The sequence below is a fragment of the Saccostrea echinata genome, unplaced genomic scaffold (genome assembly GCF_033153115.1).
Source record: "Saccostrea echinata isolate AGI-Se365-2 ecotype Australia unplaced genomic scaffold, CSIRO_AGI_Sech_v1 ptg000030l, whole genome shotgun sequence".
Taxonomy (NCBI): domain Eukaryota; kingdom Metazoa; phylum Mollusca; class Bivalvia; order Ostreida; family Ostreidae; genus Saccostrea; species Saccostrea echinata.
This window is the reverse complement of record NW_026889779.1, coordinates 17,810,583-17,882,671: the sequence shown is the minus strand read 5'-3', so window position 1 is coordinate 17,882,671 and position 72,089 is coordinate 17,810,583. Positions and strand designations below refer to the sequence as shown.

General features: G+C 32.3%; 2 protein-coding genes across 2 annotated transcripts; both read left to right on the top strand.

Annotated features, from left to right (window-relative positions):
• Positions 1-21,971: 21,971 nt before the first annotated feature.
• Positions 21,972-69,635, top strand: LOC133196882 (scavenger receptor class F member 1-like). The gene is made up of 4 exons (XM_061332730.1): positions 21,972-22,085; positions 65,330-65,470; positions 69,151-69,291; positions 69,625-69,635. The coding sequence occupies exons 1-4, from the start codon at positions 22,064-22,066 to the stop codon at positions 69,633-69,635; spliced, it is 315 nt and encodes a 104-aa protein (XP_061188714.1). The 5' UTR covers positions 21,972-22,063.
• Positions 57,351-58,597, top strand: LOC133196475 (uncharacterized). The gene is made up of 3 exons (XM_061332363.1): positions 57,351-57,441; positions 57,728-58,066; positions 58,367-58,597. The coding sequence occupies exons 1-3, from the start codon at positions 57,369-57,371 to the stop codon at positions 58,582-58,584; spliced, it is 630 nt and encodes a 209-aa protein (XP_061188347.1). The 5' UTR covers positions 57,351-57,368; the 3' UTR covers positions 58,585-58,597.
• Positions 69,636-72,089: the final 2,454 nt, after the last annotated feature.

The window sequence follows — 72,089 nt, the reverse complement described above, 5'->3', positions numbered from 1 at the left end:
CTGTGACGAACGAAACGAATAGTACAGCAAAACAGTAAATACTTCCTTCTGATGTTAATAATAAAGAAGGTGAAGATAACAGTGATAGATCTTAAAAAAATCTACAAACAATTAGGGATGTCAACGAATATTCGAACATTCGAATATTCATTCGATGAGGTATATTCGAATATAAAGAAGAAGATACGGTTTTACCTTTATTGTGCCCTAAAAATTTGATGTTTTCAAAAAGTATTGAAACTGGCCTATATATTAGTTGAGTATATGACTGTGCTAAATCAGGAAAAAATATGGCATGAAAGAGTACCATTCTGGAAATATGACGTCATTAATTTGATGCATTTCTCTATTTTAAACAGAAAAAGCCTCAAAATGACCAATTTCAAGCGTAATTTTCCTTAAGAAAATAGTGTCCACAGCCGTCGCCCACTTTAATTTTTGGATATGTTGTGTAAAATTCTTTGAAAAATCACATATTTCAAAATCTTTGTGGGCGATGCCTGTGGACAATATTATCTGAAAGAAAATTCCATTGAAAATTGGTGTCTTCTGCAACTTTTTAAGAAAATACGGGAAAATGCACAAGTTTATGATGTCACAATTAGCATTTAAAAGGTCATGTGAGAATAATGATTTGAATGATCTTTCTGCATGGAATTTCAATGTTTCAGAAAGCATGTGTTTTGATTTTTTACATCACTTTCATTTTTAAGAAAAACACAGGGCAAGATTTGTATTGAAACTGTACCTTGTTCTTTAATATTCAAATACTCGGTGTTTTTCAGATTTCACAAAAATCTTTATTTGGAACAGTGCTGGAATTATTCCCGTTTTATTTACTAGCGATCCCATGATTTTTTCACTACTTTCTTTTCTTATATGTCTAAATTATTTCATTTTGAGTCAGGTGTAAAAGAAATAAACAAGAATTATTAATGTATAATGCGAAAAGTATTTACAATAGTTTAATGTGATTGGATCTAGAATCGAGGACAACGAAATGAAACCCTTCTTGAATGTCTAAGAGACGCGTGAAGAATGTACTAATGAAAATAAACTTTATTGATCATTGAACTACATCTTTAATAAAATCATCCTGTAATATTGTAAATGGCTCAATTTCAGAATACTGAATCAATTACTTGATTATCTCGGGTTGAATATATTCCTGAATTTAAAAATCATTATCAGGAAATTAATGACCTAGGAGAATTATCTATGGAAGTGTTTATTTATATTTTCAAAACGATTTTATTATATCTCTTATCAAGCAGATAATTGTAATTTATTACGTGTATATAAATCTGAAGGGTAAACGACAATCTTGCCCCTGGTTAGACGACTAGTTCGTCAGTTTGAGCTTGCATAGATATCATTTGCTAAAATTATATTTCGGTTGTATACACTTAAATGAAATATATGGAGATAACGAACAGTATTCAAGCTCAAAAGTCCATTATACAATACAAAATAGGAGCAGAGCAAACACGGACCTCCAAACATCAGAGGTAGGATCAGGTGCCATGGAGGAGTGAGCATCCCCTGCCGACCGGTCACATCCGCCGTGTGCTCCTTGTCATGATCGGGAAATAACGGAAAAATCCGTCGACAATTCAGTGTGTAAATAATGGCCTAACAATTAGTATGAAAAACGTCAGTCAGTATTTGACTCAATGATAAATTGTATTTGCTGACAAGGTCATTATATCGACCATAGAACTTACGAAATGATGACTTTAAACGAGACAGCTGATATTCTTGTTTCATCAACTTATTTGTCAATAATTTACCTCGTTTTAGAAATTGTACATACGTAGAGCATGCTCTTGCGTATCGAATCAACTGAGAGATATATACCCCGTATGCAGGTGATGAAGGTATATTGCTGCATAAGTAAGGGAAGTTGACGATTGAAAAGTTGAAGTCATCACGTTTATCATAAAGCTTTGTTGTTAATCAATTATTTATCTAAACATTGACAAATAACAAATGTAGAATTCCTCATTGTATTCCTACAAATTAAGGTTTACATCCAATTTTACTTCCAAATACCGACGCAAAAACCTGCCATGAGAGTATGATGATGTACATTTAAAATCAACTAGATTTTATTTATTTTATCGAATATTCGAAAATATTCGAATACTTTCATTGAATATTCGAATATGAATTATTGACAAAATTGACATCCCTACAAACAATGCAAATCTTTGCAAAGGGCATAAAACAAGGACTCCAGGAAAATCCAGAGGTGGGATCAGGTGCATAGGGGGAGTAAGAATAAGCAAAATATGAATATCATTAACAAGCAGATTACTAGTGCATGTAAAGTCATATACTAGTAATTTGTGTTGTTTTTGCGGTCCAAATGTCATTATCCTGTTGCTCAACACGTTGCAGCATCAATACTGCATGCGCATTTGGATGTGGGTATGTCAGTATGTGGGTTTTTGGAGTGTCTGTGTAGAATGTCTATGAATAACCCTGATTAGCAAAATATGTATATCCACCCACCTTCCTATCAAGCTACAACTCAGCCTACGAACCCACACTGATTTCTTGGAACCCATCCAATCTCCCAACCATGCCCCAGAAGTGTGTTTTTGGTTTATTCTTCGTATTTCCATTCCATACCTTAGGAATAATAGTAGTGACACTAAAGTGTCATATATCAATAAAATGTTAAAGTGCACACTATTACCAAAAATATTTTGGCAAATAAAATACCTGAAATGCTGTGCTTACTTTCTGTATATTTGTGTATATTTATTGCCGTGTTATTTAACATAAGCGTATATAAAACTTGAGACACAAATATGAAAGTATAGAAAGTTCCTGTTGTTAGGATGCTTTTAGTAATCAAAAAGTTAAGATTATATTTCCATCCTCGTTTTAATATTTTAGAAATTGCAGAAAAAAAATGCAAAATTCATACATATAATGAAGAAATATATGCTGATTAGTTGAAATGCTGTTTAATTATTTCTATATATTCTTATATGTTTTGTTACATAGGTTTTACAGAATTGCGAATGGAAGAAAGAGACAAAGTTAACGGACTTACAGCAGGATTGGTTATTTCCTTACTTTTGAATGTGGGATTCTGTTTAATACTACTTCATCTCATCAGGTATGTTTAACAAAGGAGACCAGAAGGCTACAAATTAATATAAATCATAGCATCTTTTGTCCATTGTCGAATACATTTTTGTTCAGGGTTGTATAACATTCTAAAAATTAGTATATAATAATTATCATTTTTGTTCATACATGTATCCTAGGAGGGAGATTTGAAAACACAGTATGGTTTGAAACTAATATTGAAGCATGTTTCACTTCAGAAAGAAGAGAATTGAAAAGAGAAATGGTCAGCCGTCATACGAGATCAGTGACAGAGAGGGTTTACAACAAAGATCTTTACCTGACGACCATGTTGAGAATCATGCATATGAGGAGCTGAATACCAGACAAGCCGTTCACATTTATGGAAATCTCTCTCTTAATAACAGCAGAACAAACGCTGCATAAATATGTCAGTCAATATTAGTATAATGTAACATAACATGCAAAAAAAAAAAAAATAAAAATATATATGAAGCAAGCTATCTCTTAACATTTAAAACAACTACCTACCAACGTTCATTTAACATCACTGAATTTTATACATTTCGTGTGATTGTCCAGTTCTGTCATAACACACTGAGACATATTGCATGCGAACGAAATTTTTCTTACTGCGAATCTAAAGTATTCCAACGTTTCGCCACTCTCTTGAAATCAATTAACAAGATGAAAGAACAAGCATTCTGAGAATATTGCATAAACAATACCCGTCCCCTACCGGCATGCATAGTGTTGCCTCTCATTAAAATTTATGCTCTAAGTCCAAAGACCGTAATACGTAGTTTTCTTGAAGCCTATAATTGAGTCGTAGTTTGACTGACGCGCTTCATACCTAGGCCATTGTTTTTATTTTTCGTGTACCTGATCAATACTAGGGATCACGGCGGTTGTGACTAAAACGAATTCTTTGTATTATACGATGCATTGCTCGGGAAATATGAGTAAAGTGGAAGTTATACGGCTTAAAGAGATAGATATAGTTCCAGAGGAGAAACTGTGGAGTTGGTAAGATTTACTTTTGTTGTATGACAGTGTTTGAGCTGAGATTTATCAAATATAAAAATCACCGATTGCGTGAACAAAGAGTGAGAAAATTGCGAAGTTAAGGTATATGGATTTATTTTTACCGAGAAACCAAGGACATCTGATTTAGTGATGTACAGTATAGACGTTACCATTGAAAAACCGATCCCACTGAAACCATAAAATAAACCTTACCTTAAAAATGTAGTGCACAGAGAAGTTAAAATTGGTTATGCCAATAATAATCAGCCAGTTTAATTTCAAGTTATGTTGTGTATTACTAGAAAAAGACGTTGATAGCAATCAAAGATCTAAAATTTACGATAACATGATGACCAGTTATCTATCGTCAACTTCCCTTGTTTATGTGGCGATACGTTTATCATGAAAAAAAGTGCTTAGATCTATCAGTCTAAATGTTTATTTGGTATTTTGCATTTTTTTTTATTTTATATGCACTGATGTTTTAGAGGCCCGTGTTTGCTCTGCTCCTATTTTGTATTGTTTAATGGACTTTTGAGCTCGATTACTATTCGTTATCTCCATATATTTCATGATGTATTTGGATGTAGTACTATATGCATTATACGATAAAACGAAACTTGACTTTGTAATGCTCCCATTTACACGACGTTGGTTAGGGATACAGCACAATGACTAAAGTATTTGCAATTTTTCAAAATGGCGGACGTACACAGTGATTCCCCTCGCGTGAACAAACATTTAATATCATATAAATTAATATCCAGTTACTTTGTCGACTACTGAATAATTTGAATATTATTTTCCTAATTGTAATCCTGAGTATATGGGCTCCATGTAGGGTGACATTCTCATCTTATCTCATCAACCGTACAATTTTTTGGCTAAACTGACCCGAAACGTCTAACTATACAAATTTTCCCCCTAAAATTCTAACATTTTTTTTGCATTTTTCAATCATTTAAAACATAAAAAAGCCCTATCTCCGTAATATTTAGCATATCCACATTCGATAATTGGTACCACTCTCTATAAACGATTTTTAATCCAAACTTTTTAAATTTCATCAGGAAAGATATCTGTCTGTCAATGATTATCAATGATATTTTTTGTTATTTTGAAGTTATCTGAAAATACGCCTTTTTATATGCGTCACTGCCAACGTTTTTTCCCCATTCGCTTCTTCACAGCTTTCCATATAAAAATATTTGCACTATCGATGTATCTTAATTGTTTAGGTCCATGTTTTTATCAAAATTATTCATTACTTCATTTAAAACACGTCCACTTTTGACTTTTATGTGGTGATCTAGTCCGTTTTGATTCCCCTTCGACATCTTGAATGGACGCCTTGCTTCTTTTCTCTTTTGAAGCTCACCTGAACTGAAAGCTCAAGTGAGATTTTCTGATCACATTTTGTCCGTCGTCCGTATGTCTGACCGTCTGTAAACTTTTTGCATATTCGACTTCTTCTCCAGAACCACTGGGTCAATTTCAACTGACTTGCCCCAAAGCATCCTTAGGTGAAGGGAATGCAAAATTGTTCATATGAAGGGCCACACCCTTTTTCAAGGGAATATAATTAAAAATAAGTGAAAATTTGGTATCTTTTGAAAATCGTCTTCTCTAGCACCACTGGACAAAAAGATTTGAAACTTACATGAAATCGTCTTTAAATAGAGTATATTCCAGTTAATTCAAATCATGACCCACCGGGGGTTGGGTGGGCTGCAATGGGGAATTAGTGTTTTACATAGGAGTTTGAGTTAAAAATCTTAAAAAATCTTGTCGAGAACAGCAAAGCCATTATTAGATATCATATTGATAGAAAACATTCTCATATAGTGTAGATTCAAGTTTGTTCAAATCATGACCCCAGGAGGTGGGTGGGGCCATAATGGGGGAAAAAGGTTTACATAGAAATATATAGGGAAAAGTCTTCAAAATTCTTCACAAGAAAAGCAAAGTCATGTTAAATCATATCGATATGGAAACATCCTCATGTAGTTTAAATTCAATTTGGTCAAATCATCCCCCCCCCCCCCCCCGTGGTAGGATGGGGCCAGAATGCACTATCAGAGTTTGACATATGGATATATAGGAAAAAATTCTCTAATATCTTTTTCTGAAGAACAGCAAAGCCATGTTTTGTCTCATTGGTATGGAATTATCTTGAGGTCGTGTAGATTCAAGTTTATTCAATTAAATCATGACCCTGAGTGATAAGGCGAGGCTACATGGTACATCTCGAAAAAAACATGACACTGGGGGGTAGGACTGAGTCAAAATAGGGATAAGAGTTTTACATAGGAATATATAATAAAAAATCTGCTGTTGAAGAACAGCAGGGCCATTCTGACTCAGGTGAGCGTTGTGGCCCGGGCCTCTTGTTAGTTTCTCCCGTAATAAAATATTTATTTCACAGTTATCTAATGATAGATTCTGATATTTCTAATAAATTTCAGACATTTTCTCACAATTTAACTACGGAATTTTCCGTCTACTTGATCAGTACATAGGGCTTCGGGTAGAAATGGTCAACAGGGGATACTTACTCCTCCTAGGCATCTGATCAAACCTCTGGAATTTCTGAAATTCGTGTTTTTATGCGCTGTTCACAGATTTGTAATTTTTTATTTGCTTTTCAAGATGAAAAGTTTTAATAGTTTACGAGTGGAAAGTTATTTTCCTTTTAACGAACTAGGCAGCTAGAGGAAAAGTCTCCATTGTATGAAAATTGCAAATATCTTTTCATAGTTTAGAGTTTATTATTTTTGTATATAAGAGACTTGCGCAAATGGCGCAAATAATTAAAAAGGATTAACATACGATATTTTGAGAAAATCATAAGAGGAGTATGTTTGCTAAATGAACTTTCTTAAGATTGAGTGTAATCTCTTTGCTTTGGTATGCATGAATAAAGATGAAGGGCAAAAAGTACCCTCAAATATGTAGGTAAATTAAAATTCTAATGAGGCATTTCCTACATTACTAATATCATAGCTTGTCCTAAGCTCTTTTCAGGTACAATAAGTTCATTTATGTAACAAATTTTAAATGATAATCAGGTGTATCACTTGCACCAAAGCAATTTATGTGCAACACTTGAAACAGGAATATCAACAGTTTCGTTTAGAATCATCATTTTGCAAGTTCTATGGTCGATACAATGACCTTGTCAGCAAATACAATCTATCAATGAGTCGAATGCTGACTAACGTTTTTCATTCTAACTGTTAGGACTTTATTTACGTATTGAATTGTCTTCGGATTTTTCCGTTTTCCAGGTCGTGACGGGGGCACACGGCGGGTGTGACCGGTCGGCGGGGATGCTTGCTCCTCCGTGGCACCTGATTCTTACTCTGATGTATTTGGAGGTCCGTGTTTCCTTTGCTTCTTGTCTGTATTTTTCTGGATGGACTTTGAGCTATATTACATATTTGAAAACAGTATAATTGACCGTCACGTGATCAACCAAGTCATGTGATATCGCAACAGATGCGTAAATATGTAGTTGAGGGAGTCTTTTGTGCAAATTATCTGTGCTTATGTCCATAACCTTTATATTAGAATAAAGCTGTGCACTAGATATAACGATATGTTCAGAATGGATTTAAGGCAGCCTTAACATTGCCGAACAAATCTTTTTGGCCGTAACATATTACTTTAAAAAATGACTTAATTTTACCTAGTATGATGGACAGAAAAGACAGGGCATATACAGTGTAGTTACAATATGCAATGTTAGATTATTGCACCCCAACCAATAAGACACCAAACGCAGGAGACCACAATATCTGAATTTGCTTGTTGTTATACACGTGTACTACATGCATGCGCATTGTTGCTCTCTTTTCTCGCCAATCTGATTTTGCCGATGTTTTACATTGTTTTTAATGATATGTGCAATCAAAACAAACAATTTCGTAGGTTGAGATACATTCATTTGATTAATGGGTACAATAATCATTTTCTACCAGGTTTTCTACAGGTTAGTAACGATTACAGAAAATGTAACAAGTGTAATTATAGTGTCTTGGGTTAGAGAAAGACAAGATATCTGAAAGAAATATAAGTGTGTCACAAATGATTAGAAGAAAAATAATTATGTACTTTACTTTATGTGCAAAATTAAATTAAAGTAAATAAATAAATTAAAAAAAAAAAAAAAAAAAAAAATCTTGATTTGTCGCTTCAAACCCTTATAAAATTAATCGGACTAGAATGATATTTTTTTTCTTATCTAATATTAAGATAATAATATAATGCATACTTAACTTAGATACTTAATCGAGATAAAATCACCAGTTATTATACAAATACTTTCTTCTTTGTTTTCAAACATTTTTTTATTGAGTTTAAAGGAAAAAAATCGTCCCAGCATGTTATCTTGGCAAACTGATCTAAAAATATAACGTTGTTGTCCTGGATTGTATGCACACTGTTATCAATATATAAACCTGAAAAACAATTTAAAAATATGCGTCTAATTTTCATGTGTTTACTTCTAAAGTTTTTCAGTGTGAACATTTCATCCGGCTACGGTTTGTATCAAATAATTCTTTACTACTTTTGTCATCTGCAATAGAATATGGCTAGTTTTGATCCTTTCGTTTCATTTGATAGTGTATACTAGAACGAGGAAGTAAGGCAGTTATTGGTAATTATCGAATTCGTATACCTAGGCATATTGTCAAAGTTCATTTCATTTATTCACTTTTAAAAGAATAATTGAGAAATCTTTGGGTAAAGGGGATTCAATTTTCTTCAAATGAAGGGTACATCGACATGTTTGTACCCCTCGATCGAGATTCTGTAGCCATTTTTGAGCTAAATTACATAAATGAGAGAGCACATCAAGGGAAATATAGAACGTCAAGTAGAGGGAAATCTAAGTCATGTTGGTGCTAATGTCTTGTATAGATATCGTTTTAGATATCTAAAAGAATGAATGACAATCTGTATAAATATACATGTAACAAACCTTCAGGTATATCATAGATTACATGCGCGCAATATATTGCTGTTCTTTTTTTTACTGTGAGGAGAGGAAAAGCAAAACAAAAACAAACAAACAAGCAAATATACACAATGAACCATTCTTTTTGTTAGGCTTCAGATTCATTACACAGTTTGTTCAACTATACGCTTAAAATTAATAAAACAGTGAATTTGTAGCTACTTATGGGTTTGATGAAGAAGTAAGATTATTTCATTAAATATTTGTTTGGGCAATAGATATTGAAAAACAACATACTGTTTGGAGTCATACTGTGAAACATGAATATTAGGCCTACTTCACATTTCATTCCTTCAGAGAAATAGAAAGGATTTCCCTGAAACTGTGTGCACAGTTGATATTTTTTCCCTTTCTTGTGGTATATATGACTCGAACGTATTTTTTTTTTACTTTTGAGAATGATTACTATTCGTTTTATTCACATTTATTTCATTCCTTCAGAGAAAAGGAACGGACTTTCTTGAAATTGTATGCACAGGTGCTCTTTTCCCCTCTTTCTGTATATGTGATTCCAATATATCTTTTAAAAGATAAGAGTAAAGTTCAATTTTATAGAGAAAAAAAAAAACTCAGGAGATTTTGAAATACATCGGACTAATTGTATTGATACTGGTACATGTGTACCTAAAGAAGGAATTATCACTGATCGTAAACTATGCAAATTCATTTTTAATATTTTACACAAATTTGAAATTAATGTATGGACTCTATAGCTGGTAATGAAACTTCATCTTGCTTTAAAGTTTTACAGAATAATTAAAAAATTACAGCTCTGAACCTCATCATCTACATTTACTTGTCAATTAAAATGGAACTGTCTTTTATTAGTATGTATTTTAACATCGTTTTGAAGCTGTGATGTTCCAGTATGACTCTTGTTTGACACAAAACTGCGTTTTAAATTAAGAAAAGACCCATTAGATATTCATAAAACATAAGTAAAGATTTATCCTTTAAGTATTTGAATTTACATTATACTTAGCAAAAGATCGAAAAACTGAGTACAGAAAAGGTATTTGTTTTTACATCCACGTAGTGTACACAGAACATACCATTTTATCAAAGATACTGTAAAAAGAATAGATTGTAATGGGGTGGGGGGTGGGGTTTAAAAGTTTTCTGTGGAGATTGTTTAGACTAGAAGGTCATTCTCTTTATAAAACTGTGCACGAACATAAAAAAACCTACATTGTATGTAGATAACAATACCAAATGACAACCCATACATTTCTACCGATAATTTATAATATAATGTGATTAACATATTATTGAACTCGAAAATTTAACTAAGGAAAGCTTTCTGTGCTTTGGTAAACAACATTAAAATCTCAACTTTTTAAAATAAGAAATTAAAGGATATGACAGTTTTAATGCGAATCTTGCAAAAATATTTCAATCATGACATAACTGAATTGTTTTGAAAATTTAGTTTTGTTTGTTTGTATATTGTTTAACCTCCCTCTCGAGAATTTTTCACTCATATGGAGACGCCACCACTTGCCGGTGAAGAGCTGCAAATTTTGTCCTATACTCGGCACTTACGGCCATTGAGCAGTGAGGGGTCTTTTTCGTGCCAGCACCTACTGCGACACTGGACCTCGGTTAATACGGTCTCATCCGAAGGACCGGTCTCCACGTCCCACAGTGGGATTCGAACCCGCGACGTAAGGATCAACTCCTTACGCCACGATTCTAGAGCGGACGCTCTAACCACTGCGCCACGCGGGCGACTGAAAACTTCAAAGAGTTTGCAAACGAATGTCATTTCGTATTCAACCATTAATTTAATTTTTTTTTTTTGCAGACGATATATCGGCACATAAACCGACAGAACAACAAGGTATTCAAATAACGGATGTACCTCAGAATGCCGTAGACAGATCTATATCAACGTGTTCTACTACTGATTTCTCAAATCCAGCATGGTGGTATGTGGATCTCGAAAAAGTCAAAAGTATTTATGACGTACAGATTTATTTCAGGCTTTATAGCAACAGTTATGGTAAGTAAAGTAATAAAGATAATTGCCAACAGGAAATGAAAAGAAAATATCTTTTATACATTGTCTATCTTTTCTTTCCGAAAAAATCAAAGGAACTAAATTTATTGGATTTCATCATTATATACTCAGCAACTAGTTCTGTTTTCTTATATTGAAGATCTCATTGTGTAGGGCAAACAGAAAAATGAGAAATACGAAATGAATAGGCGTTTTAAAACAAGTTTTCAGTTTTTGTATTTGATGTCAATTCACTTCAAGATCTAATTTACATTACGACTGAGGTATCATGCACCAGTTCTTTCCTCGTTTAAATGTAAAATTCAATCAATGCTTAAATGTAATTGATACACAAAATTGACTCAGCTTTAAACTTTATTGTTTGATTTACATGCATATACATTTTCAACAAGGAGATGAAAAGTCAGATGAGTGTTTCATATTCATGAAATTTCGTTTGGATAACACAGAGCCTAATTGCATGGAGATCACATTCAAAATGTGTGATACTAGAGCAAAATCTATGTACTATGACTGATTTATTAGTGTTCTATTTTTTTCCAGGCAATTCTGCTTTATCAAAAAAGTCCAGTTTGTAGAAAATTTGATTTTGAACATATTTTGATCTTCGGTTCCTGTATTTTTATAAATTGCTGCATTATTCTACATTTCTTCCCCATGGAAGGGGCGCAATCAGCTTTTAAGGTTCCTTGTTTTATGTTATATTTTGAAGCCCCTTTTGAACTCTAACGCCATTCCTTCATAAGTCAATAAATCAGTGTTGAAACACTTCCTTTAAGCTTGGCTTAAGAATTGTTTATTCAATCATCGTTAAACTACCTTCTATGTTTAAAAATGACCATGCAATGATAAGGATGAAAAAATATATGCTTGATATTTTATTATTTGAATTATCTTTTTAAACATATCCTAACCTCTTAATTTTTTTTTCAAATCCAATGATCAAAATAAATGTCATATTATATAGGCAATCATTACTTAAACTTTGCAAAATACTATTTTCACTTCTGTATAAATATTCATTTATCAAAGCTTGTCACTACTATGCTAAAATTTTTGGTTGATAGTTGACTAGAGTACATTGTCATGACAACTTTTGTCTTTTCTACTCGCTACTGCTTATATAGATGTTTTGGATATTTTACTAGAAAAAGATGTCAATGGTAATATAAAAACAAAGTTTTTTGATAAAAGTGATGACTTTAAATTTTAACTCGTCAACTTCCCTTACTTATGCAGCAATATACCCTCCTCACGTGCACCTGCATATGCGGTGTATATCTCTCAGTTGATTTGAAACGCAAGAGCATGATCTACGTATGAACGATTTCTAAGACGAGGTAAGTTACTGAAAAACAAATTGATGAAACAAGAATATCAACAGCCTCGTTTAAAGTCATGTCTATGGTCGATACAATGACCTTGTCAGCAAATACAATCTGTCGTTAAGTCAAATGCTGACTGACTTTTTTCATACTAATTCTTAGGTCATTATTCACACACTGAATTGTCGACAGATTTTTCCGTTATTTCCCGATCATGACAAGGAGCATACGGCGGGTGTGACCTGTCGGCAGGGGATGTTGATTTCACCATATTTCTTGGTTCTGTGGAGAGTCATGTCTTGAATTCTATTCAAATTTTTAAAAATACCTTTCCGGTAATATTTTAGAGAAATTAATCTGCTTCTGTATCACAATGTAGCTTTCTTTTTCTTTTTCTATAAAATTACTGTGTAAAATAATATATTAATAAACCACAAACGAAACGGATCACCATAATCCTTCCACGTGATTTTTTTTCCAGTTTCATTTAACCCTTTCTCTACCGGCGCATTTTGCGTGATTTTGAGGGATTTTTGACATAACAATATCAAATACCATTTTGTAGAGAATCTTTCAGAGATGATATTTCATGACCATTCAAGATACCCAACGACTGACCTTATTTGTAGAAATGGATGTCAAAGGTCAAATATTTTTTCGGATTTTTCCGATACTTTTAGTCTTCAAGCTAAAAAGTTACAATGATGGATGTTGAAATAGGAAATTTGGAATATACTCACAAAAGGGCATTATACTGAACTTAATTAATAACATAAACTTTTTTTTTTTCAATTTTACATATAATGACTTTAAAGGGGTTGCTTAGCAACGGAATTTTTCAATTTTCGGGCAGTTATTTTCATTTTTTGCTCATCCTAGACACATTTATGCATTCCAGCACATTTGAAAAATCAGATATGAGGTCATAACATTAGAAAGAATATACAGCAGATAAATTGTCTTAAAGTTTGACCTCATTAGAACTATTTTTAGGAAGTCAAAGGTCAAATAAGTGCAAAATTTCATCACCTTTTTCAACACTTTTCAATATTCTTGCTAAAATTTTGCACAATGGATGCTGACATAGAAAATTCTGAATATACTCTCAAGAAGGCGTTGTGCTGAGCTGCAATATCAATACACCATTTCAGTTCAAATAGTGTTTAATGACCTTTAAGTGGTTGCTAAGCAACAACAACATTTTCAATTTTTTGGCAGTATATATTTGCTATCGCTCTATCTAGACACTTTTTGTGCATTCCCTGATATTGTAAGATATGGGCCAAAATAATGTAAAAACATAATTGAATTAAGTATTGACCTTGAAACTTCTGTTCTTTTGGGGGGGGGGGGGTGGTTCAAGGTCATATCAGTATAGAATTCTCCATAACATTGCAAGATTATATCTATTTTGAAAAGCTGCAATTATAATGGATATATCATCTAACAGTTGGCATAAAAAAAATTGTGACTAACAAAATCCTGAGAGATTAATGAATTAATCTTTTTTTATTTTGCATATCTTGGGTGTCATTCCAAAAATACATCTAAAACGTGTAAACTGAAATAAAATTTGTTAGATGTGATTATATTTATTTCAACCTTAGTGACACATACTATTAAAATAATATGGTAAAAGAAGTAATGCAAGCAGTATAAAAATTTTCAAAAATTATAGTTAAGTACTTATTTCATCATTTTCAAAAAAGTTGCAATTTTCGTACAAGAATTATCTTACATTTTCTAATTTTTAACAGATGTCCTGTCTTTACTGAGTCACTTGTTAAAACATTTTTATCATTTGATATGACTTTTGCATTACAATCCTTTCATTCATTTAACTTATGTGACATGTATTTGATCATCTTTGCAAGCAAAGGATCTGTTACTCTTCTCACAAACCCTTGGCCTATCATGTTATCAAAAGTAGGGAATGTTTACATCACCCGATCCCAAATCACAGCTTGCATCATTCATAAAGAGCATTTATAAAAAGTGAAGTACATGAAGAATAATTAACAAGCAGAAAGGTTTACTTGTAAGTTTTCAAGTCTTTATCTGCAATATAGATTTCAGATTACATTACATGCACATTATCTTTATGTTGGATGATATGCCATAGCAATTTAAAGAATGGAATGTTATCTTATGAATCATTGTTTACAAGGTTTTTTTTTTTTTTACTGAGACTAAAGAATGAAGATATTGTCATTTACTATGGCACTTGCTGATTGGTCAAATGATGTCAATAAACTCCAAAAAACTCCAATTAACTCCAGAAAAAAATCCTGACTTTTGATAGCAAAATAGATCAAGGGTTTGTGACAAAAAGAGCAAAAACCTTGGCTGGTGAAGAGGGCATTTACCAGCCATGTTTGATGAGAAACATTTGACTTAGTCTTTTCAGGCAATAATAAATTGACAATGCAAGTAATTAAAAAAATCAGGTTGTCAAAAATTTGAAGTACAATTTGCAAACGGGGTTCTTGTACAAAAAAGGATTCACAACCAAAATATCAATTAAATTAAAAAAAAAAAAAAATAAAAATAAAATAAAATAAAAAAAAAAACAGAACATTCCGCCAGTGCAACTATGTTCCAATTGATGATGCATATTTACTAGCAAATTAAATTGACAGACCCACAGCTCCTATACATTTCCTGAAAGATTTGGCTTATAAAGGTTTTTAAAATTTTTTTCTCACCCAAGTTAACCTGAATTTCAATAAAAAATCACAAACAGGTTTGGCTGAACAGTCATGTAAATATTACATAACAGTAACTACTACATGTATGAAATATATGGAGATAATGAACAGTATTCAAGCTCAAAATTCACTAAACAATACAAAATAGGAGCAGAGCAAACACGGACCTCAAAAACATCAGAGGTGAGATCGGGTGTCATGGAGGAATGAGCATCCCCTGCCGACTGGTCACACCCGCCGTGCGCTCCTTGTCATGATCGGAATACAATTTTTCTGTTAAACAAATGCATTTTCTTGATGCTATTAAAAATAACCTTAATTTTCATGGCTTTTTACCCCATACTTTTATTTAACAAAAAAAAAAAAAAAAAAAAAAAAAAAAAAAAAAAAAAGTATTTGATTTCATCACAAGTTTTTTCTGGTAACAGTGCTTAAGAGGGTACAATAAAGACTTGACATGTCATCTTGGAGGGAAAAATAATAATACATGGCAATATTTAACGCAAAACTGTTTAGTCAATAAGCTTAAAATGTGAGTTTTTTTTATCCAAATATACAAATTCAGAAATATTGCAAGCTGAATTCCAAATCAGACTGATTTAATCTTCCACAAAATGTTGAAAGCCAGAGTACTTTTACTTTGTGGCCACTCTTTCATCAACTGTAATTTTTCTGAAGGACAGGGAGAACTTCTTTGACTTGTCCAAGACATGATCATTTTCTGTCAGGTGCATGTAATAAGCTTGTATCCTGTTAAAGATTTAAGTATTTTGAAACAGATTATGTGAATTTACATATGTAAAATTAAGAATGCTACAATTAATACATTGATATAATTTTCCTTTTAAAATTTAAAGCATTTATAATGTATATTTATTATGTGATTCATGTAATTAAATGACTTGGTTAACTTAAGTCAATGTATTAGGACTGAAAAAATATCAACCTAGTAACTGTAGTACATGTAAACCATCATGGCTGAATTATTGAACTAAAAGAAATAGCATACCTGTCTGTCAGGGTTGGTAAGAGAATGGACACAACTGTTACTTCAGGGCAAATTCCTGGGGCAAGGCTGTTCATGTACATGGGTGTGTTGATAAATAGCCATCCAGTAAATATAGTTTGACCACCCATGTATGCATGCATGTACATGATAATTCGAAAGTAACTGAAAAATTGAGAAAATGGAAATTCTAACCACATACTTCATGCAGATTGCTATAAACTTGTGTGAATGCAATATCAAGTGAATGCAATTAAAAATTTCACTTTATTTAGAATTTATAGAGATACAGAAATTTTCACTACCAAAACCAAAAAAAAGTACCTGTTCATTGGACATAAAGCACCTGTGTCCCCACATAATGGTCTTTCTAGTGCATAGTGGGGTTAGCAAGTGGGTCTTCACAGGTGAAAGTACTGAATCAAATGGTGCCAGCACCCTAAAAATTTAATGTGATCATGCAGTGATAGTGTTACCTGTACACAACAACAATTCTCCATAATTATGCCAACTTGATTTTACTTTGAATAGTACTTAGGGGTGGTCGTCAAACCTTATACACTTCAAAAGCAACACAAAATTGGCTGAACTAGTTTCAATATAAAATACGAGATACAAACGGTAACGCCTTTACATGTAGATCTAGTGCATTTTGTTTTCATTTGAACGTGAATTAATGCACTTTTTAAAAACAGCTTTAAACTCTTCAGTCAATACATACTCACCTCTATTACTAAAGGAATGACCGTATTATTTGATGCATTGATGTGATGCTCTCCGTCGTAAAATAATCATGAAAATTTTAACAATTCCGGTCATCATGTTGTTTTTTACTGCTACACAGGAAACACGTGGTAATCAATTTCTATTCGTATCAAGTCTACAGTGATGAGTCGTGTAAATTATGCGAGAATCTAAGCTTGTTTAGGGAATATACTTTTTTTTATCAACATTATTGTTCCTGTAATGTAAATAAAAAAAATTAAATTAAAAAAAATCACAAAAGGTATAAAAATATTATTTGTTTTTAAAGCCAATTATTTTGTATTTAGCATTATTTAATTATTAGTACTAATAAAACAAGTAAGACGCAACGACATCTACCTTGACTTTAAATATTGATCAGCAACGATTTTCTACAAAAATTATGCGAAGTTCACGAATTCCAACTATCATAATTCAGAAAATACTGAGAGATATAAGACCAGTTAAGGCTTGTTGAAAAGGAAAATTCCTCTACTTTTATCAGCTGTATTTTGTTTTCCCTATTTCAATACAGAAATACAAGTAAAGCTGAGCTTTGTTTAAATATTACGAATAAAAACGAGAAGAAAAAAAAAAACACATACGTGCAAGAAAATTATTGTTTTTACAAATTTTTTAAAGTAATAACAATAATTTTTACATATTTTAAAAGCAGAGAAAATATGCTTTTAAAATATTTCAAAGTTTCTTTACTAAGTTAATCAGGAAAAAAAAATGTCATTTGTCGGGAAAATCGTCAATTGCTTTGGAAAATTGCACCATTTTCAAAAAGTCATATACGTGTTCAAAACGTAAAATCTATTCGTTATCGACAAATAAGCTATAAAATGTTTACAGGGTTTAAAAGTAAAGAAAATTTCCTAAAAGATGATATATAGTTTATATACCTTTATGCTCTCATAAGAACGATACGGAGATCCTGTTTTCACGAAGTCGTGTTTTCAAATTGACCGGTGTGGGATTAAAGGGGTTAAAAGTATTTTCTTTCTTCTCCTTGATTTAGAACAACGACAGAGAGAGCGTATGCATGGATACAAACTCTACATCTCTAACAGTACAGATTTCAGTCTTTTACAAGAGGCTTACTTGTGTTACAATCATACAGGGCCGGATTTACCCGAACTTAACGTTACACATATATGTGTTACGTTTGGTCGATATGTAATTTTCTACAACGAAAGAGTTCCTGGTGTGTCGTATCCGGACAATCCGATGGTAACATACACACAGTTGTGTGAAGTAATTGTACAAGGTAATTCTATTTCTTTTGCAGACCACCTTGATCGATTGTACTTAAAATAGTCATATACCATTGATTTGATTCTTCAAAAAATAAATGGAATTTATATCTAAGAGATGATATCGACATTTCGAAAGATAAACGCATATGTTTCAAAGGTTGTGAAAGAGACGATGTTTATGGAAATCTCTGGAATGAAACCTGTCCTGCAAATTGCCAAGAGAGAAGGTGTTATATCACTGATGGTACTTGTGCTGGATGTACTGATGGCTGGATTGGGAAAAAGTGCCTAGAAAGTAAGTTTTTTGATGTATTCTCTTCCTTGTATTGTTAGTAATTTCATCCCAAAATTTCAGACGCAGCAGATTTATGAAAAGAAGTACAAGTCATAAAATCAGTGCTTAAAACACTGTTCTGCCCTGTATAAATGGTGAGTAAACATTGAGCCAAATTTCAAATAATGGGAAGAAAATGAAGAGCAATAAAGGTGCGGACCAACTTTAAACAAAATGAAGCTTAAAAAAATATCTTAATGTACAAAGGTTGTCTAAAAAAAAAAAAAGCATCAAACATTTTCAACCTTCTTTTTGTTTCACTAATATATTGGCATGACCGTAATCATCATATTTATGGAAAAAAAAACAAATACTTCATAGAAATTTTATAAAATATATCCATTAAAAACAACTTTTTTTCTCTTAGTGAAACGGATCTTACATTTTAGATGTCGCTTTTCAGTGCACCTGCAATCTTTCATACAATGCCAGAGAGCAATGTTGCAACCACTATGCAAATCCTATTGAATTAACGGCCACTGCTGAAGTAATTATTTCAATAGTGGATATTACTTCGATAGCGGTTTTATACATGCAACCACTATTGGAATAACAACCTCTAATGTTCTAACGCTTATACTTAAATTAGCTTTCCCGAATGGTTAATTTGAATGTATTGACGAATAAAAACGTTGCATTTACTATCCATATCTGTAGTATAGGCAAGCAAATGAATATGATTTCTTCTCTTTAATTTAGATATTCTAATTTCTACAACTATCTGTATTTATGATATTTTACTTTCTCATATTAATAGCAAAAATGTACCTTATATAACAAAATTACTTAAAATTACTAGATCAGTTAAATCACAGATATCCGTTTATTAATTCATATAGTATTTCTAGACAGAAATTAAAACATAAAATTACATATCACATTTTTAATTCAATATATTAATTGATTATGTTGTAAAAACATAATGAAGAACTTATCCTTTTTCTAATAATGGGGGTATTTCAACAAGGCTTGCAATGGGGTTTTGGTATTGAAATCAGTGTCAGCAACTATTAAAATTAAAATAACTATTAAAATCATTATTTCAATTACTATTAAAATCATTATAATTTAAATCACTTTGAAATCATTATTTTAATCACTATTGATTAATTTATTATATGTTATTTAACGTCCAATTCGAGAATTTTTCACTCATATAGAGACGTCACCATATACCGGTGAAGGGCTTCAAATTTAGACCTTTACTGGGCACTCAGGGCCATTGAGCAGTGAAGGATTTTTATCGTGCCAACGCCTGCCGTGACATGGGGCCTCGGTTTTTAAGGTTTCATCCGAAGGACTCGAAACTTTCACTTCAACGTACCATGCGCTTGGCGAAGAAACAGTTGCTACCTATTTTTTTTTTATCGACTTAGGTTAGTCGCGGCCTAGATTCGAACTCACGACCTTCCGATCACGTAGCGAGCGCTCTACCGACTGAATTACCATGATGGTCAATCACTATTGAAATCTTTATTTCAAAAGTGAACATTATTTCAAAAGTGGTTGCAACCAAGTTTAGGTATTTTATTGCATTCAAAACCTCTGTTGAAATCATTGTTTCGAAAATGAACGTTACTTCAATAATGGCTGCAATCTGTGTTTGGTTTTGAAATGCACTCTTAACCACTATTGAAATAAGCATTTCAATAGTGGTTGCAACAGAGCAAGCTTAATATTTTAATCGGCCACAATGGATAAAGCCAGTATTTTACATCTGAAAAATACTATATCGATGAATATTTGATGCATTTCAATTGTTCAAAATAGCTTCAACATATTGACGATTTTAAAATAAATTTTCATTAAAAATCATGCTTTTCATTGTGTAATATATCAATCCTTTCGATTATCTCCAAGAACTATTTCTGTCAGTGACGGTATTTTCCAATGATGATTACTGAGAAAAGAATATTAAAGTGCTTAAGCCCAGAGAGAGTTCGACCTGAGAGATTACATATAGTACTTTGTTATATTAGAAAATAGTTTTTGGTATTTGCTTTTCTGCAGTGTTTTTAATTTTGCCCCAAAATATGAAAAGAACCCTAACGGTTATAGAAAATTGAGTTCGCGATCAGTCCTAAAACCCTTGTCTGCCCTAAATGTACGACGAGTTAACAGTGAGGGAACACACTTAACATAAAGATAAAGAAGGAGGAAACACTAAGCACAAACGGGATTAAGAAAACAAGGAAAGTAAAAAGAGAGCCAAATGTGAATGAGCAGAAAGTCACGGCCATAAAAGGCCGACAGGTATATACTAAGAGACAAATAATTATATATGTATATCTTTGATAATTATAATTTTGATTGAAGATGTTGATTATAATCCGTTTCCAGACAAGGCAAGCCTATATCAATGGAAAAAATAACATGTTTAGAATCCTTAGTACACTGGAATTTCTATATTTCCTGTGTGGTTCGTGGCATCGTTATCAACACATTGCAGATAAATAATTCAAATGGCTAGGGACATATATAATTTTAATTAAAATTTTTATTATGATAAGAAGTTGATTCACAACTTTATTCCTCTCTGCTTTTGAAAAGCATTATACAAGACATGAGAGATTATCGATTTAATGATTTCAACCTTTATAAGCTTTGATGGATTCAATGTGATACATGTACATTAGAAGATTGGCAATTTTATGAAAAAGGTAAATAAAGCTATTGATTGTATGTTGTTAAACGTTCCATTTTAGAATTCTTACTCATGTAGAGACGCCACATATGTTGTCCTACATGATTGTATGAATGGCGCCTACTTACGGCGAGATCAGGGAGGGTTCAATATTATGTCAACACCAACTGTGATGCGATGCGGGACCTATGTTTTTAAGTCACATCAAAACGACAATTATTTTTACTTCTAATGCCGAGAGCTTGAAGAAGGAACAGTTTACCTGTGTTAAACGACTTTTTCTTTCATGTTTTTCGCGCGTGCTCAGCCAATGGTCTACCGAGACCGGTTGAAATTTTGACTACTCCATATTAGTTCATTTTTTGTAAGAAAAAAAAATAGCGACAGAAGTAATTAAAAACAGAAACACACTGAATGGCAAAACCTTTTCTTCCAAAATGTCATCGATTTAAGATTCATTTTTGCTAACCATAGATACGTTTAGACACCGATATTAGAAAAAAAAGTCATCTCAGATAAAAGGCAATGTTCTGCAATCTCATTTTTAAAGTTTGAAATAAAACCAAATTATAGAATCGATGATTTTGGGTAATATGGGTTTCGGAGTCCGGCTAAGAGAACTATAAAGGATGATTTTGTGACAGGAATATGAATCTATGTTTATAGTGAAACATCAGAATATTTGAAATTTTCAGAAGAGCTGTATGATATTTAGAAAAAAAAATGAAAGTAAGTTTACACAATCAATGTCTCTTTAAGCTTGTCCATCTGGATATTATGGATCTGAATGCAATGGAACATGTTCAGTCGGATGCAGAAATAATTCTTGTAATCACGTGACTGGTCATTGTGAGGGATGCCGTGCGGGATGGATGGGATATGATTGCAATGAAAGTAAGATAATCTTACACAGACCAGGATGATTGGGTAGGATTTGGAATTTTGAGAGATGAAAATCAATATTATTGACCCTCAATGTAATGTTGGAATTCAGTGGTATACTCTACTTTTGATGTATAGAGGTTAAATTTTAATATCTTGTTTAAAGGGAGGAAGTAAGTTCAATTAAGGAATGTTTTTAAGTTTTGTGTGAGTTATTGGTGTGTAAATCACAAAGAGTTGTCACGTAGGCATATTTCATGAAGCGCGCTTCATGAAAAATATGCCTACATGCAAGTCTGTGTGATTTACACACCAATAATTCACACTAAACTTAAAAACATTCCTTATATTTACATTTTACAAGTTTAAAAGCACCAATAATATACTCAATATTAGAATTCCTTGATGCCCTATATCGTTACATTTTTATTAACGTCTCTGTAGCCTCATTGTGACGTCATTTTAGCGCGAGGTTCACTGTGTATATTTCTACGCGTGAGTATACACAAAAATGACTTTCAAATCAATTTCACAGTTGACGTAGTAGAATAACACAGCAAATGTAAATATTCTTATTTAGTTACTTCAATTAACTATATCAATTTGACGTCATATTTTTTGCATAAATAACCAAATAGTTAATGTTCGTTGGTTTGATTAAAATGACATTTTTTTCAAATAACTTCTACTCTTAATCTAATTAACTGGAAAAAAAATCAATTTTAAAAGCAGATTTAATATAAGAATTATGTCATGTATCTCATTTATGTTTGTTAAATCAAATACATGCATAGAAATATCACAGATAAGTATAAAAAAAACTATGTGGTTTTTATTTTTTAAAGTTTAATATTACAGATAATCATCCTGAAATTTTGAAAATGAGGTTTTATTTAAAACATATGCAATACTGTTGGAGAAAATTGGGAAAAGATGAGAGAAATCTTTTGTTTAACAGCATGCAATTATGGGACGTACGGAGAAAATTGTCGAAAGAACTGTAGTGGAAACTGTGCAAAACAGGATTGCAACAAAGAAAGCGGGAATTGCAATGTCGGATGTGCCCCTGGTTATAAAGGCTCTAAATGTGAAAAAGGTTATAAACACATTTTGTTGATAGACATCATTTTCATGTCACAGTTGATTTTTATCCTATTTTTTTTTATTACAAAACAACGTGCTCATACCGGAAAGATATTCCTTACTTAGGTCAATGAATGGTTAGAAAAAGGACCGTGCAATTAAACGTGGAAATCCTTCGAAAAAGTTTATTTAAATCTGATGATTTCAAGTCGACATTTAGATACATCGATGATGTGTTATCAATTAACAATAGTTACTTCCATACATATAAGCATATGTTGACAATATATCCCAGTGAACTTTAAATAAAAAAAACCCACACATTTTGTTTAATATTAAATTTTGTACTAGAAAAATACGTTAATGGTAACATAACACTTTCTGATAACCATGATGACTTCAGCTTTTCTATCGTCAACCCCTTACTTGTGTATGAATATACCCTTATCACCTGCATATGGGGTTTATGTCTCCCATTTGTTTCGTTACTCAAGAGCATGCTCCACTTATGAACATTTTTTTCTAAAACTTACTAGTTTTCATAATTTTTTTTTCATTTTGCAGAATGTGATTTTGGTACATATGGTGCAAATTGTGTTAAACTATGCAGTGGAAATTGCCATAAAAATAAAACCTGTGATAATGTTAATGGAGAATGTCTGGAGGGATGTAGAGAAGGTTTTAAAGGAAATTTGTGCAATGAAAGTAAGTATAGTTAGTAAAACTCTGTAATGTTGTGCTTCTTGTAAATAATGCATTGTTGTCAAGGCAGATAAACAACTTTACTTTCTCCCCATTAAAAGCACACCCACACCCACACCCACCCCACACCCCACAGCCACACCCCCACCCCCACAGCCACACACACACACACACACACACACACACACACACCCCACAGCCACACACACACACACACACACACACACACACACACACACACATATATATATATATATATATATATATATATATATATATATATATATATATATATATATATATATATATATATATATATATATATATATATATATATATATATATATATGACTACAACGTAGTCATAAATTGATATCAAGAATATTTAACTGAATTTTGCTAGACGGATCAGAACAGTGATAGACTTTGTTATTAGGGTTCTTCACATTTTTTTGATTTAAACATGAAGGAAGCTGCTTGAAAGCGAAATGCGAAAGCACAAACAGTGTTCAAGCTTCTACATTTCCTTTTTCAAGGACCGATTTCACAGGTTATATGCAGTAATGATGGCAATAATGTTGCCAGACATTAAAAACAAATGATACATAAAATGCTGTATCTTAGTGTAGGCTACAAGTGTATCAAACCATGGGTCAGATTGATAAAATTTCACAAAAACGCTATTTCTAGTACCATTGCAACACAGTTCGTCAAAATGAAAAGTTTAACAGACCTATAGAAGTCTACACCTGTGCCGAGTTTTATTAAAATTACCGTAGGAGATTCAGATCAACTATCTTAGGATTATAAATCATAAGAAACGAGGAACATACATGAAAACTGTCAAATATTTAAAAATGAATATACAATCATGTTGGCCATTTTTCACAGTTTGTGATAGAAAGATATTTAGGTAGAATATGGCTTCATAATCGTTCTTTCAATGTAAAATATTTATATCTAACATATCAGAACATATTTTTTCAAAAATATTAAGGATATTTTTCATATATCTAAGGAAAAGGAAGTATCTTAATCCTTAAATGTTAAGTTTCATACTTTGTACATTTTATCCTATCTTTTATTTTCTTATCAAGCATGCGAATTTGGTACATTCGGACTAAACTGTTCAGAAGAATGCAGCAAACACTGTGTAAACAAATCATGTTATTATGTAACTGGCTTCTGCGATTATGGTTGCATGCCGGGATGGAGAAATGACAAATGCAACGAAAGTAATAAAGTCATAAAATTTCCCGATCATATATATATATATATATATATATATATATATATATATATATATATATATATATATATATATATATATATATATATATATATATTTATATATATATGACTCCAACGCAGTCATACATTGATATCAAGAATGAATTTTGCTAGACGGATCAGAATAGTGATATATATTTATATAATTTATATATATTTATCCATTTCTTTACTTATATTAGATTTTTTTTATAATTAAATAATTATGAAAAGAACAGCGTTGTAAATTGAATTTAAGTTTCTCACACAACTGGGCTATTTTTCAATGTTATCAAGAATGCGGTGATGGTACATTTGGTGTCATGTGTGAAGGATTCTGCAGTGGAAATTGTTTAAAGAATGAAACTTGTAACTATGTAGACGGACATTGTATGAATGGATGTCAGTCGGGATTTCAAGGCGAGAAATGTGACTACCGTAAGTTTTCTGCTTATTCAGAATGCATCGCTTAAGGGGGCCGACTAGGGTTTTCATTGCGCAATACTTCGCCAGCATAGTAAAATAAAGCGTATTTACTTTTTTTAAGCAACTATTTTTACATAATTTATAAAAATTAACAAATTTAGGAATTCTAAGGTTAAAAAATCTAATTACTTTTTGAATAATTGATTTTTAAAACGATTTTTCAAATGATGGGTAGATAGATGTCGTAATAGCGTGTTTTTGACGTTATGAGTAACCGAAGTTCTTTAAGCGGGGTCATTAATTATGTCATAAAATAAAAAGTATAAAATAGATGCTCTTGAAATTTTAAACACAGGAAATTGAGATTCTCAAAATCATTTTTATTATTTTTTATGTAAATCTGTTGTATCTGTCATGTTTTGCTGTACTCCATAAAAACAGGAAAATATCATGATTTTTGGCATTTTGAGATGCCCCCTCTGGAAACTAGACGGTAGAATTTTGTGTTTCTTGCTTAAGATGTACAATATAGTACTACCCATCAGATAATATAATTTGAGCAAAAAGTCTATAGTAGCATTTGTATAATTTGCTCCGAAGTGCAAAAAAATGGTATTTTCCTAAATAATCCTATAGTAAATGTACCTGTATTTTGAAATGGTCCCTAAAAAATAACCAGACGGTAGATGTTCACTAAACTTGGCATGTATACTGAAGTCAATTTAAGGTACATATGGTATAAAATCAAAGAGTTTCTCTGTAGTAGTTTTCACACAATAAAACCCCAGTCGGCTCTCTTAATATGAAGCATTTTATGTTTCAAAAAGGGACTATTTCATGATATATTCTAATGATTGCTTCTATACCTTTATTGATTGTTTTATCTATTTATTGTTGGGATTTCTAGCATGTGACTCGGGAAACTTTGGTGAAAATTGTTCGCAACTGTGTTCTCTAAATTGCTATAATGTATGCGATAAAGTAAATGGACTCTGCAAATGCAAAAAAGGATGGATGGGAATTCACTGTTCCGAAGGTATATCTAATTAAAATATTATGATTATTATTGCAGATTTGATTAATTTTCACGGCCTGATATGAGGTTTTTTTGACTGATAAATTGATTTCTTTCCATTTACCTCGGGTAGAGGTCACTTGTAAATATTCTGGCACAAAAAGTAAAGAAAAAGAAATTATAACGTAACATTAATTTAGACGCAAACATAACATATCTTGACCCACATATCAAAATTTGAGTTACAAAAAACCGTATCTTTAGAATCTCTTGGTCACTTTCTTCAGAATTTAACTGTTTAATTTCATTATGCAGACGTTCCCTTTAAAACATCTTTGCACATTCATTTAAAAGTATTTTAGAGAGAGAGAGAGAGAGAGAGAGAGAGAGAGAGAGAGAGAGCTGATACGACTATGCCTCTGAAGTAGATCCATTATCTATCGGTATCGTTACACTCGATTTTACATGAGTGCAGGTTTTTTTTGAGAGAGAGTATATATACAAAATTTTCAAAGAATTTTTATTACAAACTTTTCATACAATGTCTACTTTTGTAATGTTTCATAAATACACAAGCAAGAATATTTGGAAACAATTCCATTAATCCATTAAACCATTCAATTCGATACGCAAGAGCATGCTCTACGTATGTACAATTTCAAAAACGAGATATATTATTGACAAACAAGTTGATGAAACAAGAATTTCAGCAGTCTCGTTTTAAGTCATTATTTCGTAAGTTCTATCGTCGACGCAATGACTTTGTCAGCAAATACAATTTATCATTGAATCAAATGCTGACTGACGTTTTTCATACTAATTGTTAGACCATTATTTACACACTGAATTGTCGACGGATATTTCCGTTATTTCTCGATCATGACAAGGAGCACACGGCGGATGTGACCGGTCGGCAGGGGATGCTCACTCCTCAAGGCCACCTGATCCCACCTCTGATGTTTTGGAGGTCCGTGTTTGCTCTGCTCCTATTCTTATTGTTTAATGGACTTTTGAGATTGAATTCTGTTCGTTATCTCCATATATTTCATTACTATAAAAGAAAAAAAATAATAAGGTAGACGAGCACATTCTAGATCTAGAGCAACAAGTAGATCTTCTGTCCAATTTTCAAGGAGATGAGATCGAGATAGAGACTCATCATTATCACGTGCGTAAATCGATGAGATGTTTTCAAAATTTACTATGATATAGGTGGAAATGAACGATTTAGGACTATTTTAGAAGTCATTGGATGATTTTTATATGATCTCACTTGTTATTTTGAACAACGTTGCTTCTTTGATCTATAAACTTTCTAAATACTCTTTGGGATATCAAGATAAACCTTTCAGCCCGTCTAGATTCCGCATTCTAGGGGCTAGCCCCCCATTTTGATATTATTTGAAAGATCTTGTTTTTCTGCACAAATTATGTTCCGTATATTTTAACAAAATGTTTACAGGTAAAGAGGTATGTTAGAGAAACTTTGATTTAATTCTACAAGTGATAATCCAGCTTATACTTATAGTTCTCTTTCTAAGGAAGAAATTCTTCAAAATCATATGTCAGTTTTGAATATTTTTAATATTCTAAATAACCAAAATGAATTTGAATTACCATATCTATAATGGATTCCGAAACTTCATAAAAATCCTAACAAACAAAGATACATAGCGGGTTCCAGTAAATGTTCAACCAAGCCTCTTTCTTTACTCCTCACTAAGATATGAACAGTAGTGAAGGGGAAAATTCAAGAGTACTGTGCAACAATATATTCGAGAAGTGGTGTAAATCAGATCTGGATACTTAAAAATTCCAAGGAACTTTTGGAAAATTTGAAATTAACAGCTTAAAAACCTACGATTTTTGAACTGTTTCGACCTTAAAAACAGGTAAAGCAATAGAACAAGAACAAACAATTGCCAAATAAGATATGTTGACACATGTAGTAATACCAAAATCCTAGAGTAATTAATATGAATGTGTTGGCGAAATATTTAAATACACTCTCTAAAATGCTGATTTACTACTCTTCCATTGCTATTTTTCATTATTTGTTCACGCAACAGAAATGTATTTGTTCTGACAACTCGTACTGGTAGAAACCCCGGAGAGGGGGGGGGAGGGGGGGGGGGCAAGGGCACAAATAATTTTGTTTATATTTAGTATACTATAGAAAGCGTACTTACTTTATGCTTGTGTCCCTCAATGATATCGTTTATATACATGTTTATATACATGTAACTGGGTGCTTTTTACTCTGGAATTCAATTATTAGTTAGTTCAAATACAGTACAGGTTGCTACTTTTATACTATTGTAACTTCAGTGTGTCCACCCGGCACGTATGGAGACGACTTTGAACACAAGTGTAATGGAAACTGCATTAACAATGATACCTGCTACAGTATCAATGGACATTGTCCCTGGGGTTGCCGTGCTGGATTTCGAGGGAAACGCTGCGATAAAAGAAACCAACTTGGTACGAATAGTACAGCAAAACAGTAAATATTTCCTTTTGATGTAAATAGTGTAGGAGGTGAAGATAACGAACAGTGATTGATCTCACAAAATCTACAAACTATACAGATCTGTGAAAAGGGCATAAAACAAGAACTCCAGGAAACTCCAGAGGTGGGCTAAGGTACATGCCTAGGGAGAATAAGCAGAAGCAAGATATGAATATTATTAACAAGCAGATTACGCGAGAGCAAGCTTTTGTAATCAAAAAGTTAAGATTATATTTCCATCCTTGTTCTAGTGTTTTACAAATCGCAGTAAAAAGATGCATAGCTCATACATGTATGCTCAAATATATGCTGATACGAGAAAATGCTGTTGAATTATTTCTAAATATTCATACATGTTTTGTTTACAGTAGGTTTTACAGGACCACGCATGGAAGAAAGAGGCAATGTTGACGGACTTGTGGCAGGATTTGTTATTTCCTTACTGTTGAATGTTATCTTTATAGTACTTTATCTCATCAGGTATGTTTAATTCCAATCGTTGAAACTCTAGAAGGTTTCAAATTATCATCGATCATAGCTTCCTCTGTCCATTGTATAATATATTATTAATTTGGTTCTGGGTTGTAAAACATTCTAAAAAATAGTATGGAATACTTATCATTTTTGTTCACTTCAGAAAAAAGAGAAATGGCCAGCCGTCATACGAGATTAGTGACAAAGAGTGTTACCAACAAAGATCAATACCTGACGGCCATGTTGAGAATGTTGCTTATGAGGAGCTGAATACCATACAAGCCATCCACAATTATGGAAATCTCTCGCTTAATAATAGCAGAACAAGCTTAACTATCTCATTAATACTAGATTTATATTATGTAACTAATAAAATGCAAAAAATAAAATATATATATGAAGCAAGCTTTCTCTTAACATTTGAAATAGCCACCTACCAACGTTCATTTAACATCACTTTTGGATTTTATACCGGTATATTTTGTGCAATTCTCCAGATCTGTTATATCAGACTCAGACATATTGCATGTGAACGAATTTTTTCTTACTGCGAATGTAGTATTCGAACGTTTCGCCACTCTCTTGAACTAGCTAAATCGATCAATTGAAAGAACAAGCATTCTGAGAATATTGTATAAACAATACCAGTCGCCAACCAGCATGCATACTGTTGTTTCCTATTAAAATTCATGCTGCAAGTCAAATGACCGCAATACGTAGTTTTTTTTAAGCTGAACCAAATGCAAAATTGATTTTTATCTCATCGGGATAGACTTATAAAGTTTAACTGCAAGTGTGTAGAAAATAAACATAGAAAACCAAATAGGATAATTTTGTGAGCATACAGAGAGACGTGGGTTGATCCATATGACTTTATAGGGACTTCTATTTTCAATGTAATCTCCTGCTCATAGAGAATCCAAAACGTGCCTAGGGTGTCCCTGGCATGTGCTTAATACTAATTGCGGTTATTTTCTATAGCTCCTAGCATTTGCTTTAGCAGTGTTAAATAGAATTTTGTGACCAGCTGTATAAGTATCAGAGAAATTTTAATTATAAATAGGTCCAACCAATTAAACTGGACTGTAGGTGAACAGCCACTCGCTTAGGTTTTAATGGGTTTTGTTTGTATGGCACAAAACTAGATGAAGGTATGGGAAATTCAAAATATCATCTTTACAACAGAAATTTTGAGTTATACACGTACTAGATCGTTATTGTTTTTGAGGACGATCAATTTTTAAACTGAGACATGCCACTGTCAAATAGATTGATGTTACAAGGATTTCATCTACCTCATTTAAGGTCAATATTTCTACAATTATACGGTCGATTTAATGCCTATGATTACAAACAAGCCTGTAATATGGTCTTCTTTTGACTGACACGTTTCATACGAATTGTTAGGCTATTGTTTTTATAAAATTTTGATTTTATGTGTACCTGATCAATACCTAGGGATCATGGAAGTTGTGTCTAAAACTAAGTCTTGTTATTACACATACATTACTCAGGAAATAAGAGGAAAGTGGAAATAATACAACTTAAGGAGATAGAGATAATTCAAGGGGAGAAACTGTTGAGTTGATAAGATTTACTTCTGTTGTATGACAGTGTTTGAGCTGAGATTTATAATGATGTAAAAATCACCCATTCCTTTAAGAAAGAGTGAGAAAATTGGGAAGTTAAAGTATATGGATTTATTTTTACCGAGAACATCTGATTTAGTGGTGTACAGTCGAGATATTACCATTGAAAAGCCGATCCCATTGAAACCATAAAATAGACCGTACTTAAAAAAGCAGTTCATGGAGAAGTTAACGTTGTTACTGTCAATGATAATAAGCCAAATTCATCTCAAGTTATGTGGTACATGTATGTTTTACTTGAAAAAGACGTTGATAGCAAACACAAATAAAAAAAAATCGATTACATGATGACCAACTATTTTCTATCGTCATCTTCCCTTATTTATGTAGAAATATACCATTATCACCTAGATTTGGGATATGTCTCCCACTTGATTCCTAAAACAGGAGCTTTTTTGTACGTACGAACAGATTTTAAAACCAGGCAGGCTTCTTGCAAATAAGTTGATGATACAAAGATATGAACAATCTCGTTTTACGTCAATATTTCGTAAATTCCATGGTGGAAATAATGACCTTGCATAGTCTGCAAATAAAATTTTTCGTTGATCGAATTTTAACCGATTCTTCCATTCAAACTGTTAGGCCATATGTTCACACTGAAATGTCTACGGGTTATCCCCTTTAACCTTTCATGAATGATTCATAAGGGGGTTGTGACCGGTCGACAGGAGATATTACTCCTCCATGTACCTGCAGAACTGTAGCTTGCTTGTCTAAAAAAAAATGGATGGACGCAAGAGAGCTACAGTGCCACCCATTGAAAAATGTTCATATTTAGTGTGCACAAAAAAGGGCACTGTTTCTCGATTCATTTCTCGGTATATTTAGCTGCTATCTCACAATATTATAAACCGTATTTTCACAACATATTCTTTTACTACTTCACAATAAAACATTCACATAAAGCGTTGTTAATAGATCTGTTGGGCCTGAAATTTAGACCATCGAAAATTTCGCCTATTTATACTGCCACTTTGGGTGGCAAGACAATTCGGTCCAATGCACTACGTGTATGGCTTGTACATGCAATTTTGTCATGAAAGTAGTAAAAGAATATGTTAGGAACACGCGATTTATAATATGTTGATATGTAAGGAAAAATAAATCGAGAAACAGCGCATCTTTTTGTGCACAATAAATATACATTTTTTTCAATAGGTGGCACTGTCGTTCTCTGATCGTTTATCCAATTTTTTTTCCGACCAACGAACTACAGATCTGAAGCTATCATCCATGACACCTGATCCTGCCTCTGTTTTCAGAGTCTCTGCTCACAATTGTTGTTTAATTTACTTTTGAGCATGATAACCATTCTTTATCTGCACGTTTTATTTAATAATTAGTCTTAAAAAACGAACACTGTCACTATAAGAGAATTTATTTTGTGTTATTTTTCGCTGACAAGACATTGAAAAAAAATCATAATACAAATAGATCATGAGCGTTATTTTCTTTTTTTCTTTAAAAAATGAAAAGATATATATTTTGATGAATTGTAAGTTTAAGGTTGAATCAGATCATGTTTCTGTAAATGTGTGTCGGACTTCTGAAATGTAGAGATGTGCAGGTCTAAAATCAAGAAGGTTAATCATGAAAAAAATGCTCAGAACTATCAATCTAAACGTGTGCTTTGTATTGTGTATTTTGTAAAAAAAGAAAAACAATATTATACTGTATTTGGATTAAGTACCACATACATTTTGGCACATGTATGTAAAATTCATCTCCTCTTTACACATGCTTAACTTTAAATCATAACAGAAGAATTAATTGTTATATTTGTATTCCTTGCTTTGCTCATTTTAATGTTTCATTGATATCGTGTATTTTTTTCTCAGTTTAGGCTTTACATAAATGATACTAATAGATTTGTTGAACAATATTAGCTTATATACACCTTCTCTCTCTATCTCTCTCTACAAGTTCCCTAAACTTGTATTTTTATATATTTCAATTCAATCAAACAAAACACCAAACATCTCCTTATTGTATTTTCCTTTGAATATGGTAATACATTTTTCCATCACAGGCTATATGTTTTCTTTTGCTAAGTCAGGACGTAACTGGTTCAACGAAGCTGGGCCATTCACATGTTGAATACGTATTTTTCAACCATTTAAAATACAAAAATGTATACGTATTTTTCAACCATTTAACGTAGGTCGCGGGTTTGCTGACGTCGTTAAAACTGGGTACGCAATTTATATGATTTGGACGGCTTCTTGTGCACATTTGATTATGACGTCACAATGAAAAAAGAAAACTGCGATGTTTTTATTCTATTGAATTCTTCAGTATATCATGTGTTAGCTATAACGTTTGTTGGAATTGATACTTTAGTGTCATATTATTTAAGGAACAAACTTATCACAAATAATGAAGACATTGTACGATTTGAATATTCGATACAATATATTTAGATATTACTTTGTTGGAATTATAGTTTGGTGTTAGCTATATTATTTATGGAACAAACTAAGCTATCACAAATAATAAAGACTTGATCGACACCGGAAGTATTAGAAAGCGTTTATTTATTCTCAGCCTTTTCCGACAGGCCGAAAAACAACCGCTTGGACACATATGGACGATATGGACACATGTTTAAACTGACCTTTTTTCCCTTTGAACGTATTTTAACAGTTTGTTTTATTGATAAAGAAGTTATTATGTAAACATTCGCAAATACACCTGTTACATCAAACGTTTAAACTTAATTTTTTAAAAGGACATTTTTAAAAACTTATATATCTACAAGTTAATCACAAATTAAAAACTGCTATGGTACTATGAAACATAAAGACAATTTTTGAGCGACACTCACCTCCTGTAAATAACGGCTTACAATGCTGTTAGCTACAGATTTTATTTGCAACTTTGCTTTCCATGTCGAACAAGTAATGTTTTATAAATTGAAAAGTCAATCGTAAAAAAAATCTGCTTGTCGATTAGGTCATATAACATTACATGTATTTTTTAAATTCTCGCCCCATTTACCCCTCTTAAAATGTCTCGTTCGACTGTTTTATTTATTTATTTTTTTAATTCTTGTACCTATACTACATAAAATCAAGATCAGAATTATTTTTTGACTTATCCTCTGTCTGTATGTGAAAAAATCACGTGGGGCTATTCGCAAGAATCGAGAAATATCGGTGAGAAATTCAGTGTAAATATACGTATAAATACAGATAATGTGCTTGTATCGAGAATTAACATAACAGTTTGTATCTATTATCACAGAGAGATTTAAAATGAAGGTCTAAATTCACAACGTTTAGCAGGGCGAGCGGCACTTGTGTGTTATTTCGTCTGATTAAAAAATATTACAGGAATTTTAAGAGTTTAATCGTGCTACAGAAAAAGGTGTACTACACACCAGAAAACAAAATAAATTGGCGGTAGCGCCACTCAAAATCTTCGCTATAGCTATCCATGCAAGGTTTTTTGGTCCACTACGCTCCCCATAAAGGCGGAGTGGACCGAAAACCCTTGGCTAGCGAAAAAGCCCCACAAGAATGCCTGATAACTTTTTACACTTGACAATTAATGTTTAGTTGTGCCCCCCCTTTCCAAAAACAAAAAAACAAAAAACAAAAAAACAAAAAAAAACAACCCCCCCCCCCAAAAAAAAAAACACTGAAATTGTGTGCCTATGTATCCATAAAAATTGTTCACCAAGAGGCTAAATTCTGTCGATTATTTTAAATACGAGGCTTTGCAAAAACTCTGACAATATTGAACGATTCATGAACAAAAAAATGGACGTACACAAAATTTCAGTAATCCATTGGAAATTTGTGACATTTTCAGAAAAAAATCACGAGTGGTTCTTGGTATACTTTTTTTTTTCTTAAATTCATTAACAGAAAGGAAAAAATGACGACGTGTGGTGATACCACAGAAACAATTTGTACATTAAAGCAGTAGTTGTATGTGGCAAGCATTATAAATGTAAATGTTTAAAAATATTATAAGATGAGCGTTATGTTTACGTGTAGTTCTTTTATAGAATAAAAATAGAATTCATCCATTTTAGCGTCAAAAATGTGAAAAAATGAAGAAAGATATGTAACTATTTTATATTTCTAATTAAATAGAATACAATAAAATAAAAAACATATAGGAACTAGCTTCCGGTGTGTAATTTTTTTTTAAATGTATACTGAAAATATACATTGTATTTAGCCTGGACGATATTTGGCGGATATTCATGTATTAACAAGTTATCGTCGATCTGAGCGCCTAGCTGAATGTGCTAAATAAAAACATTTCATATTTAGAGGATGCCGTCTTCTGCCAGCACGCTGAAAAAAAATACACAGCCAAATGTAACGAAACTTCTAATCTACACTGCAAGAAAAAAACATAAAGAAAAGAGTGTTGTTTTGCGTCCCTTAAGAGAATTTTCACTATGTCAAAGAACTAAAGAAGAAAAAACATGTCCAATAATCATTTCATTGGTATTGAATTGAATGTGTTACATTAAAGTTTTAGAATTCATAGAATTTAAAACTAACTATAACAATAGATTGTTATAGTTAGTTTTAAATTCTATGAATTCTAAAACTTTAATGTAACAAATGTATTATGATAGGATTCATGGGTCATTTCAAAACAGACAGACGTGAATTTCTTTTTCTTTTTTAAAATTATTTCATCTTGTTTTTCTGCACTGTATACCGGATCGATATTCACAAAATCAAGCGTAACGTCGCGATATTTTATGACGTCGTTCTTAAAAATGCTACATTTTGCGATATAAAAGCAATTATCCACATTTAATTTACGAGAAAACTAACCCGAAGACATATTAATTTTTTAACATAGATGTATTTTAAATCATTTCTGTGTTATATTACCAAAAGGGAAACAATTTTGTCTGCACTATTTTAAAGTTATTGATATTTTCTGAAACAAAATCTTGTCTCAAAACGAGCCAAAAACGACGTTTTCCCTATATAATTCTACAGAATAACGTTGAAAGTGTTAAGACAACAATGGCATGTTTGGGATTTAATTACACAAAAACGATACAGACGAATTTTATAAAATTTTCAGAGAATATAAAACAAAGGTAGCGGATTCATATAGCTAATTTTTATGGTATGTTTTCGGACACTTTTAAAAAGTCTGCAAACCCGCGACCTACGTTAAATTAAAATACAAAAAGCTCCACCTCCGTATAGTGTTTAATACAGCCACACACCATAATCAACTCTGGCAACGGGGGCACATGCACACAAGGAAGGTGCGATTCCTTTGATGTCCTCAACACACATACCCAGCGATTTTTATGATAACGATGAAATGGCCAGCCGATTTTCAATGATTATCAATAGTGTGTTCTATTTTAAAAATAGCTGAAAACACGCCCTTTTTATATGTGTCATTGCCAACGTTTTGCTTACCACTCGCTTCTTCGCAGCTGTCAACAAAAATTGTTTGTTTATAGATGTATCTTAATTGTTTAGGTACCCGCTTTTCTCAGAATTATTCATTATTTCAATTAAAACACTGTCATTTCTGTGTTATGATCCAGACCGTTCTGATCCCGCTGCGACATCTTGAACGGACGCCCTGCTTCTTTGCTCCGTTTAATTTTCTCATTTTGTGTAATATTTATTTCACAATGATCTGATGATAGATTCTGATATTTCTAATAAATGTTCAATCTCAGACGTTTATCTAACCATTTGACTACGGAATATTCCGTCTACTAGATCAATATATAGATTCACGGCGGGTGTGACAGGTCGATAGGGGATGCTTACTCCTCTAGGCACCCGATCCCACCTCTGGAGTTTCCAAAATTTGTGTTTTATGTGCAGTTCACAGATTGGTATTCCTTGTGTGATTTTTTTTTTTATCAATCACTGTTCGTTACTTTTCCTTTTTTTCATTTTGAATCATTTCAACAAGCAATTTCCGCATAAAGTTTGTTATTTCTTTGGATCTTTTTTTACGAACTAAAGCTAGGCAGCTAGGGAAAAAGTCGCCATTGAATGAAAATCGCAAATATCTCTTTATAGCGCTGTTAAGTTTATTATGTTTATATATAACAGACTGGCGCAAGTGATTCATAAGAATTATTATGGGATATTTTGTGAAATAAAGGTACAATAAGTTCATTTATGTAACAAATTGTACATATACTAAATTAGCTAATCACTAGTGCCTAAGCAATTTATGTACAAAACTTGGAAAAAGTATAATTGACCGCCACTAGATTTACTGTCATACTGGGTAAATATGTAGTTGAGGGAGTGTTTTGTGCAAATTGTCTGTGCCTGTGTCCATAACTTTTGTATTAAAATAAACCGAGAACTAAATACAAGTTTGGCTTTCCAGAAAGCCTGAAATCTCATCTCTGTCACAGTGGGTTCAGTGATGTCAAAGCATAAACAATGGAATGTAACAATTTTTTCAGCTATTATTTAACCTGTGTAATTTTTTTTACATTCTTCATTAGCCTTGATTTCTATTCTTATGAATTTACCGCCAACATTATTGACGGAAAACAATCGGAAATTGTTTTATTTTCTATTGTATAGTATACACTGCCATCCCAATCGCTGCCTACGGACTTCGTGTTTTAAATATAATGAATATGACCGCCATTTTTAATTACCCGCTTATGGTACACAAATAGCATGTATCTTTGAATTGATATTGCTATCAAATTAATTTCTCAAAGTAGGACTGAGAAAAAAAATTTCACTTCATCAAATCTAAGGGCCGAAGTACGAAGGAGGGGGGTGGTGTCCTCTCCAATTTTTTTTGTTTGGAGAATAACCTTTTGCTAATGTTTTAATATGAAAAAATCATTTATCTGCTGCTCCCCCCCCCCCTTTCCCACCTTTTGCAGTATCATCAAACTCCGGCAAATTCTTGCGTTGAAAAAAAAAAAATAAGAACATCGCCTCACTCACGAAGAAGGTCGAGTTTTGGCAGTTTAATTTTTTTTCTCGTCAACCCTCGTCCCCCTCCTTGAAAAACGTTTTTACGGATCTGCATCTACTGAATGGTTGTTTAATATTTGAATATAATATTATTGAACTTAATTTAGATCTTAATAATTGCGGCACTGATCAGAGTGCCCTAGTGATTGGGCGCTAGCTTCGTAAGCCATGGGGAGGTCAGAGTTCGATTGTCCGAAGTTCCTTGTACCATGCCAAACCTAAGACGTCTAACATACATGTAGATAGTGACTATTCCTTCGGCATTGAAAGTCAACGATCTTTCGGCTGAGACCTTAATAACGAAGCCCCTCTAGATCCGCGCAAATTGTGTATAAGCCGTGTATTAGGAATATCAAAATAAAAATATTAATATAGCAACTAATAACAACTAAAAAGTAAATAATTTATTTAATTTGGAAAAAGAAGTTTGAATAAAAATAGAAAAAAAAAAATTTTGAAAAGAATTGTTGCACTGATACCCCTCCATAGTTCTCATTATCAAAATTCGACAAACGTGTAAACTTTACATTTGTAAACTTGTTAGTCGTCTTTGTGTCTTATTCAGAGCGCGGCAAAATAGATACCAGAAAATAAAGTTTACAATATCAAAAATACACACATTCATAGTATAAACTCAAAGTCAACACAGTTGCATGTTTGAAACTACATGCTAGGATGTCGGAATTACCTACTTACATATGTACACTATGAAGCTGACACTATTACAAGTTTGGATTTACAAACTTACAATTCTGGATTTTTGAACACGATTACCCTCCATATTTAATAGACAGAACTTAACAATTGCCAGTCTTTATTTCATCAGACCACCAGCTAATCAATGACAGCATACACTAGAACTTCACTTCTGGCGGCTTTTAAACTTAATGTGTTATCTCAAGAGGGAATTGACAATAACGTAGACATCAAAAGCGGGGAACCAAAATATCTAAATTCGCTTGTTATTATATACTACATGCATGTACACCATTACTCTTTTTTCTCTCCAGTCTTACTCTCGTGATTTTAGAATACTTTGCCGATGTTTTGCATTGTTCTGCGTACAATCGGAACGAGCACTTTCGTGGATTGAGATGTATTCATTTGAATAAAGCCTTCAATAATCTTTTCTACAAGGTTTTCCACGGGCTGAGAAGTAATCCAGAAAATGTTTCAAATGTAAAAGTGTCTTGGGGTAGAGAAAGACAAGATATCTGAAAGAAGTATTTGTATGTTACGAATGATAGTTAGTGGAAAACAATAACGTGCTTTTCATGCCAAATTAGATTTAACTATTTTTTAAAAAATCTTAATTTTTCGCTATCAAACCCTTTTAAAATTAACAGGACTAGAATAATAAACATTTTGTACCTATATTAAAAACATAATACAATACATACCAAACAAACTTGCTTAATTGAGATAAAATCTTCAGTTTTTATACATATACGTTCTTGATTTGGGACTGATTTGCTGGTATATTATATCGAGCTATAAATTGAACGAAAACCTTGGCTCCTACACTGACTAAATATTTAAATATTTTCAAACATTTATTTATAGAGTTCAGAGAATAAATTAAAATACGCCTTATGTAACATGTTATCTTGATACACTGATCTAAAAATATACCGCTGTTGTCCTTGATTGTGCGCACACTATTATCAATGTATAAACCTGAAAGACAAGTTAAAAAAATGCGTCTTATTTTCATATGTTTACTTCTAAAGTTTTCCATTGTGAACATTTCATCCGGATACGGTTTGTATCAAATAATTCTTTACTACTTTTTCATCTGCGATAGAATATGGCTACTTTTGCTCCTTTCGTTTTATTTGTATTCTAGAACCAGGAAGTAAGAAAGCAATTATGTAAAAGTTCATTTCATTTATTCACTCTCCTTAAACAAAATTAGAAATCTTAGAAAGAGGATTCAAGTTTCTTCAAATGAAGGACACACACACAGATTTGTACCCTTCGGAATAAATTTTTTAGCCATTGTAACGCCATCACACCACGTATGCTCAAAATGCAACACATGATAGAAGCTAAGTGTAGCACAGACGGTGTTAGAAGTACATATAAAACTTCTGCTCAGACTGTATATTCACAACGAGAAATAGGGATAGACAAAATTCATAATCCTTTTATATACCTCAATAATATGATGCTTGAAATGATAGAGAGTATGTAAAGTTAACAATTTATTAAATTAAATCAAATAACAACATATGAACAACACTCACACACAACATTCAGTCTGTATAATTTCAATTCATAACAAAATGTATTAAAAATAAATAACAATAACCCACATAATTGTCAAGTGTTCCCTCCCTTCAGAAATTTACTTCAAGAATAAAAAACAAAGGGGAATGACTCTGATTAAGTAATCCTATAATAAAATTTTATTAGATGAAAACAGGATTTGATATACCAATTTGTAAAATGAGTTAAGTTACTCACTTGTTCACTATGGTTAACCTAAACCATATAATAATGTTTACTAACGTATGAACGCACAGTTCAGTTACTGCATTGTTCACAAGTTAACCTACTTAGCATATAAACTAAAGACTAACTCACGGATGCATACAACAATTAACGCACCGAATTAATTTACAAATGGTTTGTTCTTAAATTATTTATCGATAAATTCAAAATGAAAAATATCACTAAAAATATAATTAAATAAATTACCAATGATAATCAAACTAACTCTTTACCTATTCAAAAATATTTCTCAATCAAAAATATCTCAAAAGTCAATCAATTTATAAATCTAAGAATTTACGAAAAAAAATCTACTAACTCAATAAAATCACGGAAATTACAACCCACAGTTAAATCACTGCATCAGTTGTTAATCCGTTAAATATAAATAAATAAAAATCTAATCCTAAAGTAAAATAAATAAAATTAAAAGAAAAGAAAAAATAAATAAATAAATAAATAAACCTAACAACACTACCAACCTATCCCTAAACTACCAGTTCCCCAGAATAACAAGCAGACGAAAATGCACCCTTTATATAGACTTAACCAAACGATCTATCTAGTCGCGGGAATCTTAACTAATCAATTCTTATTGGTTAATCTCGCCATATGAAACATTTGATTGGCTAAGCTAAAAAAATCGCTTTTGCCGAGATGCCATCTAGTGTACAAATACGTTACCATAATGCAACATACCGATAAATTACATAAATTTACAATATTGCAAAAACAATGTTAAATCCATTTTCAATAACAATATTCATAACCAAAATACAATAAAACATCTGTTGAACAATTTCTAATCAATTAATACTTACAGTTCAAAATACATTAGTAATTTGACACATTCTAAAATTATCATTTACAATAACTTTATCGGTTAGTCATAACCGGAAGTAAACATTTGATGACAATACTAAACCCGAACTCTTCAAGCATGATTTAAAAATAAACAGGTAATCAACTTTAATGCAGAAGAAAATCATTCAGACAAACAATGCTTCAATATATCCATCATAACACTGACTATAATATATCATGACAAACTTCAAAAAGTTACGTTTACACAACCAAGTACCGTCCGCATTTCCTCGATATCAACATACAGTATCCGAGACATCTATTAATGCTAATACTTTGAGTAAAAACAATCTGTCGATCTCTTAAATCTTAATAATAAACTCTGAATGTATGTAAACTGCATCAACCCGCTCCAGATCACCATAATGTACAATAAATATTACAGTCATTGACTCTATTGGATAGCAAAATCAACCCGCTCCAAGTACGTACAAAAATAGCAAAATATTACAGTCATTGATGCAGCATGGTTTAGTAACCACTGTCATGGATGAAACAATAAGTTACACTGTGTCATATAACATTACTGTCTTGCATAAAAATAAAGAAGGGGGGGGGGGGTCAATCGTTACAGCCATATTTGAACTTAGTTAGATAAATAAGGGGCGCATCAAGGGAAATAATTAAAGAACGTCAGGAAAAGGGAAATATGGGACAAATTGGTGCTAATGTCTTGTATACATATCTTTGTCCTTACATATCTAAAAGAGTGAATGACAATATTATTTTACATAACAAACCTACAAGTATGACACAATCTACGTGCGCGCAATATATTGTTTTACTGTAAAGAGGGGAATTTATGTTTGAAATGATTAATTTCAATGAAACATTTCAATGAAACAATTTATACTTTGTAGGTAAGTTCTTTAATATACATTCTATTAAAAAAACTACCCTACCGCCAAAACATATAACAATCCAAACAAACAAAACTAAACCAAACACCAAAAAAAACTATTCTTTTTGTTAGGTTTTTGATTTATCGCACAGTGAGTTCCATCATTTGCGTTAAATTCATAAAATAGTGAATTTGTAGTTACTTATACATTTGAATAGAATGTAAAATTACTTTATTTAATATTTGTTTGGTTGATTAGATATTGAAAAAAAAAAACATATCGTTTGGAATCAAACTGTGAAATATGAATATTACTTCACATTTCATTCTCTAAGAGAAATAGAACAGATTTCCCTGAAATTGTGTGCACAGATGCTATATTTTCCTTCTTGCAGCATACATGACTCCAACGTATTTTTTTTTACTTTTGAGAATAATTACCGTTCGTTATATTTACATTTCATTCCTTCAGAAAAAAGGAAACGATTTTCTTGAAATTGTTTACACAGGAGCTCTTTTCCCTCTTTCGGTATGAGATTCCAACATATCTTTTAAAAGATTATAATTAATTTTAGTGAAATTCAATTGCTTAGAAAAAAAAGTGATTTTAAAATACATTGAACTAATTGTATTGATACTGATACCTAAAGAAGTAATGAACACTGATCGTGAACTATGCAAATTAATGTTTAAATATTTTAGACAAATTTTTGACAAATCTGAAATAGATGTACTTGTGAATTTAAATCGAACTACTTTTTTTTTTATTAATACTAGATGAAATCCCGGGCAAGCGCTAGGAAATGAATTTATACACACACACACACACACACACACACACACCCACACACACACACACATCGGGCGTTATTATTTTAATTTCATCTACTTAATCATGCGAGTTTACAGTTATTGAATTCTTGTTTTGTTTGTTTTCTTTCGTGTTTTTATTTATCTTTAAACATTTAGAATTTTGTTTGTCAACATGCCGCTCCAGTATGTACATGTATGTGTGTGTGTGGGAGGGGGGGGGGGGGGGGGGTCATGAACCAGTAAGGAACAGAAACAATTCAAATGATCATTTATCTGAAAACAACTTAAAAAAAATAATATATTCTTATCAGTGGACCAGTTATTAGTTTTTGTTTGTTTGTTTGTTTTGGTTTTTTGATTGTTGTTGTTTTTTTTTTTTTTACAAGTCTTCCGTTAAACTCGCCGTATAAAACAATGATTTATAGCATGGAAGTAAATTATAAATGATCTGTAAAACGAAACTCAAGTTACACTGTATAAGAATTTTCAGTGATTATCACAACCTACATATACATGTACATGTAATGGACGACAACCTAGCTTAAATGTAAACTGCTAAATATGAAACTTAGCATTTTACGTGTATAGTATGTCTCAGCTATTTCATAGATAAGATCATGATTCAGTTGTTTGTCTTTCAAACATTTAAATTACTATTTAGCAATTGCAATTCCTATTGGAAGTTCCAACTTATTTTAAAACGCATGAATAATGTAAACAAATGAACTTGAAAGCTTTTTTTTATTAAGATACTCCTATGAATTTCACTCCATCTGATACATCGAAAATAAATTTAACACCTTTTTTTCGAGATATACATAGCTTGTAAGTTAAGAAAAATAAAAGCGATAATTCTACGTCGAATGTACGGTGAAATTCTTAAAAAATTACATGTAATAACGTTCTCCATGTTTTCATTTACATGTACTTGTTTCGATCGCCATAAAAACAGTAATGATCAATTTGACTAGAGTACTGTATTTGGAATATACAAGGGGCGGGGCTTACTGGCGGCAAGATTAAAGCGGGGTCCGCTTCACGCATGAGTGCGTAAAGCGAACCCGGAAAGCGAACGCCGGGTTCGCTTTAGCGGACCCAGAGCTGACCCCGAGCGAACACAGAGCGAACCCAAAGCGCACCCAGAGCGGTCCCAAATTTTCTGAAAGCGGACCCGCAGCGGACCCCGAGCGAACCCAGGAAGCGAGCCCGGGGTGCGCTTTGGGTTCGCTCTGGTGTTAGGTTGTGTCCGGTCGGTACTGTAGTGCATAGGTTATATATATTACATACGTGATAAGAAAGAAATATCTTTCTAAAAATAAAAAAAAATAAATAAAAATAAATAAATAAATAAAAAATAATAAGAAAAGATTTGTAAGGTTTCCTAAACAATTCTACTGGAAAAAAAAATACACCGTCAATCTTTGGTTTTGTGCAGAAAAGTCGTACAGAGAGAGAGAGAGAGAGAGAGAGAGAGAGAGAGCTATTGGAGGTTCTGTCCTTTTGCCCTATTTGATTTTGCTTCTGGGCTCTTACGTACACTTCAAAGCCTCTAAATTGTGCTACTATACGAAAAAAATACTTTCACGAACTTTTCTTTACTACCTATGTAATAAAGGGAGTATTGTTAAATTTGCAATTTTGTACTTATCTGTAAATTACACTTTTTGAGCTATACAATACTGTCTTTATCAATATGCATCATGATTTTGTTAGAGCTTTGTTGTTTTGATTAGAAGCTCTGTAAAGTTTGGATTTTTTTTTACATATATCAAATCATTTTTTGTATGTATGTTATTTTCAGACGATATATCGGCACATAAACCAACAAAGCATGGTGAAAATGCTAATAACAAGATCGATATTTCTGAGAATGCTGTAGACAGATCTATATCAACATGTTCTTCTGCTGATTCCTGTAATCCATCTTGGTGGTATGTGGATCTCCAAAAAGTCAAAAGTATTTATGACGTTCAGATTTACTTCAGGCTTTATAGTACCTATTATGGTAAGAACAAAAATAATTGACACATATATTCAATGAAATAAAAAAAAAAAATTCTGTCCTGTTCCTTTTTTTTACTCTACTTTGCCAAAAAATTCAAATGAAATATATTTACATCTACGTTTCAATACTTTTTGTTGTGAATCCACGTGAAAGACTTCTTTCTATTACTAAGGACAAACTATTTCTTCATCAAAATGTATACTTATTTACCTGTGTAAGAGTTGTTTTAATACCCACACACGTAAGACTTTTTAATTGTTATTTATCAAAGCAATTAAATAACCTTATGATATCATAAGGTTAGGTACATATATCTGAATGTTACACTAAAGGAATCAGTAATGAAATATATGGAGATAGCGAACAGTATTCAAGCTCGAAAGTCCATTAAACAATACAAAATAGGAGCAGAGCAAACAGTGACAAATAGTTTGTTCGCCCGTTATGCAATCTATCCCAGGTTTCCAACTATCGTTAATGACCTGGCATGTACAGTACAGTTAGTTACCATTGGAAATATTGGCGATTTTTTTTTATTATAGAAAAATTCTTAATCAGGATGCCGACACTATTTAATACTTTACTAACATCGGATAAATGTAACATGGCTATTAACTACATTTTTAACATTTTTGTGACATCATTCTTTTGTTTCTACAGTCCATATTTCAAAGAATATACTAGCTATAGTCCAATATTATTTTCAGGAGTACCGTATTATATCTTACATTGTACTCCAAAATAAAACTGGACTGTGTGAAACAAAGGATGACCTCACTAGCTTTAATTTTACCGACGAATGAATAAGGCAACATGCAGACATAAATTATGCATTTTATATAGAAATCAACATCTTGTAATCCAATTCAAGCTTTATAGAAATCAATATCTCAAAATCAAATTCAAGCTACATAGATTCCAATGCAAGCTATATGGAAATCAACATGTCGTAATCCAATTCATGCAACGAAACTTCCAAAGTAGGAATATCCCAGAAATCCCTGAGAACTTGCAATCAGGTCACTGATTGTGAAACTACCGGTATTGAAGCATATTGTATGGTCGAGTTAACACTTAATATTAAATTTATAATTTTTCCGAAAACACATCCAATTAAATCCACGTAAATTGGTCCATAGAAGAATGTTAGCATTCAGGCGAATTGTGGACAAGTTTACACTCGATCTGTAAATATACCCCATTCAACTCCGTTTTTTTTTTTACCGGACAATTTAATTTAATATATATTTCCAAATTAATTTACGTAAAGATGTGGTGCTTTCGATATCCAAGGAATATTTGCCTACTGATCACGTACAATCTTCAACTTCCGTTAAAAAAGATCTTTCCTAATACTCTTAGAATAGCTTAATGTCATGAAGTTGCACAGCTCTTTTTAACGCATCCGTCGAGTGCCACAACGATAAATAATCTATGATTGGGGTTCGGTAAGGGCTTTTTAAATTCAAAAACTATTCATCCCTTAAATATCTAAAACCCCTTAGCGCCCCATCCATGTGGTTAAGTCACCGCCATCCGTATCGTATTATGACAATAGCCAATACAAAAGTGCATTGAAAAAATGTTTAAAGTAAGATACAAAACACAGATGGTCTATTATGTCAAATACGGGACTGATTATTTGATGAATGAAATGCTTCGCACCTCGTCCAAGTCCCGTATCTGACATATTAGACCATCTTCGTCTTGTATCCCTTACACTGAGGAGGACTAGATTTTCTGTATAGACTTGTTGCTTGATAAGACAGTCACGTGACTTGCAATGAAATATGATTGATTGATTGATTGTATGTTGTTTTACGTCCCGTTCGAGAATTTTTCACTCAAATAGAGACGTCACCATATATCGGTCAAGAGCTTTAAATTTAGACCTTTACACGGCACTCAGGACTATTGAGCAGTGGGGGTTCTTTGTCGTGAAAACGTCTGCCGTGACACGGGGCGTCGGTTTTTAAGGTCTCGTCCGAAGGACCCGCAACTTTCACTTCAAAGTGCCAAGCGCTTGGCGAAGGAACAGTTGCTACCCTTTTTTATCGACTTAGGTCAGTCGCGGCCGTGATTCGAACACACGACCTTCCGATCACGGAGCGAGCGCTCTACTGACTGAGCTACCGTGACGGTGAAGAAAACGAACAGTATTCAAGCTCAAAAGTCCACTGAAACAACATGAATTGTAAGCAACCATGGACCTCTAAAACATCAGATGTGGGATCAGGTGTCATAGAGGAGTAAGCAGATATATTTCTAGTATTGAGGTCACTTATAAATTTCATGATCAGTAGTGCATGGGCATAACCAAGTTAAAATCCTAATTGTAGATTATAAATGTTTTAACACCTATTGGTGTTTGTAAAAAGTGCCGCAATCCTATTATAGATTCTACAAATTCATTGTTAAAATCATATTTGTAAGACCACATACTGAATTTTTTGCTGGTCAACTGCATTAAACATAGAAATAATCAATTCATTTTAAAGATTACACCAGGCTCGCAGTGCAGCACTTTTCAAATAGCTTAATATTTCTAGATTTTATGTGTAAAAGCTTTCTATGATCCTTTTGCAACATCGGTTTATCTGGACCCTTGCATTATCATCCAATGGACATGCATACAAATTTACAGTGGTATCAGTTAACTAGGTAATGTACGGAAAATATATGAATAAGATCATATTAAGATATCGCATCCAAGTTAATAGCCTCTTAAATATTTGTGAATGATATTTCATTTAATTAAAAAATACAGATTTTGTTCTTAAAATATTACTTGACCGGCCTTTCACTGCACAACTTGTTTATACTTCGCTATATTTGGATTTAGCTTACGACAAGACAACATGTAATAGTATGCGCCCCTTTATTAGCAGACCTATTTTTGTTTTCATATGAAGCACAATTTATTAAAAACTTTAACATATAAAGAAGTCTCTTGCTGTGGCTTATAAATCGACAATTAGATATATCGACGACGTTTTATCAATTAACAATATTCATTTTCATTTCTGCGTTAAAGCGATATATCCCTTTGAACTCGAAATAAAAGATACATGTTCCACAGAGTCTGACACATCTGTTTGATATTTGGATATTTTACTAGAAAAAGACGTAAATGGTAAACTAACAACAAAATTTTATTACAAACGTGATGTTTTCATCTTTCCTATCGTCAAATTCCCTTTTTTATGTAGCAATATACCATCTCATGTGGGTTAAAGCTAGGTGTAGGCGTTTCTTACAAATGAGCTAATAAAACACGTAAAAGGTGTATTTATTATTCAAAGAATGTTTTCATTTATTTTCTTATATGCACACTTAGTATCCACGATTTGTTATAGCCAGTACACATTATGACGTCATATTATGATGTCATTGATCTTATCTACTAGAGGTAACAAAACACATCAACAAAACAGCTTCGGCGCAATTTATTTTTACATAAAAATTGTATAATGCTAAGAAGTAAGAAGAATATTCTATAGATTAATAAATCTGCTGCACAAATCCTGGGCATTTCCTCATTTGATCGGAATTTGAGGAAACTTATACCGGACTGTAAATTTTTACCCTGATTCAACTTAAAACTTTACAAATAGAAATTATACAAATGAGCTGTTGATATGTGTGCAACAATATCAGCAAATGTTGGAAGATTTTGCTGTTATTGACCATAATCCAAGATGGACAGATGCTCAGAGAAAAAGCAAGGAAAAGTTCTGGATGCACAAACTGAAGTCATTCCTCTCTAATGGAATAAACAAATAAATGACTTCACCAGAATAAACGTGAACTAGATCAAATTCCTGATTGTGACAAACAAGAACATTCTCTCCATATAGTGTAAACCTTACAGTTAATTTGCTTATCAATTCCGGAACGACCCACACCCTTATGTCTTGCTTACATTTTTGTTAATTATTTCTTTTATCCGATAAACAGTCCTCCAAATTCATATTTTAATATTTCCCTTCTATATTATCTTTCTTTGGTTTCTTTTATCATGAATAGTTCCGCTATTTTGAGAGCATAAGACAGTGCACTATTTACTACATGGTCGTAATTAATTAGCGATAACCAATCCGTTCAATTATGTAAATCGCACTTCAACAGAGTACACTCGACAGACCGGACGTATTTCATAGCGGTCCGGATTTCTTTCTTTACAACTGTTAAAAAACTTCAAATTAAACATGTAGCGATGTAAATATGTAGTGTTTGGTTGTTCAGAAGTAGTGCTAGTTGATTTTGTTTCTCTATTTCCTTTGTTTTTATGAATTTTTTACCTTTATCTTTGTCTTGAGGAAGGGAAAATTTGACAATTTTTAAGAGCCATTCTCTGTAATGACTTGAACTTTTATATGGGAGCTGTGGCACGCATAGTCTCAGAATTTCTCCAAACTCTCTATGATAAAAGTCTTTGATACCGTAAACTCAAATCAGGCAAAAATTGGTTGCTACGTGTCATGGTTACCATAGCAACATGTCCTAAATTTTGAAAAATGGCATTTTTCAACATCTTCAGAGTCCCACAGTTAATGTTTGCAGCAAAGCAAACAAGTGGCAATGACTGTTTCTGAAAGTTGAAGGCCTGGTGTCTTGAATGCATGATAAACATGTTTGGTAAATCATCTATTACATACGTTACTATGGAAACAAAGTATTCAAAAGTAATAATTTTGTTCATTTAATTTTATAAAGTCATACACTTAAGAATAAAAACAATTATAAGTTGAAATGCAATCAAATAATAGAGAAGAGATCATTGTAACATATACCAAGGACAAAATATGATATTTCTTATAGGTTGGCAATGGTTGCCATGGTTTTAATACCACGAAGGGATTTTAAATTTCTTCTCTTAGTGTTTTAATCTTATCCTATCTTTTTAAAAAGCATATTTCTATATAACTGATGATCAATTTTTAAAGGCCTTGGTGTGACCCTAATTTTCACATTTCAAAAAATTCAATTTCAATTCTTTAAATAGTGCGTTGCTATGGAAATAAGGCGAAAAAACATGCATAAAAATCTGAAAAATACTCTGTTTCCTTGGATACGTACCGTTGTAAGTAGATTCCCAAAACTTTAATGATTGATATATGTGAACAACTAACCTGACTTTCAATTTTGACTATCACCCAATCTCTAACTGGATGCAAAAAGCTGGCACATAGGGTCTAATATTGACAAAAAATTAACAAAATCGGACATTTTCTCTTCTTGGTAACCATAGCAACAGTGTTGTATTTTTCAACAACCTTTATCAATATATGATATTAAACTTTAGTTCTACGAGATATGTATTATTCAAGGTGATTCAAATAATATTTTTCTTGATTAAAAGGTTAGTAAATTCCTAAAGCAACAAAAAAATATCACTTTAAACAACTAGTACGTTGTTTCCATGGTTACACTGCAAAGTAACAATTAATCTCAATTTTTCTTATGTTGTCGGTGTTGCAAGGTCCTAAAGATGAATATGTGCCAGTCATGAATTTTATTGTTTTTCCTCACGATAGTAGCATTAACCCAATCATAGCAACAGATTTTGCATGGTGACACTGTGTTACCATGGCAACCATGAAAGTTATTTTTTGAATAATATTGCCAATACCTAATTACATGAGGTCAAATATTTTTCATTGTTTTTCTTACGTTGTTGATTGAGTTTGATCATGTAACATCTATCATTTGTGACTATAGAGCGTTTTTCAGCATTTTTCAGCATCTAAAATGTATTCCAAATGTACCCATGGTTACCACTTACTTAGAGATAAATTCTAAATAGTTTCTTTATAGCATAAGTGGCAACAAGGTGTCATGTTTTTGGGAGAATGGTTTGTTTGTTTTTCTTAGTCTTTATTAAGGCTTAATAAAGATTTAAAGTAGCTTAAAATCTCAATTTTTTCAACTTTTCTGGCTGTTACCATGGCAACCAAGACACATAGCAACGAAATTTTATTTTATATATGTTTCTGGTGTCAAGTTGTAATAATGGGCAAAGTTTCATCAAAATCGGTGACCATGCGTGGCAAAGAAGTTTAAGTGGTTACAGAGAATCGCTATTAATTGTTCGTGTTGTTGATCATTTTCAGTATATATATATATATACATATATATATGACTGCCGTCATCAGAAAAGGGCCCTTAAGGTCAAAATTTCACAAAATGACTTTTTTGTAAATTTTGATAGCCAAACTCTTTCTAAATTCAAATATATATTACTTTTTAAAATATCTCATTTTTTCACGGTTTTATGCTCATTTTAGTAAGGCGCTTCAAATCAACATTGACGTTATTTATTAAAGACGTAATGACGTACGTCACATGCGTTATTCAAATAACCTTAATACCACATTCACTCTAGACAATATAATTTTGATTTCTTCTTCCAAGCAAATACATGTATATTGTCAATATTTAACCTAAAGTTGCCTTAAATTTGTTCTTCCGTGTATCGTGTAGAGTTCTAGAAGCAGATCCAGTTGAGTAATATTACAAAAAAAGGGGGGGGGGGGTGTCTAGACAGGATCTAGAAACGGATCATATTCATTCGAACATATAATACATGTACTGTACAATTATTTCACTTTAAGCATTTTTAAATATATGATACTCTAGCTCAATTAAAAGAATATATAAAGCACTTGTACATTTAAAAAAAACCTAATAACTAGACAGATATCCCGGAGAAAGGGGAAAACCAACCCAAATAAAACCTCATGTATTCTATGTATCATCAACGAATTTTAATTTGAACAAATATTCATACACGTTATGTTGTGTAAAATTGTTTCAAATAAGTTTAATCCGTAGTACATAGAAAATCATATATTGAAAAAAATAAATGTTTTCTATTTCCAAACATTTTCTTTGCTTACGCTGAAAAAAATGAGGTATGTTTACAGTTCTTAATAATATATACAGTATACAATTTCGTTTCCGCGCCTGTCTGGGTTATAGAGTGGAAAAAAGGTAGAAGAGGCACATACATGTAATCAAGTCTTAAGATTAGGATAGTCTTTTAAAATTAAAGTTTATCTCTATTTAAAAATGGATACTTTTTTCAACTTATTCCTTTTAACAATTAAAATACAATTTATCGAAAGAAATTCTGTACTTTAATTTTTTTTTCTTAATCTTTATTTCTTTTTTTCCCCTCCTTTGCTAACTTTAATTGTTAGAATTTAATTTCAAACATTTCCCCCTTCTCAACGCTACTTACACTCGTACACACCTAATTGTACCTCGCTTAAAAGAGCCGCTAATCTAATTTCAAAAAGAAAAAAAGGGAGATTGTGTCTGTAATAAATGGTTCCCTATGTCGGATTGTGCGAATATATTGCCAGATAATAATTCTCACCTGCCGGATATAGAACTATAGCCGGCAGTCATTTGCCATGTTTGAGCTAATAAAAGCCGAGAGGTTCGTACGTGTTTTTTAATGGTCATTTATTTTTATTTTTTTTGAAAATACCTTACATATTTCACGGTCATCATAATTGAAGAAGTAGTGAAAGAATTTACTATACCTCGTTTTAACTGTTCTATAAACGCATTATCTGATGGGTTCTAGACAGTTACATGTACGTGACAGGGTCTCATAATTCCCTTTCGTCGCTTCGCTGTTCGTCATAGTCATCCGCTTCTAAAACCTCGTGCATTTTTTCACATTAAGTTTCAAACGTTTGTAAAAACGAAAAATTCGAAGAGCAAGCAAAATTGACAATAAAAGAATGGATACATCTACCAAACGGTGAAGAAAATAGCGATCTCCTTTCCAATATGGATACTAAAACAAGGGGGTAGAAAATATGGAAGACATTGAATTGATGTTTTTAAAAATAAAAGTGAATTTGAAAGTGGTGCCGAATTTGAAATTTTGTGTTTATTTTTAAACCTTGGTTTTTTTTTTTTTCAATAAAATAAACAATTCATTGCTTGATCATGAGGTAAATTAGAACATTAAATTAGCAATGCAGTAAAATTCGTATCCACCTCAGCTAAGACCTCGAGGATAAGATTATTCTTGGTTGAACAAATCCTTATATTTCTCAGATCATGCAATAAAATTATAATGCATGTAAAGAATTCATGGTTTGTAATATTTTGAGCTGGCAGTTTAAATATACAATGACATAATCAAGAAACAGTGTACTTTTTTGTGCATATTTTTTTTTCAATGGGTGGCACTCTACCTAACTTCCCGGACCTCCACTCAATTTCCTCATGCAGAACAACGAGCTACAGATCTGCAGCTACATGCACAAAGTAAATTGTACATATATGATGACCGTAAAGGGAAAACCAGGCTTAAGTGCATTGTGACGTTATCGAGAAATCAAGCGGTAAAGTCGACGTCATATTTTAACGTCGTGATGGAATCATTTTCTGCAACGCTGCTTCATCTTTGAGAGTTAATGATTTACTTGAGGGATCATGGAACTGTCCGTAAGTACTGTTATAAGTCTACATGTTCAGAGGATCATTAGTCTATCCGTTGACACGTGTATCATTGATGTTAAACATCTAAACACAGGTTAAAACTTAAACTGTCAATCTTCGCCGATCATCATTTGTAACTTAGCAGCTTGCACTCTTCACAATCGTTTTTCGCTATCTTCATACTTCAATTCCACAGCGTTTAACAGGAAGTGTAAACATGAAAATAACACTTAATTACTCTATGTAAATATGAAAAATATTTGTTTATGAAAATGTTTGTTTGACGTATTAAAAAAAAAAGATCGGGATATGAACTATAAGTTATCTGTTTAGTTATTTTTTGTGGTGTTGACATGTTTATAAAAATACACGTTTCTCTTTAAAAACATTTTCACAAATATCCAGAGTCGATCAAAGCGTATAGACATTCTGAAAATAACTTGTTTATGATAGCCTAGCTACACGGTATGTTCAGCAGTAGCTATATCAAGCATCGTTAGTTCGCGTTGTGTAAATGAAGTTTTTCGAGAAGGAGATATGTGTCAACGTTTCGAAACGGTTAATAACTGGATTTTAGAATTGACATTATATTTTTGATTTTTGCAGATTTTTGCCGTTGTCATTTAGTATATATCAAAATAATTATTTATGTAATCAAGGGCCGATCCAGTAAATTTTCCTGGAATAAAAAAAAAATACCGTTGTCATTTACATGCAGTACATATCAAAATAATTATTTATGTAATCAAGGGCGGATCCAGTAAATTTTCCGGAAGAGATGATATCATCATCCAAAAAAAAAAAAAAAAAAAAAAAAAGAAAGAAAGAAAGGGAAAAAAAACCCTCAAAATTATTTGACAAGAACAATTGTAAATAAAGGAAGAAAAAAAAGAAAAGAAACCAACGCCAATTTGAAAAATTATTTTGTGCGTGTGTGTTCGAGTGGAAGGGGGTGCCAGGACACTTTTTACTGATCAGCGACAACCCGCTTTTTTTTCTTCACATAATTAAAAAAAAGAAGAGTTTTTCCCGGGATGGGGTCTAATATTATTCTTTGGCTTTTAACTTATATAGATTTTAGAATGATTTTTTTTCTCTGAAAACCGCGGGGGTCCGCCACTCCACTCTCACTGCATCCGCTTCTGGAAAAGCTACTTAATTAAAAAAAATGTTTGTTAAAATAAGAATAATGATATAAGTTATAGACATTGTGAGGGAATGAATACGATCTTATTTTGGGTAAATTCGTTAGCTTTACAGACAAAAATTTAAAAATAAACTAAGTTTAAAGCAGACATTGATTTGATTGATAATGCCGACAATACATTCAAAATTTTTTTAATTGAATTATACAAATTTTATGACCTAGAAAATATCAACACAGAATATTTCCCTACAAGAAATCGCACTAATCAGAACAAAGATACGTATTCTATCAACGATAACAGCGATAATGGCGAATCAGATGACAATTCAGCAAATTTAGAGGCACGGATCCACATTTACGTCGAAGAGCAGATGAACGAAAATCTGTCTGATAACAGCGACGATGAAGACGATATCAGCACTTTAGATAACCCATGCACTGAGGATGTAAAATTGCGCTCTTTGATTGAAAAGGGATGTGGATGTGCGAAAAACTGTATTTCTACATTTAGTTTTTTCGGATATCAGAGAACATGTTATTTCCTTATCCGAGATGACAAAAAATGAAAGGGATTTTTATATCATGGCGAGATTAAAGGTAAAGGCTAGGCGCAGACAGTCAAAAGATGAAGGCGCAACTAGAAAACGTCTTCGATACCTCTATAAATTTAAAGATTTTGAAGTTTGCCGACAAACATTTTTATTACCTAACCTACTATATAAATTGTAATTAGGCATTTTGAACTGTTTCCTGATTCTTTTTAATGTTTTTGCAAATCATGAAACAGTCAAAACTGTTTACCCAGTCACAGAATGAACTGTTGCATGGCTGAACTGTTCCATTATGACGTCATAATTAATTCCCCGTACTTTACAGCTTTAATATTGAATTATGTATTAATTAAAGCATTTTCATTCAATTTGAAATTATCATCTGAAAAGTAATCCTGATATATTATCAATTTAATATCATTTCGAAGAAGAGGCCATGAACACCTTTTCTGAGGGTAATTTGGGAAAAATGTAGGTCCCTTTCACTCAGTATAGTTCTTTGCCATAAACGTGTAATATTCAAATTTATTACCTAACCTACTATATAAATTGTAATTAGGCATTTTGAACTGTTTCCTGATTCTTTTTAATGTTTTTGCAAATCATGAAACAGTCAAAACTGTTTACCCGGCCACAGAATGAACTGTTGCATGGCTGAACTGTTCCATTATGACGTCATAGTTAATTTCCCGTACTTTACAGCTATAATATTGAATTATATATAAATTGAAGCATTTTTATTGAATTTGAAATTATCATCTGAAAAGTAACCTGATACCAATTTAAATATATATTCAATTTAATATCATTTCAAAGAAGAGGCCATGAACACCTTTTCTGAGGGTAGTTTGGGAAAAATGTAGGCCCCTTTCATTCAGTATAGATCTTTGCCATAAACGTGCAATATTCAAATTTTTAAGACATCATTATGTTGTTTGCTACATGTTTTTTTTTCATTTATTAGTGCATGATAAAATCACACCCATTAATTTTTCTGATTTTACACCAATCGGTGTGAATATTTGATTAATATTCAACTTGTTTAGTTTGGTTTTAAAAAATAATACAAACTTTTGTCAATGTATTTTAAAAGCCATTGATTATTATGTCGATATCATTACTTTAAGAAATTGTATAGTAGGTTAGGTAATAAAACACTTATTTCATGACAACTCGGGAAACAGTCAAACTGTTGTCCCTCGATAATGGGGAAGACCTGGGAAACTGTTACCCTCGGCCTTCAGCCTCGGGCAACAATAAACATAAGCGGCCGAGAAATGCATACAGTTTTGATGTCTTGAGAGACGCTGCCCAGTTCATTACCAATTATGCAGAGGAGCATGGCCTGCCCCAGCCGGCAGCAGTCAACAGAAATATTGGAGGGCACATACTGCTACCATGCAGCGAAAGCAAACAGTCTCTGTATAAAATATATAAAAGATATTTGTACTGATAACAACAAAACAGCAGTTGGACTTACAACCTTTAAAGGAGTCTGGCAGAGTTGCTGTCCCAATATAAAATTTATGTCCCCCCAGACTGACGTGTGTCTGTCTGTGAACAGCACAAAGATGACATTCAATCGGCGATGACGGAAAACGAAAAGTTAGCGGCGCTCGACCAACATAGTACACACTTGCATGAAGTTAAAGCAGAACGACAGGTACTACAGTTCCACGTTATTAACCTTCATTGAATTACTGATTAAAATGTTCCAATATATACTGTACAAATTTCAAGTACATTATGTATTTTAAAGGTTGATATTCTGAAATAAGCTGCATTAGAAAAAAAATATATGTTTTCTCTTTCCATTAGACGATTTCAAATCTTTAAAAAAAATATACATGTACATGTATATTCTTTTTTAAATAATGACAGTTATATAACCAGTGTGTTACAAATGCAAGAGATGAGATTTTAACAATAATGATTGCATTTTACAAAGGTATAAGGAAGCAGTTTAACTTCCTTATAGACGAGGATTCAACACTGGGAGAAAAAGGGCGCAATTGGCGTGATTTCAATGCTTCACTACTGTTTTGAGAATTTTGGACTAGGTGAAAAAGAATGTCACTTACACTGTGATAATGCTTCAGGTCAGAATTAAATTATAAAGATTTTAATTTAAAAATACTATGGATTCATTTGAATTCGTTGGGGGCAATGTTCAGGGACAATCCAAATCAGGGAAAATCAAAATCTAATTGGTTTGTGGGGTTGTAATCTTGTAACTCGTTGACAAAGGGGACTATAATTAGTGGATAAGGGTTGACCCACGAATGTCGAAATCCATGAAACAACGAACAATGATGATTCCGCAATATGAACAAAAATATTACCCTTGCATATTATTTTTTGAAATGCATATATTTCTCTTTTAAGGGGAAAACAAAAACAAATTCATGCTTGCATATTTGATGTGGAGAACGCTGACTGGCAAGCATTCCAAAATAAATTTGCATATCCAAGTTCCCTATCATGGCAAAAGCCTGGTAGATGCTGGCTTTGCTTACATCAAAAAATCATACAGAAGGGCTGAGGTTGACTCTTTAGAGCAATTAGCATCCGTGGTTAGGAAAAGCGCAAGATCCAATGAAGTCATTGTATTTGGTGGGGCTGACGGAGAATGGCTCGACTGGAAGACATTTACTTCAGAGTACTTCATTCCTTTCAAGGGCATCAGAAAATATAGACACTTTGTCTTCCAAGCAGATAAACCAGGTATAATTGGCAAACATATTTGATTTATTTCCACTTACATGTAGGGAATGTTTATACGTTCCTGTATTATCAATATGCTAATACGTTAATATTATCTTTTCTTGTATAATGTATTTGGGTTGACCCCCCCCCCCCCCCAAGAAAAAATGGGGGGGAGGGGGTGGCAGCCTAGTCTTCCAACTCGCCTTCAGATTGTGTTGTCTTAGTTCTTTAATCGTTTCAAGAAATCTACGTGATGATCTTGTTGAATTAAGTTTCTTTGATTTACCTTTCTCCTATAATTTTTTTTTAATTTTTAAGGCATTGTCTTAGCCAGAGAATTACCAGATTCACCCGGCACAGAAGTAAAACTGCTAAAACAGCGGATCGATTTAGACACCATCCAACCTCCAAATGTTATTCCGGCAGCTGGATTAAGTAGAGAAAGAAGTGAATACTTGTTTAAATTCATCAGACCATTTGTCAGGGCCCCGCACAAGGACGCCGTCGCTCCTTCCCCAGACGCCCAGGAAGAGTAACGTAACTGCTGTCGACAGATTAATCAACGAATGTTGAATGACTATTCAATGACCATTAAAAATTATTAACTGTGAAAATAAAATTTAAGCTTTTGAAAGTTTTTATATTTGAATATCTGCATCTATCAGGTGAAAAAATGGTTTATTATTCAATACGTGTCCTGTTTTCTTAAAAATATTTACAGTAACGGCATAATAATATGCGACGTTATCCCCCAAAACTTGTGACGTTAATGTGAGTTTAAAGCAAGTTTCTTGGGGATTTATTATGTAATTATCGTTGTTTCTGAACGTTAAGCTATATATCAAAAGAAAGAGGAGAAAATTCTCTATTTAAACCCATAAAAATCTGAAAAAGTGATATTTTTCACTTAAGCCTGGTTTTCGCTTGACGGTCATCATATATGAATACCCTCTATGCTCTTATTTTCATCTTTCCCATAATGCAGATTCCTTGATTGTCGTTGTTTAGCTTGCGATTGATATTAATTTGGTTGATGATTTTGAAAATTTTCATATTTTGAATGACAACCATGACCACTTGTTACCAGTACGTTTTTCTATCAAAAGATTTCGTCATATCGTCATTTATCGGAAGTAAATAATTTCTTGACAGCCTAATCAAAATTTTCCTTTGTTCATACATATTTTCAAGAAAAACATTACTATCGATCGATGTAATCGTAATTTTCTTCAACATAGTTATGCTCGGGGGGGGGGGGGGGGGGGGGCTTATTTACATCAACTGTATAAATAATTCCTAAGCAAAATGCAAATTTATTTCAAGCTGACTTTCATCGGAACAAAATAAACAGAATAGACAAAGAAAATGTTATTTTAAAAAAATTATACTTTTGCATCTTCATAATTATTTCAAAATTTTTTTTTTTTAAGCAAATAGTTAGTATTTTTGAATTCATTAGCACTTTTGTGCAATTAGTTTATTGCTTTCCGGAATCATGACATTTCATCGTTCAATATTTTTCGATTTGAGCTTTCTTAGAATACGACAATACTGTAGAAAAAGATAAAAGAAAGCTTTTAAAATATTTTAGTTAAAGTTTACATGCTATATACACATGTAATATTTTATTTGTGCGATTGGGAAACCTACATTTTTACCAGGGACATACGCACAGCACCTTCCTTTAACCAGTAACCAATAGAATCAAAGCAGAGAGGGAAACTGCCCCCCCCCCCCCTTTATTTTTTTTTTCTATAAGAATATTCTCTTCCTGTTAATTTTAAGTACGGAAATATTTGTTCAAAGGTCGCCCCCCCCCCCCTTCCAGACACACACAGCTTCAATTGTTGAAATAGGTTCAAATCCCTCATATCACATATATTTTCAAACAAAGCGGGGTTCAGTTCTCCTTTAATACTTTGATTCTCTTGAACTTTGAACTAATGTCCTTTTAATTTGGTTGGAGACATTTTTGCTTGTTATTTATATTCCCCTTTTTGGAAAACATCGCCACACTTAATAGTCTATAACTGTGCTTATCGATATGATAAACAATGGAATATCTCACTACATTTTCACGAGGTACTTTTTTCTCGTATAAGTACTGTACATTGGGTGTTCTCTCTCTATCTCTCTCTTAAAAAGATAAAAATGTTATATACAAACTACTGTTTAGTATTAAGACTAATTAATACATTAATGACTAAGTCAAATATAAGCATTTGCAACTTGCTCAGAAAAAAAAAACATATCTGTAGTTTTGCATTCTATATAGATATCGCTATTAATCGCTTTATACCTGACAATGTGTTCAATGTAGCGTTGCGGTTATGTAATGTAAAATATTTACACAGAAACATGATAATGAATAAATAAATGTTCTAAATAGTAAAAAATGTTTTTAATTAAAATTGTCTCCTATAAATTTCGTTTAATTTGATATTTTGCTACACCTGGAAATCCAGTTTTATTTCTTTCTCTTTACACGTGAACACAAAACGCAGTCGGAAAAAAATCTCACTTCTGTGTTTACAATATCGCAACTTTAACGTCGTTTTCTGCGCATTGTGACGTCAAAAGATAAGGGCCCTTTTCTCATGACGGCAGTCATATATATATATATATATATATATATATATATATATATATATATATATATATATATATATATATATATATATATATATATATATTAATTTATATATATATTAATTTATATATATATATATATATATATATATATATATATATATATATATATATATATATATATATATATATATATATATATATACACACTAGGGATGTCAACGAGTACCCGGGTACTCGATCGAACATCCAAGTATCGAATACTAAAAATGGTACTCGGTTACTCGGATGTGTATTTTTTCTTCTTTCAAAGTACTAATTTTTATCAAAAACTTATCAAAAGCTAACTTAAATATGCATACGGTAATTACAGCGTGTAGTTTTCTATACCTGTAAAACACCCATTATCGCCTGTGACTGTGCATATACAGTAATTAGTGACCAATCACCCAGCTGTTCTCACCTATTGTGGCCCTAGAAATCCTTGTACGTTGAAATCGATGTTTATATACATTTATAAACGTGATGAAAACAGCTTTGTGGTTTAACGGAATTTAACGGGGCTCAAGAAAATTAACATACTTGTATCTACATTTTTACCGAGTACCCGGGTACTAGATCGGAAAAACGTCCGAGTAACCGATTATCAAAAATTGACCGATTTGACATCCCTAATATATATATATATATATATATATATATATATATATATATATATATATATATATATATATATATATATATATCGTTTAAAAATTATATAAATCATAATCATAAATCAAAGACAACTGCTTCTTACATAGAAATGGAACTCAAAAATTTTCCCATCTTGTGATCAGCACAATTACTTCGTTAAAAAAACACTCTGATTGTACAAACAAGTACTTAGAAGTTGATATTAAAAAGATGCTTGAGTCCCTCATTGACAACATTTATGTAGTCTTCGGAGACCAAGTTTTCCAACAAACTGTTGGAATTCCAGTGTGCACTATTTTATCTCCTTTATAAACTGACTTGTTTTTATATTCCTATGAAGCAGAATTTATTCAAAAACTTCTACACGAGAAGAGGAAAACAGTAGTTGTGGCCTTCAAAAATATCGACGATGTTTTATCAATTAACAATAGTTATATTCATTCGTATGTCGACTCGATATAGCCCGGTGAACTTGAAAAAAAAAACACCTCAGAGTCTGCCACATCTGTTTCATATTTAGATGTTATACTGACTATAGACGATAAAGGCCAATTAACAACTAAATTGTATGTCAAACGAGATGAGTTTAGCTTTTCCATCGTCAACTTTCCTTATCTATGTAGTAATATTCAACTATCAACTGCTTATGGTGTTTATTAAAAGATTAAAAAGATTATTAAAAAGATGATTGAGTTTCTGATTGACAATATCTGCATGGATGTAGTTTTTGGAGACCAGGTCTTCCAACAATCTGTTGGAATGCCCATGTGTACCAATTGCGCCCACTTTTTAGCAGACCTATTTTTGTATTTATATGAAGCAGAATTTATTCAAAAACTTCTAAATGAGAAGAAGAAAACACTTGATGTGGCCTTCAACTCCACATTCCGATAAATCGACGACTATTATCAATTAACAATAGTTACTTTCATTCATATGTCGACTTGTTATATCCCAGTAAGCTTGAAGTAAAAGATACCACAGATTCTGACACATCTGTTTCATATTTAGATATTTCACTAGAAAAAGACCTTAATGGTAACCTAACAACCAAGCTTTATGATAAACGTGATGACTTTAACTTTTCAATCGTCAACTTCCCTTTCTTTTGTAGCAATATACCCTTATCAACTGCATATGGGTTTATATCTTTCAGTTGATTCGATACGCAAGAGCATGCTCTACTTATAAACAAATTATAAAACGAGGCAAGCTATTGACAAACAAGTTGACGAAACAAGGATATCAACAGTCTCGTTTGAAGTCATCTTTTCGCAAGTTTTTCGGTTGATACAATGACCTTGTCAGCACATACAACCTATCATTGAGTCAAATGCTGACTGACGTTTTTCATACTAATTGTTAGGCAATTATTTATACACTGAACTGTCTACGGATTTTTTGGTTTTTGTTTCCCGATCATGACAAGGAGCACATGGCAGGTGTGACCTGTCGGCAGGGGAATAGCTCACTCCTCCATGGCACCTGATACCACCTCTAAGTTATGAAGTCCGTGTTTGCTCTGCTCCAAATTTCTATCATTTCATTGGACTTTCGAGATCGAATACTGTTCATTATCTTCATATTTCATATCTCCCAACTTATTCGCTACTCAAGAGCTTGCTCTGAGTACGGTGAATTTTTAAAGCGAGGCAGACTACTCACTGATAAGTTGATGTTTCAGGGATTTCAACAGCCTCGTTTAAAGTCAAGATTTAGGTTTTTTATTTATCTGAAATATTTGTGTGGAGTCTTTTTTTAACTTGAGAGAGCAGAGGAGCAGTGAGTGTCCTGTCCCAAAAGATCGTCAGAGAAAGAAATAGACCTGTTAAAAGGTAGATGATTTAAAAAAAAAGTTTCCAAAGATAAAACAGCCCCTCTACTAAATCTTTTTCAAGCATTTTTAGCTATGTACCTTATACACAATTTACATTTCCTTTCTGCAATGTGATTTTTTACCATGAAACTATGAATATATAAGGACAATTATTTCAGCAGCTTGATTTTCTTAAAAATAAATTTATACTTCTTTTTTTTTTTTTGCCAAAAATATCTACGAAAAAATGTTTATTAAAAAATTTATAAAATATATGAATATGGTATAAAACAAACCTTAATAGGCATATATTCTATTACAAACCTGTAAAGAAATCCTTAAACAGGCCTTTTATAAGATTCATTGAAATCTATCTATCAACAGTTTTCTTTTTAGAAATCTTGTGGATATATAAATTGAAAGGCAGACAAATATGAATGAAATTGTATTTCTTAAAAATCTTTATTGTCTGAAGGATTATCTGCTTATCCTATCCACAGGATGAAACCCCGGCTTTCAGTCAACTGAATGGTCACCGAAAGGTCTGGAATGGTGACTGAATGGCAGAGCTCTGTCATTCAGTCACTTTTCAGTAGTCTTTCAGTCATCTTTCAGTTGGCTGAATTGCGGAGTTCTCTACCATATCTTTAACTCACTAAAATCATTGTATGTTAAAATTCTCCTTACACTTACCTCATTCATTGCTATATAGAACAACGACAGAGAGAGCGTATGTATGGATACAAACTCTACATCTCTAACAGTACAGATTTCAGTCTTTTACAAGAGGCTTATGTGTGTTACAATCATACAGGACCGGATTTACCTGATCTTAACGTCACTCATATATGTGTTTCGTTTGGTCGATATGTAATTTTCTACAACGAAAGAGTTCCTGGTGTGACGTATCCGGGAAATCAGAGAGAAACGTCCACAGAACTCTGCGAAGTAATCGTACAAGGTAATTTCATGCAGTTCTCCTTATGTTTTCGTTCAGTGAGTGGAAGCAAAATCACTCACTAGATCTTCAAATTAATTACAAAGATAATACTTTATTTTGGCAGTTAATATTTAGCCTTATGACATTTTTAAAGAGAAATACATATTTTTAAAGGTTGTGAAAGAGATGATGTTTATGGAAGTCTCTGCAATGAAACGTGTCCTACAAATTGCCAAGAAAGAAGGTGTTACATAAATAATGGTACTTGTGCAGGATGTACTGACGGCTGGATTGGGAAAAAGTGCCTTGAAGGTAAAATGTAGCTTTAAATTACATTTTGTGCCATTTGCTCTTTCTGTAATTATTTTTTTGCATGTGTGTTTTTAAAATAAGATGAGATGCTTAAGACTCAATACAAATAAAGATATGGAAAAGTGCCTTGTTTTAAGAAAATAAATCCTTGTGCTATTTGCCTTTTGCATTGATTTGCCCAATAAATATAAATAAGACCATTATGATCCAGAGAAAATGTCGTTCTCGATCAATCTTGGAAACCCTCTACTGTCCCACATGAGCCGCAAGTAACAGTGATGGAACACACTTTACTTAAAAAATAAAACAAATGGTCGGAGAGCGATGAAAATAGAAACAAGAAACAAGAAAACACAAAGCACAAACGGGACTTTGAACACAGGGAAAGCAAATGTTATAGAAAGGAAAGCAAACTGTGATTGAACAATTATTTTTTGATATTATGTTTAAAAGTTAGTTTATGCAATAAATATCTCTTTAAGCTTGTCCATCTGGATATTATGGAGGTGAATGCAAGAGAACATGCCCAGCCCGATGCAGAAATATTTCTTGTAATCACGTGACTGGATATTGTGAGGGGTGTCTATCAGGATGGATGGGTTATTATTGCAATGAAAGTAAGGTATACATGAGAATCTAACACAAACCAGAATGACTTGTTAGGACCTGGATATCATTGGCTTTATCTAGGCAATAAGCATGAAATAGTAATAGAATGGAGGTATTGAATTTTATAAATATTTCCCCTATTGGTGGTGGTTGTGGGGGGGGGGGGAGTATTCTGTATCGCAGTTATTTTACAGCTGACTTCAAAGAAAAACTCGCCGGGTCATGTCACAATAAAATTTCAAAAATGAATTTTGATTAAAAACTTTGTTCATCACTTTAAGACAAAAGTGGGGGATGAGAAAATATTTTTATTTGACAGCCTGTAGTTATGGGACATACGGAGAAAATTGTAAAAGGAATTGTAGCAGAAACTGTGCGAAGCAGGAGTATTGTAACAAAGAAAGCGGGGATTGCGATGACGGATGTGCACCGGGTTATAGAGGCTCTAAATGTGAAAAAGGTAATAAACACATTTTGTCGTGAATATACACTTATTTCTTTTTTTTACCCCCCCCCCCCGTGTAATAATAACTCCTTTTTACAGGTATTATGAATTGTTATTTAACAAACTCAGACCATAGCTTATTTGTTGTTTCACGGGAGAATGTATGTTAAAAGACAAAAAAAAAAAAAAAAAAAAAAAAAAAAAACAGCGAAAATGTTAATTTTCAGAAGAGATTACAACTAAAAATGTACTTCATCAATCTCATATGTTTAATTTTACATGATTTAACATACAGAAAAAAACAATCAATGGTCATTTATCCATAGCCATGGGTATTTTAAAATCTGGTGGTGTTTTAAGCTTGAATTCAATTGATAACATCGTCTACCCCCTTAAAAAAGACTTGTTATTTAAGAGCAATTAGCTATTGGACACTAGTATTTTGACGGGATTAGAAATGCGCTTTCTGATTGGCCTTATACAAGTTTGCATGAACCAATCAAAAACATTGTTTTACTTTACCTGAAACTAAATCGTAAACAGAAAAACACGCCATTTTAAGTCCCAACGTAAGCTTTTTTTCAATTAAATAACCCAGTTAAAGGATTGTCTCAGCTTTTAAGTAAAAGTTATATTGAATTTATTTCCGACTTCCAATATTGTTTACCATTCTCTGTTTAATTCGCTAACTCTGATTGGTCAATAGCAGAGGTCAGTAGAGTTCAAATTGTGTAATCTCATTAGATGGAGCGATAGTAAACCCCGTCAAACATAGTATATTCGGTCAAGGGTTTATATGAAGCAAAGTGGATCAGACTTGGGAAGATGGTGTGAAAATGGAATCTTTGTATTATATCTCACTTATAGAACGGGGTAGTCTATCCCAATCACTAAGAGTACAAAAATCATATATTTTGTTTTCATCAACATCTATATGAGAACAGTCTGTATAGAAAGTTAAAGCTTTACAACTGTAGCAATTAAAACCACTTTTTAAGGAAGTCTCCACGGTTTTTTTTTTTACTTCATCGTTAAAATAATTATAATACTGAATGATTTATCAAGCGGTTTTCAAAAACTAAATATAAATGGCAGAAGAGTGTTTTCTGATGTGTATATATATATATATATATATATATATATATATATATATATATATATATATATATATATATATATATATATATATATATATATATATATATATATATATATATTAAGCACATTTTACTTCAACTCTTAAACTAACATAACTGCCCTAAGTGAAGAAATATTAATATAGAAAGCACAAAGAAATTCACTTTTATAAGGATACCCACTTCCGCCCCAGCCCGGGGTTGAACACTCGACCTACGGAATCTGTCTCCTAGCAGTACAGGAACAGAGCGCTAGACCGCTCGGCTATCTAGGGAAGTCAAAAAACTTGCTTTCGATGCCGATGGAATTCTCGCGGCGCTGCTCTACACTACACGGTCATTAAGAATGGAAGTGAGATACAATTATTTTGACATTGGTTTTATTAGAGGATCGTTACCAATACACGTTGTAATGAAATTAATTTTTATTTATAAAGCACATTTTACAACAACTCTTAAACTAACATAACTGCCCTAAGTGAAGAAATATTAATATAGAAAGCACAAAGAAATTCATTTTTATAAGGGTACCAACTTCCGCCCCATCCCGGGGTTGAACTCTCGACCTACGGAATCTGTGTCCTAGCAGTACAGGAACAGCGGGCTAGACCGCTCGGCTATCTAGGCAAGTCATTAATCTATATATATATATATATATATATATATATATATATATATATATATATATATATATATATATATATATATATATATATATATATATATATATAAGCCCAAAGAAATTCACTGGTATAAGGATACCCACTTCCGCTCCAATCTGGGTTTGAACTCTCGACCTACGGAATCTGTCTCCTAGTAGTACAGGAACAGCGCGCTAGCCCTCTCTGCCATCTAGGCAAGTCAAAAACTTGCTTTCGATGTCGATGGAACTCTTGCGGCGCCGCCCTACACACGACACGGTCATTGAGAATGGAAGTAAGATACAGTTATTTGGACATTAGTTTTATTAGAGGATCGTTACAGATACGCTTTGTAATGAAATTTAATTTTTTTATAAGGCACATTTTACAATAACTCTTAAACTAACATAATTGCCCTAAGTGAAGAAATATAAATGTAGAAAGCACAAAAGAAATTCACTTGTATCAGGATACCCACTATCGACCTACGGAATCCTTCTCCCAGCAGTACAGGAACAGCGCGCTAGACAGCTCGGCCATCTAGGCAAGTCAAAAAATTTGCAACTTTACGCAACACGCTGTTTCGCCAATACAAAACACGCAAATACAACTTTACACAATGTATTATGTGTTAGCACGACGGCGAGTTGTGTAAAGTTGTGTTAGCATGACGGCGTGTTGTGTATTAGCGCATCGGCCTGTTGTCACTTTGCGCTAGCGCGTTGTCACTTTTAAAAGTGCAACAATGCAATAATAACAACACTTGGCATGTTGTGAACAACGCGCTAGTGCGGTGTCTCTTAGCGCCTTCATGGTGGCGCATTGTTACATTTTTGCAAATGGCCCTATCGGGACACCATATTTCGAGATATTTACCTACTGACTGTAGATATAAAAGTAAATACATGTATTTCATCTTCCTTCTCTACAAAGTAGTATTATTTTCTTTCTACACTACATTTCGTTCTACTGCACGTGCGTTTTTTCTCCATTTATATCAAACAAATGAGACGTAACTCTATAACATTGTGGTTGCGATTGAATTTTAATGAAGCAGACGTAATATTTTAAAATTTAATGGCAAAAGTTAAAGAGATGGTTTATTTTTATTTTATTTTTTTTATTTTTTTATTTATTTATTTATTTATTTTGCTTCTGGAAGAAGTCTTTTTTTCGCGATATGCCTTTATGAAGGACTCTGACTGCATGTTTGGTTTTAATTTCGTGCAAATCTTTTTTTATTCATTTTGTAAGGTAAAGGCGTTCTAAATAGCATGTACTCTTTTTTTTTCCTGTCGCATGGATGCTATTTTGTAAATGCCAGAAAAAAATTCATAACAAAAAAAAGATCACTGATTGACTAATTTTTAAATTCAAAAACTTTTTCAATTATTGCTTACATATTACATAAACACTTTCAAACTTGTTCACGTAATTAATTATTCTCTAAGTAGACCAATCTTGTGAACAAAACGAACATTCATGTTATCTGGCTAGGAACTAAGCACTGTACACCCGCGTAATTATGTCGGATTACCCAGGTGAAATAATAAGGTAATTATCGAGTTTTGTTCAACCCCCCCCCCCCCCAAAAAAAAAAAAAAAAAAAATGAATAAATAAATAAATAAAAAAGCCAGAATTAGGAAGATACAGTGGTCAGGATATGCAGTGCTTTAATGGATATGAATTATAAGGAAAAGTTTGGGAATAAAATATGAAGTCGGAAAGTCCAGTGTGCTGGATTGCACAGTTGTCTCATGGATAGTGGGTACTCTCTCTTTCTTCTCTCTCTCTCTCTCTCTATCTTAGGGATGTCAACGAGTACCCGGTACTCGATCGAACGTCCGAGTATCGAATACTAAAATTGGTACTCGGTTACTCGGATGTATGTATGATCATGATTTTTTTATTTTGCAGAATGTGATTTTGGTACATATGGTGCAGATTGTGTAGAACTCTGCAGTGGAAATTGTCATAAAAATAAAACCTGTAATAGGGTTTATGGAGAATGTATGGATGGATGTAAAGAGGGTTTTCAGGGAACACTTTGCAATGAGAGTAAGTATCATAAAATTCTTTCATGTTGTAATTTTTGTAATGAAATACTATAAATCATTTTTGTTCGCGAAAACTTTATTTTTGCGTCATTACGCGAGACACTCTGCTCGGGAAAAATTTATTTTCGTATATTTTCTTTCAAATAAGTTTATACGTATATAGAAATAAGCACAATTCATGAAATTTTTTTCTCGCATATAAATATCAAATAACTATGTCGCGAAAATAAAGTGTCACAACAATTTGGTGATCTACAGTACCGCATTGTTAGCAAGGCAGGTATTTATCTGCTTTACATTCTCCTTCATCATAAGCATATATGTTATCCTTTAGTCATAAATTGACCTCAAGAATATTACAAGAATTTCCTTATAGGGTCAAAATTGAGAATAACCTTTAGTTAATATAAGAGTTCTTCATATCTTTTAAAATTCTTATATGGAGGGGCTGCTCGAAAAGGAAATGCAAAAGCACAAAGCATGTTCAACCTTCTACATTGACTGATTTCACAGGGAATCACTGCGCAATGTTGAACCAGAAATTAAAAAAAAAAAGGCTAAAACATAGAATACAGTATCTTAGTGTATTTTACAAGTGTACCAAAGCGTTTTGAAATCAGATCAAAACTATGGAAAATATTAGTAGCGTTTTTTTAAAGAATTTAACAAAAATTCTTTTACAATAACCATTGCGACACCGTTCATCAAAATCAACGCCTTTAAATAGATTTATAGCAGTCTACATGAGTACAAGTTTTATTGAAATTTCCCTAACAAAAAAATACTATAGTAAACTATAGTTAACTATAGTTTACTATAGTTAACTATAGTAAATCAAAGTTCCAAAGTCTTTACTATAGTAAATCAAAGTTCCAAAGTTTTAACTATAGTAAATCAAAGTTCCAAAGTTTTTACTATAGTAAATCAAAGTTCCAAAGTTTTTACTATAGTAAATCATAGTTCCAAAGTTTCACAATAGTAAATCAAAGTTCCAAAGTTTTAACTATAGTAAATCAAAGTTCCAAAGTTTTTACGATAGTAAATCAAAGTTCAAAAGTTTTTACTATAGTAAATCAAAGTTCAAAGTTTTCACTATAGTAAATCAAAGTTCCAAATTTCTTACTATAGTTAATTAAAGTTTCAAAGTTTTCCCTATACTTAATCAAGGTTTCAAAGTTTTTTTTCATTAGTTTAACAAGTTGTGTATTTTTATTAATTTTTTTTTGACTATTTAGCCGTTTTAGGGGAGGGGTGGATAAGGGGTTGGTTGGGGCTGTTTTTTGTTGTACATCTTTATTTAAATATACAAAGTAGTTAATTCAAATGCAATTTTTACATTTATAAATTTAAAAAAAATACATGTTCACTGAAGTTGATGAAGTAGATATTTTGATTCTAAATGACACATTTTTTTTATAATATATTATTTTTTCTCCATAAATAAGACTTACGTTACATGTGCATAACATTAAGATTAAATACATTGAAATAAATATTGCTTATTTATCGGCGCAAGCGACAACCTTTACATTATACATTAAAATTCATATCTTGTACATTATTCCTTTAGGGGAGGGGTCGGGGTTTTAAAATGTTCTCTAAAGCTTTTATGAATCTTAAACTTGAAATATAAAATGTAAAGAATGGGAATCAAAAAGAGAATTCCACGGGATTTATCGTACTTAATCAAAGTTTCAAAGTTTTAACTATAGTAAATCAAAGTTCTAAAGTTTTCCTATAGTAAATCAAAGTTCCAAAGTTTTTACTATAGTAAATCAAAGTTCCAAAGTTTTAACTATAGTAAATCAAAGTTCCAAAGTTTTCACTATAGTAAATCAAAGTTCCAAAGTTTTAACTATAGTAAATCAAAGTTCCAAAGTTTTCACTATAGTAAATCAAAGTTCCAAAGTTTTTACTATAGTAAATCAAAGTTCCAAAGTTTTTACTTTGGTACTATAGTTAACTATGATATTTTTTTGTTAGGGTTAACTATAATCTTAAGAGATTGAGATCATCTTCTTTCTAAGGATTCAATCATAACAAATAAAGGACAAGAATATGGTCATAATAATTATACATACAATCATTTTTGCAGAAAAAAGTGTTCAGGGAAGTGTATATAAATGCCATTTGAAAGAAAACCAACCAAGAGCTTCAGTTTTTTTCTTTACGAATTCTTTGCACTATTCCTTCCTAAAAGTCATCCTGACCATTTTTTTCACAGTTTTTGATTAGACGCATTTAAGGTCTTATATGTCGTCATGGGTCCTTCTTTTCATGTAGTTTTTTTTTTCTAACATATAAGAAGATATTTTTCTAATATATTAAGGTATAGTGTCATATATTAGGAAAAAAAGAAAAACAACAACAATTTAGGCTTAAGTGTTAAGTTGTTATCCAATGTCAATTTTTTCTTTTCTTTTATTTTGTTGAGCTTGCGAACTTGATACGTTTGGACTAAACTGTTCTGGAATATGCAGCAAGCACTGTTTCAACAAATCAACTTGTAATTTCGTAACTGGCACTTGCGATAATGGTTGCATGCCGGGATGGAGGAACGACAAATGCAACAAACGTAATTAATATTTTTTTTTTTTTGATTATACAAGATTATACAAGAATAATTTTACACATAAATATATCTGTATATTTACATATGTCATTATTTTCCATTTTTATTGGTGATACTTATAAATATTTTGCTAATATGTAATTAATTATTGTTTTTGATAAAAGACACCATTGATTTATTCAAATTATAATGTACCATTTATTTTGGGTATTTCTTTTATTGGTAAG

Coding starts and splice junctions, on each gene's coding strand:
- LOC133196882 (XM_061332730.1), top strand. CDS start 22,064: ATGGGATATGATTGCAATGAAA. Junction 22,086..65,329: donor GGGATATGATTGCAATGAAA/GTAAGATAATCT, acceptor TTTATTTGACAG/CCTGTAGTTATGGGACATAC. Junction 65,471..69,150: donor AGGCTCTAAATGTGAAAAAG/GTAATAAACACA, acceptor TTTATTTTGCAG/AATGTGATTTTGGTACATAT.
- LOC133196475 (XM_061332363.1), top strand. CDS start 57,369: ATGCTTCACTACTGTTTTGAGAATTTTGGACTAGGTGAAAAAGAATGT. Junction 57,442..57,727: donor ACACTGTGATAATGCTTCAG/GTCAGAATTAAA, acceptor TTCTCTTTTAAG/GGGAAAACAAAAACAAATTC. Junction 58,067..58,366: donor CTTCCAAGCAGATAAACCAG/GTATAATTGGCA, acceptor TTAATTTTTAAG/GCATTGTCTTAGCCAGAGAA.